Below are 51,728 nucleotides of genomic sequence, written 5' to 3' on the forward strand. Positions count from 1 at the left end.
AACAAGGGTTAATATAAAGAAAATAAATAAACTGGCAACAGCAACATAAAACAGCTGCTTGCTTTTGGCTAAATCAACTAAAACCCATACAAACACCAGAGTTACTAATACCCATACAAACATACTTAGTGGAGAGGAAAAAAAGGCAAATAAATAAAAGGGAAAACCACAACACAGTGGGCAGGAAAAACAGAAATTTAGAACAAAAAGAAGTTCGACCAAAACAAAACCCTTCTAACAGCAGATTTGTCATAGTTCTAGTTCAGTTCTAGTTCAGTTCTAGTTCAGTTCTAGTTCAGTTCTAGTTCAGTTCTAGTTCAGTTCTAGTTCAGTTCTAGTTCAGTTCTAGTTCAGTTCTAGTTCAGTTCTAGTTCAGTTCTAGTTCAGTTCTAGTTCAGTTCTAGTTCAGTTCTAGTTCAGTTCTAGTTCAGTTCTAGTTCAGTTCTAGTTCAGTTCTAGTTCAGTTCTAGTTCAGTTCTAGTTCAGTTCTAGTTCAGTTCAGTTCTAGTTCAGTTTAGTTCAGTTCTAGTTCAGTTCTAGTTCAGTTCTAGTTCAGTTCTAGTTCAGTTCTAGTTCAGTTCTAGTTCAGTTCTAGTTCAGTTCTAGTTCAGTTTCTAGTCAGTTCTAGTTCAGTTCATTCAGTTCAGTTTCAGTTCTAGTTCAGTTCTAGTTTTCAGTTCTAGTTCAGTTCTAGTTCAGTTCTAGTTTCAGTTCTAGCTATTCAGTTCTAGTTCAGTTCTAGTTCAGTTCTAGTTCAGTTCTAGTTCAGTTCTAGTCAGTTCTAGTTCAGTTCTAGTTCAGTTCTAGTTCAGTTCTAGTTCAGTTCTAGTTCAGTTCTAGTTCCAGTTCTAGTTCAGTTCTAGTTCAGTTCTAGTTCAGTTCTAGTCCAGTTCTAGTTCAGTTCTAGTTCAGTTCTAGTTCAGTTCTAGTTCAGTTCTAGTTCAGTTCTAGTTCAGTTCTAGTTCAGTTCTAGTTCGTTCTAGGTCTAGTTCAGTTCTAGTTCAGTTCTAGTTCAGTTCTAGTTCAGTTTCTAGTTCAGTTCTAGTTCAGTTCTAGTTCAGTTCTAGTTCAGTTCTAGTTCAGTTCTAGTTCAGTTCTAGTTCAGTCTAGGTTCTAGTTCAGTTCTAGTTCAGTTCTAGTTCAGTTCTAGTTCAGTTCTAGTTCAGTTCTAGTTCAGTTCTAGTTCAGTTCTAGTTCAGTTCTAGTTCAGTTCTAGTTCAGTTCTAGTTCAGTTCTAGTTCAGTTCTAGTTCAGTTCTAGTTCAGTTCTAGTTCGGTTCTAGTTCAGTTTTAGTCCAGTTCTAGTTCAGTTTTAGTCCAGTTCATTTAATATTTATCTTTTTTATTTTACATATACATATTTTAGCATTCCATCCCACTGTGCCTACCGCATTTAACTAATATCTGGTACATGGGTGCTTGTGTTTAGTATTAGTGTGTAATTGTGTTCAAACTGTGTGTTTGCAGTTTTAACCACAATGCCGTTAATCAACCTGTAGTCACGTTTAGTGAGAAGATAAAAAACTACAACATAAAACATTTACACACATTTCAAGAATAAAGAGGAAAAGAAAATGTCAAAAAGGCAAACAGTGAGAGGAAGAGAAAAAAACTTTAACAAAAACGAAATATTTTACAAAGTGACGATAAATGGCTTCCGTGCTACGTTTTTTTTTTCTTTTCTTTTTTTGAGGTTTCAACACATTTACAAAAAGGAGAAAAACGAGAGAAAAGTCAGAAGTATGTAAAATAAAATAAGAAAAAACACATGCTAAGTTTCCAATAACAACAATATAACCAACTTAATAATGCCGGCATTAAACAGTCATTAAACTTTTGGGGGGGAGAAAAATATGAGCAAAAAGAGCTTTTTCTTTCATTTTGCACTATTTGAGTGTTTTTCTCAAAGCTTTTACTCAAGAGCTGGCTTTTTGTTTGTTATTTGATTGACATGGCAATGATGTTAAAGGCTTTTATAATACCGTTAGTTTTTGTTTGTATTTTTGTAAAAAAAAAATAAATGGAATATTTGAAAAATGTGCAGTTTTTTTGCACATTTTCATTTAACAGCTTTTGACAGGGAAACGGAAATTATAACTTGAACACGTGTTTGATATTAGTAGAACTTTAGCTTATTTATACTATTTTGTTATCTTTGAGAAAATAAATGCATTTGAGTGGTGGCAAAGGAAATGATAGGAAACAGCTGACAGGGAAATCAAAGGAGAATTAAAAAAATATATTTGTATGTATATAAAGTTTTGTTTGTTGCATAAAATATTAATTAAAATTTTAAGGACAATGAAATTGCGAAAAGAATATATTTATATAGAAAATAAACTTTATTTAAATAGATTTCAGATTGAGGTCAGTAAAAAGACTTATAGATCATGTTAATACCAAATACTTAATAATTACAAAACATTTATGAAACAATATAAATCTTAAAAAGCTCTCGAAGCTCAAGGCGTAATTTCTGATAGATCACACGTGGTAATAGCAAAGACCTTTAGACCTGTAAGGTCTATCTATCTATCTATCTATCTATCTATCTATCTATCTATCTATCTATCTATCTATCTATCTATCTATCTATCTATCTATCTATCTATCTATCTATCTATCTATCTATCTATCTATCTATCTATCTATCTATCTATCTATCTATCTATCTATCTATCTATCTATCTATCTATCTATCTATCTATCTATCTATCTATCTATCTATCTATCTATCTATCTATCTATCTATCTATCTATCTATCTATCTATCTATCTATCTATCTATCTATCTATCTATCTATCTATCTATCTATCTATCTATCTATCTATCTATCTATCTATCTATCTATCTATCTATCTATCTATCTATCTATCTATCTATCTATCTATCTACTTAAGATTCCAAGTCGTACATAGGTTGAATAATTTGGTACTTTTTTGTAAAAAGATACTTTTTGTGCGAGTAGCAGTTAGTGACTAAAACATAGCATGTACTTTAAAATAAAGGACTACAAAAAGTAGTCAGAGAAACGTTACTCTGGTTTGAGTTACTTCTTTATTATACTAAAGCCCACGAGCTTACAAAGTTTATAAATAATTGAATTAAGTAATTCCTTATAATTTCTTTAATAATTCTCTAAATAAATATATTTCTGTGAAATCTACAATATAATAAATTATCCAACCATTGTTGCTGTCTATAATTTTTCAACATCAAAATATGAAACCGTAACATAATCATCATTATCATCATCAACCAAAAAAAAAAATATTTTAACAAAAAATAAAACATAAAGAAATGAATGAAATGAGAAAAAAAAACGAAATATGAGTGTCTCTAATAAACATTGTCAGTCAAGAAACACATTTAACATTTGTTAAAAAATTGTTTCACAAAACATACAAACCTAGCAAAATACTTATTACCAACCTCCTTAGCGAATACTCTCAAGTTAATTTTGAAAATCTTGAAGGGTGTTAAATGAAAGCCCTCTCCCTAAATAAGCTTTAAATAACACTTGAAACCAATTAATTATGCACATGCAAACAATTTTCTAAGGATACTTTAGAGACAGCAAAACTTTGTTTTAAAGAATTTCCGTTGTTGTTGTTTTTTTTTAGATTTTTTCGTTCTTTCTATATTTGTGGTTATTTTTAAGTAATATTGTAATAAGAAGAGTAGATTTTTTTTCTAATGAAAATATGTGTTTTTTTTAAACAGGAATCCTTTGAGACGCATATTTAAAAGAACACACAAATTTTACATAGACACACACACTTTGGCCAAATAGTAGGGAAAAACAAGAGGTTTATTTTCCAGCAGTTAATTAATCAAAAGAGCAAAAAAAAAAAAAAGATTTTTAAATAAATTAAAAGAGCAGAAGAAAAAACAAGGAATGAAATTTACAGTGGAAAAAATTTTACAAATTTTTCAAGTTCAATGAACGATATAGAGAATATTTATTAAACGATTTCATATGATATATTATTTTATGGTAGGTCATGTTATTAACTATCAAATGGTATATACACATAATAACAACTTGTCGATTTAATACTAAATACTTGTTATTGAAGAAATTATCTACTTTTTAGTATAAAAATCTAAAAAATATAAATCAATTAATTTAATTTGTTATAAGCTTTTCTGATAGACCATGTTATTAGCTTTCAAATGATGTATAATAACACTAATAATTAATTTTACTAACAAAAATATATATAATTAATGAAATTGAAATGAAAATGTAATAATAAAATTATCAAAGTTTAAGCAGCAATTTCGAAAGAAATTTATTCGATGATTTTAATAGTTCTACACTTTTATGATAGATCATGTTAATAGCTATCAACTGATATAGAATAGTTATAAACATTCGAATTAATACTTTATATTTGCTTATTAAAAATATGAACTTTAAAATATGAATTATGAAAAAATAGCAAAGTTTGTGAACTCATTAAAGAACTATATATTAACCAATATTATTAATTATAGACTTTTCTGTTAGATCATGTTATAAGCTTTCAAATGATATAGAATAATACTGATAATTCGTTTTAATAACAAATATTTATTAATAATTAAATTATTAACTTTGAAAATGAAATCCAAAACAGACCACCAAAGTTTAAGCAGCAATTTCAAAAAAAATTATTCGACGATTTTAATAATAATTTTTAAGTTTTATAATAGGTCATGTTAATAGCTATCAAATGATATACGAAAGTTATGAATTTTCGATTTAATACTTTATATTTGTTTATTAGAAAAATATAAACTTTTCAATATGAAATATGAAAAAATAGCAAAGTTTGTGAAGTCATTAAAGAACTATATATTAACAAATATTATTATTTAAATACTCTTCTGTTAGATCATGTTATAAGCTTTCAAATGATATTGAATAATACCGATAATTCGTTTTTATAACAAATATTTATTATTAATTAACTTTGAAAATTAAATAAAGAAACTAACAAAGTTTAAGTGAATATACATGACCAAAATTCTAATTATAAAAATTTAAAGAAAAGTCAATTTTTATATGAAAATTTTCTGTGAAATTCTTTTTAGTTAAACAATTTCCTCAAAACCTTTTTTCTTTATCTCTGCCCACTGTCCAGCGTTTAATGCAACATATTTAAAGATGAGTAAAACTTGAGGGAATAAAAATTTGTTGAACACGTTTATGGTTTTATTTTAAAAGAAAACAGAAATTTTGTTTTACTCAAGGTGGAAAATTAAACATTTAGTAAAATCCCTAAAAGATTTTTTTCATTTAAAAACTAAAAAAGTTTTTAGAAAAATTACAGCTTATTTAAAAAAATTAGAAATAACATTAAAAAAACAATTAATTTTAAATGTTAAAAGAAAGATAAAAATCTTTAAAATAAATACTATTTTTAAAACTTAAACCTTAAAGGGTCATGATAGTAAATAGTTAACCCTTTCACCCACAAAACTAAACCGCTGAAATCTTTATGACTTCACTAGACACTTTATTTTGACGTATATCGATCGATTTTTGATGAAAAATGGAAAAAGTGTTTTCGAAGGATATCGCAGGATATTATCCTTTTTTGCATAAAATGCTATCAAATTCTAAAAGATAACCTAGTTTTCTTTGGAAATAACCATTTACTGTAGCTCTGAACTCAAAATTACGCTCTAAATCGAGAAAAATGTAAAAAAAATCGGTTGTTTCCACTTTTTTCGGGAATATTCCTGGAATTTGTATTCATTCATATAAAATAAATTATTCATTGAAATGAAAAATCTTAATTTAGAGATTATTATTTCTTTCAAGAATATTCCAGGAACTATTTTTATTGTTTTTTCACATTATTCAAGAATAATCCAGGAATTGAAAAATCAAACTTTTAAATTATTACTTCTTTCGAGAATATTCCAAGAACTCGTTTTTTATTGTTTTCTCAATGTTTTTCAATTTAGACTAATCAAGAATATTCCAGGAATTCTTTAACGTATTCATTCGTTTCAACAAAAAATATACATTAAAATCAAAAATTAAAATTGTTTAATTATAACTTCATTCGAGAATATTCCTGGAATTTCTTTTTTATTTTTTATTTAAGGTTTTTTAGGTTATTCAAGAAAATTCCTATACATATACATTACTATCAAAATATTTAGATTATTACTTCTTTCGAGAATATTCCAGGAATTCGTTTTGTTGTTGTTGTTTTTGTCAAGGTTATTAAAAAATATTCCAGGAATTCTTTTTTGTTTTATTTGATTGTTAATTTGAAGAAAAAATCTAAATTTATTGACTTGAATATTTTTCGAGAATATTCCATGAATTCGTTCAATATTTAAGCTTTATTGAATGAAAAAAATCAAAATTTATTGATTATTATTTCCCTCGAGAATATTCAAGGAATTCGTTTTCTTATTTTTTATATTATTCAAAAATATTTCATAAACTATAAATTTTGTTACGCTTCACATATTCAAGAATATTCCTGGAATTAGTTAAGTATTGCTTCATTCGTTTTTGTTGTTGTTTTCCCCAAGGTTCTTTCATGTTATTCAAGAATATTCCACGAATTATTTTTTGTATGGTTTGTTCTACACAATACCAATACATAGAAACTATTGATAGGAAAAAGGAAACTAAATTGGTAGATTTTTTATTTCTTTCGAGAATATTCCAGGAATTTCTCATTTTACTGTTTATATTTAAGCATAATTCAATGAATAGAAACCTATTGAAAGAAAAAGCTCTACATTTATTGATTATTAATTCTCTCGAGAATATTCAAAGAATTCGCTTTCTTTTTCTTTATTCAAAATGATTTCATAAATCTGAAATCTTTTGTTCCAAAGATTTTTCAAGAATATTCCTAGAATTAGTTTAGTATTGCTTTATTCCAACAAAAAAATAGTCATTAAAATAAAAAATTTAAATTTATGGACTATTATTCCTTACGAGAATATTTCAGGAAGTTTGTTTATTATTTATTCAAGTTTTTTTTTCAGTTTATTCAAGAATATTCCAGGATTTAGGATACATATTGATTAATTTCAACACAAAACAACCATTTCGATTAAAATTTATAGATTATTACTTCTTTCGAGAATATTCCAGAAACTCGTTTTTCAAATGTTTATTCAATGGCTTTTCAGATTATTCACGAATTTTCTAGGAATTCGTTTCCATATTGTTTGTAATGTATTGTAATATATATTTGTTTTTCTTTCGAGAATATTCCCGGAATTCGTTTCCTAACTGTTAAATGTTCCATCATTGAAAGAAAAACGTCAAAATTTTTTAAATACTACTATACTAATATTCCCGGAATTTGGTTTCTTTCAAGAATATTCCAGGAGTTAATTTTCTTATCGTGTATATTAAAACTTAAAGTCTAAAAACGTAGCATACTTTTAGGTGTATAATATAAAAGTTATTTATGACCTTTAACTTTTTATACATTTAATCATTGTTAAGAGATAATAAATATTGTTATAAAGCCTTACCAATGTTTTAAAAAGTAAATCAATTTTCATTTAATATCAAAATTGTTTATTATTTAACAATATGTATTTTAAAGCACTTAATCCCTTTTAACACTTTCTTTGACCGCAAATACACAATGGCGATAAATAAAAAGCTTATGAAAAGGCTTATTGTGAAAGAACGTTTACTTTTTGTTAAAGATTTTTTGACAAATCCTTTACGAAATGTAACACTTGAAATGTCTAAAAGTAAATAAAACTAACAATAAAACTGCATTTAAAGCAAATGATGCTTAAATACACACTTTACTATGACAACAGCAAAGGAGAGAAAGTGGCTGAGAATATATGTAAGTATATATCTGACAGGATAATGAACTCTCAATCACGGTTCATGGATATTTGTAAATAATGTAAGTGTAAAGTAAGTAACCCATTAAGGGTGACAACAAGTCAGAATTACATTGCTCAAAAAAAGAATAACTTTTAACTAAACTCCCTAAAGTAGGCTTCTCTTTTAATGCTTTATGTAACAAAAAACAAACTCTTGGAATATTCTCGAAAAAGTTCAAATCCTTAAATTTCTTAAATTTTTGTATAAAAACTAATAAATTGTTTAGAAGTTAAAAAGATTTCTTTAAATTTCTCTTTTATACCCGTAGCGGTTAAAGTACTCTTTAAATCATTGAACTTTTTATTTTCTAGTCTTAAGATACAATTTTATTAAGACTTGTAATTTATGTATGTGGAACAAATATTTAACCAAAAAAAAGAACCTATACCAAAGAAATGTCTTCATTCTTTTGTTATATTTCTTCTTTTTTTTTATTAAATAGCAAATGATTGAATGTTTTATTTGAAAAATTGTAAAAACTCAAAATAAACAGGACAAAATAAATCCCAACATGTGTTGCTGAGATTTTTCTCTTTTCTTCTAAGGCAAAGAAATAATAAATATTTATTTTACTAATAAAAAAATGTGAAAAAAACATTAAAGTAAATTGTTTAGAAAAAACTTAAATAGTCTGCAAATACCAAAAGAAAGAATATTTAATAGTAAAAGAAAACAGGCGACAATAACCCTAAAAAGTTTTAAGATGGCTGAAAAAATTATAAATTTTTCGAATGTTTAATAGCTAAAAGACGTAGTCTTGAGTAAAAATCGTAGTCTGACAGATTAAGTCGTGTAAGGACTAAAATCTAAGCTGCAGTCCTGTCTTAGTCTGGAATAAAGTCTAATAATATAGCCAATAGTATAATCTATCGTCTAGTCTATAGTCTAGTTAAGAGTGCAGTCTGTAATCTGGTCTATAGTCAAGTCTATAGTCTAGTCTATAGTCAAGTCTATAGTCTAGTCTATAGTCTAGTCTATAGTCTAGTCTATAGTCTAGTCTATAGTCTAGTCTATAGTCTAGTCTATAGTCTAGTCTATAGTCTAGTCTATAGTCTAGTCTATAGTCTAGTCTATAGTCTAGTCTATAGTCTAGTCTATAGTCTAGTCTATAGTCTAGTCTATAGCCTAGTCTATAGTCTAGTCTATAGTCTAGTCTATAGTCTAGTCTATAGTCTAGTCTATAGTCTAGTCTATAGTCTAGTCTATAGTCTAGTCTATAGTCTAGTCTATAGTCTAGTCTATCGTCTAGTCTATAGTCTAGTCTATAGTCTAGTCTATAGTCTAGTCTATAGTCTAGTCTATAGGCTAGTCTATAGTCTAGTCTAGTCTATAGTCTAGTCTAGTCTAGTCTATAGTCTAGTCTAGTCTAGTCTAGTCTATAGTCTAGTCTAGTCTATAGTCTAGTCTATAGTCTAGTCTATAGTCTAGTCTATAGTCTAGTCTATAGTCTAGTCTATAGTCTAGTCTATAGTCTAGTCTATAGTCTAGTCTATAGTCTAGTCTATAGTCTAGTCTATAGTCTAGTCTATAGTCTAGTCTATAGTCTAGTCTATAGTCTAGTCTATAGTCTAGTCTATAGTCTAGTCTATAGTCTAGTCTATAGTCTAGTCTATAGTCTAGTCTATAGTCTAGTCTATAGTCTAGTCTATAGTCTAGTCTATAGTCTAGTCTATAGTCTAGTCTATAGTCTAGTCTATAGTCTAGTCTATAGTCTAGTCTATATCTAGTCTAGTCTAGTCTATAGTCTAGTCTATAGTCTAGTCTATAGTCTAGTCTATAGTCTAGTCTATAGTCTAGTCTATAGTCTAGTCTATAGTCTAGTCTATAGTCTAGTCTATAGTCTAGTCTATAGTCTAGTCTATAGTCTAGTCTATAGTCTAGTCTATAGTCTAGTCTATAGTCTAGTCTATAGTCTAGTCTATAGTCTAGTCTATAGTCTAGTCTATAGTCTAGTCTATAGTCTAGTCTATAGTCTAGTCTATAGTCTAGTCTATAGTCTAGTCTATAGTCTAGTCTATAGTCTAGTCTATAGTCTAGTCTATAGTATAGTCTATAGTCTAGTCTATAGTCTAGTCTATAGTCTAGTCTATAGTCTAGTCTATAGTCTAGTCTATAGTCTAGTCTATAGTCTAGTCTATAGTCTAGTCTATAGTCTAGTCTATAGTAGTCTATAGTCTAGTCTATAGTCTAGTCTATAGTCTAGTCTATAGTCTAGTCTATAGTCTAGTCTATAGTCTAGTCTATAGTCTAGTCTATAGTCTAGTCTATAGTCTAGTCTATAGTCTAGTCTATAGTCTAGTCTATAGTCTAGTCTATAGTCTAGTCTATAGTCTAGTCTATAGTCTAGTCTATAGTCTAGTCTATAGTCTAGTCTATAGTCTAGTCTATAGTCTAGTCTATAGTCTAGTCTATAGTCTAGTCTATAGTCTAGTCTATAGTCTAGTCTATAGTCTAGTCTATAGTCTAGTCTATAGTCTAGTCTATAGTCTAGTCTATAGTCTAGTCTATAGTCTAGTCTATAGTCTAGTCTATAGTCTAGTCTATAGTCTAGTCTATAGTCTAGTCTATAGTCTAGTCTATAGTCTAGTCTATAGTCTAGTCTATAGTCTAGTCTATAGTCTAGTCTATAGTCTAGTCTATAGTCTAGTCTATAGTCTAGTCTATAGTCTAGTCTATAGTCTAGTCTATAGTCTAGTCTATAGTCTAGTCTATAGTCTAGTCTATAGTCTAGTCTATAGTCTAGTCTATAGTCTAGTCTATAGTCTAGTCTATAGTCTAGTCTATAGTCTAGTCTATAGTCTAGTCTATAGTCTAGTCTATAGTCTAGTCTATAGTCTAGTCTATAGTCTAGTCTATAGTCTAGTCTATAGTCTAGTCTATAGTCTAGTCTATAGTCTAGTCTATAGTCTAGTCTATAGTCTAGTCTATAGTCTAGTCTATAGTCTAGTCTATAGTCTAGTCTATAGTCTAGTCTATAGTCTAGTCTATAGTCTAGTCTATAGTCTAGTCTATAGTCTAGTCTATAGTCTAGTCTATAGTCTAGTCTATAGTCTAGTCCTATAGTCTAGTCTATAGTCTAGTCTATAGTCTAGTCTATAGTCTAGTCTATAGTCTAGTCTATAGTCTAGTCTATAGTCTAGTCTATGTCTAGTAGTCTATAGTCTAGTCTATAGTCTAGTCTATAGTCTAGTCTATAGTCTAGTCTATAGTCTAGTCTATAGTCTAGTCTATAGTCTAGTCTATAGTCTAGTCTATAGTCTAGTCTATAGTCTAGTCTATAGTCTAGTCTATAGTCTAGTCTATAGTCTAGTCTATAGTCTAGTCTATAGTCTAGTCTATAGTCTAGCCTATAGTCAAGTCTATAGTCTAGTCTATAGTCTAGCCTATAGTCTAGTCTATAGTCAAGTCTATAGTCTAGCCTATAGTCTAGTCTATAGTCTAGTCTATAGTCTAGCCTATAGTCTAGTCTATAGTCTAGTCTATAGTCTAGTCTTTAGTCTAGTCTATAGTCTAGTCTATAGTCTAGTCTATAGTCTAGTCTATAGTCTAGTCTATGGTCTAGTCTATAGTCTAGTCTAATCTATAGTCAAGTCTAGTGTATAATATATTCTATAATCTAGTGTATAATCTTAGTCTATAGTCCAGTCTTTAGTCTATAGTGTAGTATTTTCCAGCCCAAAGGGAGGTCCAAAGACTAGTATGGGAAGTTTTTTTTTTTTTTTTTTGTCAAATTATTTATTATTACTCAAAATTTCTATTAAAATTTTTATAAATAGTAATTAAATATCACTTAACAATAAAACATAAGGCCAATAACCTTTCTTAAAATTCAGAAAAACAAGAAAACACAACAACATTTACTTGATATCTGTATGTAAAATACAAAAATTAGCTGTTTGTTTTATTTTTTCACAAATAAAATTTTATAGGAAGATTTTCATTATCCGAAAGTTAATAGTATGTAAGAAAACAAAAAAAAAAAAAACGGAAAATTTTTAAAAAGTTAACAGTTTATTAACTTTTTCCCATTACTACAGAGGGTCATACAAAGTGTCAATACAATTTTTTATATTTTTTTATAAAACGTTTAAAAAAAGAGGAAAAAAAGTAAACACTAAACAGTTTTAAAGGTCATTGAACTTTTTCTATTTGTTTGGCTCCCCTGGCAGCCATTAAAACTTGTAATCATTAAATAGTTATTAAAATTGTTTTGTTGGAAAATTTACTTAAAATAACTTATAAAAAGCTATTCTTATGTTTTAAGTACTTACCCACTTTACGACGCGCGCGCCAAAGCACGGGCGGTGCTGTATTATTGGGAGAAGCCAGTTTGACGTTTTAAATTTTAACAATTACTGAAAGTAGATGAAAGAAAACTTATTTAAAAACTTATTGTAATTTATTAAAATTAGGGAAAAGTTACTGATTGAAAAAACAACTGCAGACTCGACTATAGACTTGACTGTGGACTGTAAACTTGACAATAAACTAGACAATACACAAGACAATAGTCGAATCTATTGACTCGACTATAAACTTGACAATAGACTAGAATATAGACTCGACTATAGACTAGGCTATAGACTTGACTATAGACCAGACTATAGACTCGACTATAGACTAGACTATAGACTAGACTATAGACTTGACTATAGACTCTACTATAGACTTAACTGTGGACTGTAAACTTGGCTATAGACTAGACAATATACTCGACTATAGACTAGACTATATACTAGACTATAGACTAGACTATAGACTAGACTATAGACTAGACTATAGACTAGACTATAGACTAGACTATAGACTAGACTATAGACTAGACTATAGACTAGACTATAGACTAGACTATAGACTAGACTATAGACTAGACTATAGACTAGACTATAGACTAGACTATAGACTAAACTATAGACTAAACTATAGACTAAACTATAGACTAGACTATAGACTAGACTATAGACTAGACTATAGACTAGACTATAGACTAGACCAACGGTTCCCAAATGGGGGTCCGCGGACCCCTAGTGGTCCGTAGTAAAATCCTAGGGGGTCCGCAAAGACGAACGAAAAAAACCATGAATAAACAATATTCTGCTTTTATATGTACATACCCAGCAAAAACTCGGTAATGGGTGGTACTTCCATAACCACTTACTTTTCAATGACTACTACTTACCGTCTGCAGTACATAGAAGTACTCTAGTAATGACTTTCTTATAATCTGATATAGAAGTACTTTATTTTCGGCTTTGTCATTTTGTTTGCACATTTTATTTAATTGCGTTTTAAGAATTGTGTTTTAAAAAAATAAAACAAAATTAGTTTTGTTTGTGAAAACCATTATTTGACGCGCAATAAAATAGCTAAGCAGTGGTGCAGTGTGTAGAACATTTGACTAACAAACCGAAGCCCCTGGTTCGTATTCTAGCTGGCTCTTTTTATTATTAAAAAACAAAACGACTTACTCAACAACTGTTTTGTAAGGGAAATTGCAAGTACTTCTTTAAGTCCCTATTTGTAAGCGTGCGTAGAAGTACTTGCCTCCAATGACATCACCGTGTTAAAATAATGACTTAAAATGCTAATGAAGAAGTAGTGAAAAGAGGTTTTATTAGCTATTTAACTCATTACTTTTCAATGTAAGTTTTTCCTGGGTATGTACAAATATCTCCAATTTTTGTGCAATAATCCCAAATTTTTTGGTGGCTTTTTGAATTTTATTTTTTCGGTTGTTTATCAGGAAGAAGCTAGGCCCTACAAATTTATTGTATAACTTTTATAAAGTAAAGTATTGCGTGATTTGTAATTTTTATTTCCTGTATATGTACTGAAATAATGTTTTTTATTTCAAAAAATACTCTGCCTTACAATTAAATTAGGGATACTGGTATTCCGGAGTATGAAGTTCAATTCAAAGACAAGCTTATTACAGATTTAAGTTTATCAAATTGTAAGCAAAAGTGTTCTCGTTTGAAAGGACTAAAATTATATATTTCCAAAACAGAGGTGGCTCTTTATGCATCTCTTTATAAATATTCCAATCCGACGTGATACACAGATTTTAATCTGATTTTGTCGACCAATACATATTATTAAATTAACATCAGAAAATCCATAGCGTTTCACGTAAATATGTAGCCAAAAACCATGAAGTAAAATAATTCGTTGGTATTTTAAAATTCAAATTTAAGTTCCAAATTCACAGTACTTTAACAAAGAGTTCAAATCATATATTATGCGGATAATGCATTCCGCAACAACATAGAAGAAGTCCAACTTTCTTATATTATTTTCCCGAAAACTTAGCTCACTTACTCAGTTCACCCTTTGCAATCGCAACAAATTTTTGAAACGTGACTCCTTAAGCACATGTGACAATATTTGATAAAGAAACCTTTTCGCTACCTTGAAGAAAAATGAACATGAAAGATCTCACGATCATAATTTTAAACATCATGTTAACATATCAACAAAGAAGTCATTCTATCTTCAAAACATGCAATTGAAAACCTATCTGAAATATTATATATTCTCAATGTACGGGAATATTTTATAGATATGACATCTCTACATTTATTAGACCTAGGGATTAATGGACTAGGTCAATTTTCGGATGGACAATTATTTAGAACAATAAGATATCAAAATATGTATTGGGGTCCGCGAAATTAAATAAGTTCTTCAAGGGGTCCGCGAAGTAAAAATCGGTGGGAACCGCTGGACTAGACTATAGACTAGACTATAGACTAGACTATAGACTAGACTATAGACTAGACTATAGACTAGACTATAGACTAGACTATAGACTATTGACTAGACTATAGACTAGACTATAGACTAAACTATAGACTAGACTATAGACTAGACTATAGACTAGACTATAGACTAGACTATAGACTAGACTATAGACTAGACTATAGACTAGACTATAGACTAGACTATAGACTAGACTATAGACTATACTATAGACTAGACTATAGACTAGACTATAGACTAGACAATAGACTGGACAATAGACTAGACTATAGACTTGACTATAGACTAGACTATAGACTAGACTTTAGACTAGACTATAGACTAGACTATAGACTAGACTATAGACTAGACTATAGACTAGACTATAGACTAAACTATAGACTAGACTATAGACTAGATAGACTAGACTATAGACTAACTATAGACTAAGACTATAGACTAGACTATAGACTAGACTATAGACTAGACTATAGACTAGACTATAGACTAGACTATAGACTAGACTATAGACTAGACTATAGACTAGACTATAGACTAGACTATAGACTAGACTATAGACTAGACTATAGACTAGACTATAGACTAGACTATAGACTAGACTATAGACTAACTATAGACTAGACTATAGACTAGACTATAGACTAGACTATAGACTAGACTATAGACTAGACTATAGACTAGACTATAGACTAGACTATAGACTGACTATAGACTAGACTATAGACTAGACTATAGACTAGACTATAGACTAGACTATAGACTAGACTATAGACTAGACTATAGACTAGACATAGACTATAGACTAGACTATAGACTAGACTATAGACTAGACTATAGACTAGACTATAGACTAGACTATAGACTAGACTATAGACTAGACTATAGACTAGACTATAGACTAGACTATAGACTAGACTATAGACTAGACTATAGACTAGACTATAGACTAGACTATAGACTAGACTATAGACTAGACTATAGACTAGACTATAGACTAGACTATACTAGACTATAGACTAGACTATAGACTAGACTATAGACTAGACTATAGACTAGACTATAGACTAGACTATAGACTAGACTATAGACTAGACTATAGACTAGACTATAGACTAGACTATAGACTAGACTATAGACTATAGACTAGACTATAGACTAGACTATAGACTAGACTATAGACTAGACTATAGACTAGACTATAGACTAGACTATAGACTAGACTATAGACTAGACTATAGACTAGACTATAGACTAGACTATAGACTAGACTATAGACTAGACTATAGACTAGACTATAGACTAGACTATAGACTAGACTATAGACTAGACTATAGACTAGACTATAGACTAGACTATAGACTAGACTATAGACTAGACTATAGACTAGACTATAGACTAGACTATAGACTAGACTATAGACTAGACTATAGACTAGACTATAGACTAGACTATAGACTATAGACTAGACTATAGACTAGACTATAGACTAGACTATAGACTAGACTATAGACTAGACTATAGACTAGACTATAGACTAGACTATAGACTATAGACTAGACTATAGACTAGACTATAGACTAGACTATAGACTAGACTATAGACTAGACTAGAGACTAGACTATAGACTAGACTATGACTAGACTATAGACTAGACTATAGACTAGACTATAGACTAGACTATAGACTAGACTATAGACTAGACTATAGACTAGACTATAGACTAGACTATAGACTAGACTATAGACTAGACTATAGACTAGACTATAGACTAGACTATAGACTAGACTATAGACTAGACTATAGACTAGACTATAGACTAGACTATAGACTAGACTATAGACTAATAGACTAGACTATAGACTAGACTATAGACTAGACTATAGACTAGACTATAGACTAGACTATAGACTAGACTATAGACTAGACTATAGACTAGACTATAGACTAGACTATAGACTAGACTATAGACTAGACTATAGACTAGACTATAGACTAGACTATAGACTAGACTATAGACTAGACTATAGACTAGACTATAGACTAGACTATAGACTAGACTATAGACTAGACTATAGACTAGACTATAGACTAGACTATAGACTAGACTATAGACTAGACTATAGACTAGACTATAGACTAGACTATAGACTAGACTATAGACTAGACTATAGACTAGACTATAGACTAGACTATAGACTAGACTATAGACTAGACTATAGACTAGACTATAGACTAGACTATAGACTAGACTATAGACTAGACTATAGACTAGACTATAGACTAGACTATAGACTAGACTATAGACTAGACTATAGACTAGACTATAGACTAGACTATAGACTAGACTATAGACTAGACTATAGACTAGACTATAGACTAGACTATAGACTAGACTATAGACTAGACTATAGACTAGACTATAGACTAGACTATAGACTAGACTATAGACTAGACTATACTAGAATAGACTAAACTATACACTAAACTATACACTAAACTATACACTAAACTATACACTAAACTATACACTAAACTATACACTAAACTATACACTAAACTACACTAAACTATACACTAAACTATACACTAAACTATACACTAAACTATACACTAAACTATAGACTAGACTATAGACTAGACTATAGACTAGACTATAGGCTAGACTATAGACTAGACTATAGACTAGACTATAGACTAAACTATACACTAAACTATAGGCTAAACTATAGACTAGACGGTATACTATAGTAGAATGTATTTTTTGACGTTGCAATAATTTTTTGTTTAAAAACAATTTGGTTTTTAATTATTCCTTTATACATATTACAGAAATTATTCTCAGTTGAAGCGTGACAGCTTTGGCAAAAACAAATTCATTACAATAAATTACGCTAATACATGTCAATTTACACTATCAGTGGACAAAACAAATAATAGCAATAAATTAAAAATTTTAGAAAAAGCTCAGCAATTCTTTTATACAACCACAAAGTAAAATACCGATCATGCAAACGTCTATTAGGCGCCATTTAATTTAACATTAATAAATTGTTACAAAAAAACCAACACAAATAAATTATCGGCATCAGCACATCACTAACATATAATCAAACAACAATTAACCAATACCCAGAAACATTTAATTAAAAAAATAAAATAACAAAAATGCAACCAAACAACCATCAATCCATCCATCCATCCAACCCTCTTTTAACAAAATGACAGTTTTATTACAAACTTTTATTAATTTTTAAATTTCTATATATTTTTTTATATTTAACATTAAACCTATAATTATCTCTGGTAGCATAATAAAAGACTACCAATTTATTTATGACATGTTTGAAGAATTCTTCAACACATAAATGCCCCAATGTGCTTGCTTCAAATGGTGCTTGCAACATGACATAACCAGCTGACGTCTATTAGTTGTTGCTGTTGTTTTCGTTAAATGCATGTAATTTTTTAATTAAAAAGTAAATTATTTCATTAATAAATAAGAAACTCATCTAGCGTTAGGGTCTATTTGTGTGTTTCTTCTGACACGATCACAATTGGTGAAAATACAATAAACAAACACTTTGACGTTTATAGTCGAATTGTGAATTGCAAACACAAGTCAAGCGTGTTAATAAATTTTTTGATTGACGGCTTTTTTCATTTTCTGTTTTTGAATTAAAAAAAATTATTTGTTTTTTATTAAACTTAAATAAAATATAATTGAAATTTTATTTTCTGTGTTTTTGCTTATTTTTCTGTTTTGTAATTCCTCATTAAATCAATACAAATATCACACAAAAAATAAAGAGAAAGAAATTGTTTAAAGTCATTCAATTGCGACTACTCCGCGTCACATGGCATTTGGCAAAAGATCAGTAACCCGATCATTGTAAATTTATTTTTTTTGTAATTTTTTTCTTTTGATTTTTTTAGAAGAAAAGCTTTTGTAGAAATTTTATACTATAGACTAGACTAGACTATAGACTAGATTATAGACTAGACTATAGACTAGACTATAGACTAGACTAGACTAGACTATAGACTAGACTATAGACTAGACTATAGACTAGACTATAGACTAGACTATAGACTAGACTATAGACTAGACTATAGACTAGACTATAGACTAGACTATAGACTAGACTATAGACTAGACTATAGACTAGACTATAAACTAGACTATAGACTAGACTATAGACTAGACTATAGACTAGACTGTAGACTAGACTATAGACTAGACTATAAACTAGACTATAGACTAGACTATAGACTAGAGTATAGACTAGACTATAGACTAGAGTATAGACTAGACTATAGACTAGACAATAGACAAGACTATAGACTTGACTATAGACTAGACTATAGACTAGACTATAGACTAGACTATAGACTAGACTATAGACTAAACTATAGACTATACTATAGACTAGACTATAGACTAGACTATAGACTAGACTATAGACTAGACTATAGATCAGACTATAGACTAGACTATAGACTAGACTAGACTATAGACTAGACTATAGACTAGACTATAGACTAGACAATAGACGACTAGACTATAGACTAGACTATAGACTAGACTATAGACTAGACTATAGACTAGACTATAGACTAGACTATAGACTAGACTATAGACTAGACTATAGACTAGACTATAGACTAGACTATAGACTAGACTATAGACTAGACTATAGACTAGACTATAGACTAGACTATAGACTAGACTATAGACTAGACTATAGACTAGACTATAGACTAGACTATAGACTAGACTATAGACTAGACTATAGACTAGACTATAGACTAGACTATAGACTAGACTATAGACTAGACTATAGACTAGACTATAGACTAGACTATAGACTAGACTATAGACTAGACTATAGACTAGACTATAGACTAGACTATAGACTAGACTATAGACTAGACTATAGACTAGACTATAACTAGACTATAGACTAGACTATAGACTAGACTATAGACTAGACTATAGACTAGACTATAGACTAGACTATAGACTAGACTATAGACTAGACTATAGACTAGACTATAGACTAGACTATAGACTAGACTATAGACTAGACTATAGACTAGACTATAGACTAGACTATAGACTAGACTATAGACTAGACTATAGACTAGACTATAGACTAGACAATAGACTAGAGTATAGACTAGACTATAGACTAGAGTATAGACTAGACTATAGACTAGACAATAGACTAGACTATAGACTAGACTATAGACTAGACTATAGACTAGACTATAGACTAAACTGTAGACTATACTATAGACTAGACTATAGACTAGACTATAGACTAGACTATAGACTAGACTATAGATTAGACTATAGACTAGACTATAGACTAGACTATAGACTAGACTATAGACTAGACTATAGACTAGACTATAGACTAGACTATAGACTAGACTATAGACTAGAATATAGACTAGACTATAGACTAGACTATACACTAGACTATAGACTAGACTATAGACTAGACTATAGACTAGACTGACTAGACTATAGACTAGACTATAGACTAGAATATAGACTAGACAATAGACTAGACTATAAACTAGACTATAGGCTAGACTATAGACTAGAATATAGACTAGACAATAGACTAGACTATAAACTAGACTATAGACTAGACAATAGACTAGAGTATAGACTAGACTATAGACTAGAGTATAGACTAGACTATAGACTAGACAATAGACTAGACTATAGACTAGACTATAGACTAGACTATAGACTAGACTATAGACTAGACTATAGACTAGACTATAGACTAGACTATAGACTAGACTATAGACTAAACTATAGACTATACTATAGACTAGACTATAGACTAGACTATAGACTAAACTATAGACTATATTATAGACTATACTATAGACTAAACTATAGACTAGACTTTAGACTAGATTAAAGAATAGACTATAGAATAGACCATAGACTAGACTATGGACTAGACTATAGATAAGACTATAGACTAGACTGTAGAGTAGACTATAGACTAGACTGTAGACTAGACTATAGACTATAGGCCAGACTATAGTCTAGACTATAAACTAGGCAACAGTGCAAACTGTTTACTAGAATATAATCCAGACCATAGAATAGACCTTTTCCTGACAATATACTATACTATTTGCCGGACTATAGAATAGACTAAAGTCGTGACTATACACTAGACTTTAGTTTCGACTATAGCCTAGTCTGTATTCCAGACCCTATTCCAGACTATAGTCTGGACAATAGACTAGACTATAGTTCAGACCAAATTATAGACTAAACTACAGTGGAGACTATAGAATAGACTATAGTCCTGACTATAGACTAGACTATAGTCTAGACAATAGACTAGACTATAGTCTAGGCCAGCGGTTCCCACCGATTTTTACTTCGCGGACCCCTTGAAGAACATATTTAATTTCGCGGACCCCCATACATATTTTGATATCTTATTGTTCTAAATAATTGTCCATCCGAAAATTGACCTAGTTCATTAATTCCTAGGTCTAATAAATGTAGAGATGTCATATCTATAAATTATTCCCGTACTTTGAGAATATATAATATTTCAGATAGGTTTTCAATTGCATGTTTTGAAGATAGAATGACTTCTTTGTTGATATGTTAACATGATGTTTAATTTTATGATCATGAGATCTTTCATGTTCATTTTTCTTCAAGGTAGCGAAAAGGTTTCTTTGTCAAATATTGTCACATGTGCTTAAGGAGTCACGTTTCAAAAATTTGTTGCGATTGCAAAGGGTGAACTGAGTAAGTGAGCTAAGTTTTCGGGAAAATAATATAAGAATGTTGGACTTCTTCTATGTTGTTGCGGAATGCGTTATCCTCATAATATATGATTTGAACTCTTTGTTAAAGTACTGTGAATTTGGAACTTAAATTTGAATTTTAAAATACCAACGAATTATTTTACTTCATGGTTTTTGGCTACATATTTACGTGAAACGCTATGGATTTTCTGATGTTAATTTAATAATATGTATTGGTCGACAAAATCATGTTAAAATCTGTGTATTACGTCGGATTGGAATATTTATAAAGAGATACATAAACAGTCACCTCTGTTGTGGAAATATATAATTTTAGTCCTTTCAAACAAGAACACTTTTGCTTACAATTTGATAAACTTAAATCTGTAATAAGCTTGTCTTTGAATTGAACTTCATACTCCGGTACCAGTATCCCTAATTTAATTGTAAGGCAGAGTATTATTTGTCTGAAATAAAAACCATTATTTCAGTACATATACAGGAAATAAAAATTACAAATCATGCAATACTTTATTTTATAAAAGTTATACAATAAATTTGTAGGGCCTAGCTTCTTCCTGATAAACAACCGAAAAAAAAATTCAAAAAGTCACCAAAAAATTTGGGATTATTGCACAAAAATTGGAGATATTTGTACATACATATAAAAGCAGAATATTGTTTATTCATGGTTTTTTTCCTTCGTCTTCGCGGACCCCCTAGGATTTTACTACGGACCACTAGGGGTCCGCGGACCCCCATTTGGGAACCGTTGGTCTAGGCAATAGATAGATGTAGTACTATTGTCTAGACTATAATCCTGACTGTAGACTATACAAAACTATAGTCCAGACTATAGTCCAGGTTATAGATTAGACTATGGACCAGACTATAGAATAGACTATAGTCCCTACTCTAGACTAAACTATAGTCCAGACTATAAACTAAATTATAGTCTAGATTATAGGCTAGGCTATAGTTCATACTATAGACTAGATTATAGTTCATACTACTGACTAGATTTTATTCCAGACCATAGACTAAATAATAGTCAAGACTATATCCCAGGATATAGACTACACTATAGATTAGACTTTAGTCCAGACTATTGTCGAGACTTTAGTCTGTAATATAGAGCATACTATTACAGACCAAAAATACTCCTTAAAAAATCCATATACCCCCCTAATATATTATATCAAAAATTCATATACAATTCACATAAATTCAATCATCTGATCTATATGCATGGTACCCGGCACCATGGACATTTTTATTAATATTTTCAACTTGTTTTCTGGTGTAACTAATTATTATGAATTATTTTAAATACTTCTGAATACTGATGTAAATATACACGTTCGTGTACTTGTATGTTTTTGTGGTCATTATGGAGTGTTTAGAGTACAATTTTTATGACTTTTTAACAAAAACAAAATTAAATACTATTTAAACAATATATTTATATACATTTATATATATTTTTGTTCATTATAATTCAGGCCAACCATAATTAGCTGTAAACAATTTTTTTTCGAAAAAATTATTTTTGATTTAATACTCAATACTTTCGCACTAAATGCCAGCGCACATATGACTACAACAATTTAAATATATTTTGTTTTTGTTTGTATAATTGTTTATTTATTAGTGGGTATTTCAAAGGAAAAATATTTTCTCTAAATGGTTTCTACAGAAAAATTTTTACACTAATATTCTAATAATTGCGGTTAATTGGTGGGTATTATAAGGAAAGATTTTTTTAAAAAATTGGCATATGTTTAGAAGAATATTGTAAAATTCACACAATGACCTCAATTGTTTATTAAGAAATTTTTAATTAAAATATTACTTTGTCGTGTTTTAAATTATTACTCAAGCCTAGATAAAGTGCCTTTTAAAAGCTCTTCTTGGACCAAAAATATTGCCTTTATGCACCCACTTTATTGCAGGGTTTTTTCCTAAAACAATTCCGTCTATTTGTTTCTTAACTAATTAATATTTCTGTTCGTCAATTTTAGCATATTTATCTTTGACATTGCCAAAATATTATTTAAAAAATAAAACACAAAAAATCCCTGCAAATCAATCAATTTCAAAATATTTATTGATGACAACAAAAAATACACCAATAAATTACAAATTACCAATCAACGAAAAAAAAACAACAACTAAATTTTAAAAAATGATTATAGATTCCGCCTCAAATTCTTTTTTGACATTAAAAAACAAACGCTTAACTAGTCAGCCATTCAATCAGTCGGTGTGTGTCAGTTAGTCAGTCATCAACTTTTTTAGGAGTCATAAAATATACAACGGTTTTTATGAGTTTTTATCTGTTTTTTTCTTTCTGTTAAACTTCACAATTTACTCCTCTGCATAATAAATTAATTTGTTTAGATTAACCAACAACAACGGTAATATTAACAAAAAATAATAATTTTAAATTTCATTGTCTTTTTTTATGATTTTTTGTTTATAAAAAATGTTAAACACGTTTTTTAGCAACAAGTTCATCACATCTTGTAGTTTTTTGTTAATTTTATTATTTATTTGTTTTTTCTTTTGCACAAAAAAAAATGTAAGTGATTGTTTAACTATAAATTATTTATATGAAAAAACATAAAAACAACCGAGTGACTAAGCACAGTGGGTTTTGCGAAACCTAGAAAAACTAGACTAATAGACTAGACTATAGACTAGACTATAGACTAGACATAGACTAGACTATAGACTAGACTATAGACTAGACTATAGACTAGACTATAGACTAGACTATAGACTAGACTATAGACTAGACTATAGACTAGACTATAGACTAGACTATAGACTAGATAGACTAGACAATAGACTAGACTATAGACTAGACTATAGACTAGACTATAAACTAGACTATAGACTAGACTATAGACTAGACTATAGACTAGACTATAGACTAGACTATAGACTAGACTATAGACTAGACTATAGACTAGACTATAGACTAGACTATAGACTAGACTATAGACTAGACTATAGACTAGACTATAGACTAGACTATAGACTAGACTATAGACTAGACTATAGACTAGACTATAGACTAGACTATAGACTAGACTATAGACTAGACTATAGACTAGACTATAGACTAGACTATAGACTAGACTATAGACTAGACTATAGACTAGACTATAGACTAGACTATAGACTAGACTATAGACTAGACTATAGACTAGACTATAGACTAGACTATAGACTAGACTATAGACTAGACTATAGACTAGACTATAGACTAGACTATAGACTAGACTATAGACTAGACTATAGACTAGACTATAGACTAGACTATAGACTAGACTATAGACTAGACTATAGACTAGACTATAGACTAGACTATAGACTAGACTATAGACTAGACTATAGACTAGACTATAGACTAGACTATAGACTAGACTATAGACTAGACTATAGACTAGACTATAGACTAGACTATAGACTAGACTATAGACTAGACTATAGACTAGACTATAGACTAGACTATAGATAGACTATAGACTAGACTATAGACTAGACTATAGACTAGACTATAGACTAGACTATAGACTAGACTATAGACTAGACTATAGACTAGACTATAGACTAGACTATAGACTAGACTAGACTAGACTATAGACTAGACTATAGACTAGACTAGACTAGACTATAGACTAGACTATAGACTAGACTATAGACTAGACTATAGATAGACTATAGACACTAGACTATAGACTAGACTATAGACTAGACTATAGACTAGACTATAGACTAGACTATAGACTAGACTATAGACTAGACTATAGACTAGACTATAGACTAGACTATAGACTAGACTATAGACTAGACTATAGACTAGACTATAGACTAGACTATAGACTAGACTATAGACTAGACTATAGACTAGACTGTAGACTAGACTGTAGACTAGACTATAGACTAGACTATAGACTAGACTATAGACTAGACTATAGACTAGACTATAGACTAGACTATAGACTAGACTATAGACTAGACTATAGACTAGACTATAGACTAGACTATAGACTAGACTATAGACTAGACTATGGACTAGACTATAGACTAGACTATGGACTAGACTATAGATTACACTATAGAATAGACTATAGACTAGACTATAGATTACACTATAGAATAGTCTATAGACTAGACTATAGACTAGACTATAGACTAGACTATAGACTAGACTATAGACTAGACTGTAGACTAGACTATAGACTAGACTATAGACTAGACTATAGACTAGACTATAGACTAGACTATAGAGTAGCCTATAGACTAGACTATAGACTAGACTATAGACTAGACTATAGACTAGACTATAGACTAGACTATAGACTAGACTATAGAGTAGCCTATAGACTAGACTATAGACTAGACTATAGACTAGACTATAGACTAGACTATAGACTAGACTATAGACTAGACTATAGACTAGACTATAGACTAGACTATAGACTAGACTATAGACTAGACTATAGACTAGACTATAGACTAGACTATAGACTAGACTATAGACTAGACTATAGACTAGACTATAGACTAGACTATAGACTAGACTATAGACTAGACTATAGACTAGACTATAGACTAGACTATAGACTAGACTATAGACTAGACTATAGACTAGACTATAGACTAGACTATAGACTAGACTATAGACTAGACTATAGACTAGACTATAGACTAGACTATAGACTAGACTATAGACTAGACTATAGACTAGACTATAGACTAGACTATAGACTAGACTATAGACTAGACCTAGACTACTATAGACTAGACTATAGAACTAGACTATACTAGACTATAGACTAGACTATAGACTAGACTATAGACTACAATATGGCAGACTAGAGACTAAATAGACTAGACTATAGACTAGACTATAGACTAGACTATAGACTACACTATAGACTAGACTATAGACTAGACTATAGACTACACTATAGACTACACTATAGACTAGTCTATAGACCACACTATAGACTAGACTATAGACTACACTATAGACTAGACTGTTAACTACACTATAGACTACACTATAGACTAGACTGTTAACTACACTTAGACTAGACTAGCACAATATAGACTACACTATAGACTACACTATAGACTAGACTATAGACTACACTATAGACTAGACTATAGACTACACTAGACTATAGACTACGCTATAGACTACACTATAGACTACACTATAGACTACACTATATACTAGACTATAGACAAGATTATAGACTAGACTATTGACTAGACTATAGACTAGACTATAAACTAGACTATAAACTAGACTATAAATTGACTATAAACTATACTATAAACTAGACTTTAAACTATACTATAAACTAGTTTATAGACTAGACTATAAACTAGACTATAGACTAGAATATAGGCTAGACTACTGTCTGTATGTAGTCTGGTCTATAGTCTTTTCTATAAAGTAGTCTATATTTTAGTCTATGATCTATTCTTTAGTCTATAGTCTAGACTATTCTAGTGTATTAACTGTAGACTAACAAATTTCTTCCTCATTTGCAAATTTGTCTTAAAAAGTACGCATTTTATTGTTTAAAATTAATACAAATTAATGCCAAAACAAAAATTAACATATAGCCATTTTAATTGTTTCAAATTTGTCATATTTTTTTTTTTTTTTTGCCTTAAATTTGTTTCTCAAGGTCAAGGTTTATTTAACCTTGTGGAAAACACCCGTTCTGGTAAACAACAAAACAAAATTTCTTCTTTAATTTCCCCACGCTTGACGCAGTTAAAAACCACATTAAATGCTTATATTGCTCGTAAAAAAATACCGATTTGTAATCTTTTACCGTTTTATATATAATATTTTTTTTTATAACGTATCCGCACTAGACTAAAGATCCGAGATAAGTTAATGGAATGAAAAAATTTCCTTTTAATCAGCAAAACAAATGATTTGTCATGAGATAAACATTTCAAAACAAATAAATATAAAATGTTTTTCTTTTTTACAATGCAATTCCGTTAACAGTTAGTCACTTACAGAGTCACTTAGTTAGGTTGGACAGTTAGTCGGACAGTTAGTGTGTTTTATTAGTATTTCTGGTAAATGTTCTGCTTAATAGTCTATTTTATTTGTTTATCATATTTATTTAATTTTTATTACTCTTCTCTCTTTTATTTATTTTTTTTATTTTTTATTAATTTATTTACTTTGATTTCAAAATATTTATTTATTTCTATGGAAATTATTCATAAAATGCTCTTATGATTTTTCACTTCATTTCATTTAAATTAATATAAATTAATAATTTAAATAAATTATTTTAATACTGTTTTATAGTTGTATACAGTTTGTTGAAAAGTATTTGTGGAAAAAAAATACAATTGTTAAAAACCATTAAAAAGTCACGTTTTTTTTTCATTCTACTGCGACTCTAACAGTTTCCTCCTTGCTCTAGTTTTTTCGTTTGAGTAAAAATTTAAATCAGTTGAAAAATATGTATTTAATTTAAATAAAATCGGTAGTTAAAGCTAAATGTTTAAAGAATTTGTGTGAAAATTAACACATTTTTTACGATGCAGAACATGCAACATGTCGAAATATTTAAATGTAAAATACTAATTAAATTAACATAAATTAAAAAAATATGGAAAAAGAGGTCTCAGTATGTTTTTGAACCTCTAGCTAAAAAACGATCACCTATGCCTATAAACGAAAAATGTACTATAACCTCTTTATAACTTATTGTATTAGGAAGTTCCATTGTTTATAGTTAATTTTCATTCATGATTTCATCATTCAATTTGTATTTTTATTCAAAATTCCCCAAACAATTTCTTTCATTGCCGGTTTTTTAATCAATTGCGTTTTAAGCTTCTTTTCAGTGTGTTATTGTCTTTTAAACAAATAATTTAAAATACATTGTACATAAAAAAACTATTGCAAAAAAAAAAAAAGAATACTTAAAAAAACACAAACAATATAAATTAAAATCAGAAAGACTTTTTTTAACACAAAAGAGAATTGCAAAAAAAAAAAAACAAAAAATATATAATAAATAAAATAAATAAAGAATCAATGTGAACCACGGGCTCATACAAGGCACATAATAGAAACAAAAATAACTAAGAAAGAAGTGGGCATAACCGAAAGTTTGATACCCTACTCCTGCTAGACTAAGCTACAAACCAGCCTATGGTGTAGTATATAAAATGGTCTATAGTCTAGTCTATAAACTATTCTATAGTATAGTCTATGTTTTAGTCTTTACACTAGTCTATTGTCTATTCTTTAGTCTAGTCTATAGTCTAGTCCATAAACTAGTCTAAAGCCAAGTCTTTACACTAGTCTATAGTCTAATCTATAACCTAGTGTATAGCCTAGTCTATAGTCTAGTCGGTAGTGTAGTATAAAATTAGTCTCTAGCAAAGTCTTTAAAATTGTCTATTTTCTAGTATATAGTACAATCTTCAAACTAGTCTACAGTCTAGTCTATAAACTAGTCTATGGTCTAGTCTACAGCGTAGTCCATAAACTTGTCTACAGTGTAGTCCATAAACTAGTCTATTGCCTAGTCTATAAACTAGTCTATTACAAAGTATATAAACTTGTCTGTAGCCTAGTCGATAAACTAATCTATAGTCTAGTATATAAACTAGACTTTAGACTAATCCATAAACAAATCTATAGCCTAGTATATAATATAGTCTATAATGTAGTCTATAGTCTAATCCAGCGGTTCCCACCGGTTTTTACTTCGCGGACCCCTTGAGGAACTTATTTAATTTCGCGGACCTCCATACATATTTTGATATCTTATTGTTCTAAATTATTGTTCGTCCGAAAATTGACCTAGTCCATAAATCCCTAGGTCAAATAAATGTAGAGATAGGTTTTTAATTGCATGGTTTTGAAGAAAGACTTCTTTGTTGAAATGTTAGCATGATGTTTAATTTTATGATCGTGAGATCTTTCATGTTTATTTTTCTTCAAGGTAGCAAAAAGGTTTCTTTATCAAATATTGTCGACATGTGCTTAAGGAGTCACGTTTCAAAAATTTATTGCGATTGCAGAGGGGTAAAGTGAGCTAAGTTTTCAGGAAAATAATATAAGAAAGTTGGACTTGTTCCATGTTGTTGCGGAATGCGTTATCCGTATAATATATGACATGAACTCTTTTACTGCATGGTTTTGTCTACATATTTACGCAAAACGCTATGGATTTTCTGATGTTAATTTAATAATATTGGTCGATAAAATCAAGTTAAAATCTTTGTATCACGTCGGAAGGGAATATTTATATTTAAAATTAACTAAATTAACGTATTGAAGGTGCATAAAGAGTCACCTCAGTTTTTGAAATATATAATTTTAGTCCTTACAAACAAGAACACTTTCGCTTACAATTTGACAAACTTAAATCTGGTATAAGCTTGTCTTTGAATAATAAAATGTGGCCTAACTTCATACTCCGGAATACCAGTATCCCTTATTTATTATCCGTCTGAAATAAAAAAACATTGTTTCACTACATATACAGGAAATAAAAATTACATATCAGGCAATATCTTACTTTATAAAAGTGATACAATAAATTTGTAGGGCCTAGCTTCTTTCCTGATAAACAACCGAAAAAATAAAATTCAAAAAGTTACCAAAAAAATCTGGGATTATTGCAATAAAAGCAGAATATTGTTTATTCATGGCTTTTTTTTCGTTTGTCTTCGCGGACCCCCTAGGATTTTACTACGGACCACTAGGGGTCCACGGACCCCCATTTGGGAACCGTTGGTCTAATCTATAGTCTAGTCTATAGTCTAGTCTATGTCTAGTCTATAGTCTAGTCTATAGTCTAGTCTATAGTCTAGTCTATAGTCAGTCTATAGTCTAGTCTATAGTCTAGTCTATAGTCTAGTCTATAGTCTAGTCTATAGTCTAGTCTATAGTCTAGTCTATAGTCTAGTCTATAGTCTAGTCTATAGTCTAGTCTATAGTCTAGTCTATAGTCTAGTTCTATAGTCTAGTCTATTAGTCTAGTCTATAGTCTAGTCTATAGTCTAGTCTATAGTCTAGTCTATAGTCTAGGTCTATAGTCTAGTCTATAGTCTAGTCTATAGTCTAGTCTATAGTCTAGTCTATAGTCTAGTCTATAGTCTAGTCTATGTCTAGTCTATAGTCTAGTCTATAGTTCTAGTCTATAGTCTAGTCTATAGTCTAGTCTATAGTCTAGTCTATAGTCTAGTCTATAGTCTAGTCTATAGTCTAGTCTATAGTCTAGTCTATAGTCTAGTCTATAGTCTAGTCTATGTCTATAGTCTAGTCTATAGTCTAGTCTATAGTCTAGTCTATAGTCTAGTCTATAGTCTAGTCTATAGTCTAGTCTATAGTCTAGTCTATAGTCTAGTCTATAGTCTAGTCTATAGTCTAGTCTATAGTCTAGTCTATAGTCTAGTCTATAGTCTAGTCTATAGTCTAGTCTATAGTCTAGTCTATAGTCTAGTCTATAGTCTAGGCTATAGTCTAGTCTATAGTCTAGTCTATAGTCTAGTCTATAGTCTAGTCTATAGTCTAGTCTATAGTCTAGTCTATAGTCTAGTCTATAGTCTAGTCTATAGTCTAGTCTATAGTCTAGTCTATAGTCTAGTCTATAGTCTAGTCTATAGTCTAGTCTATAGTCTAGTCTATAGTCTAGTCTATAGTCTAGTCTATAGTCTATCTATAGTCTAGTCTATAGTCTAGTCTATAGTCTAGTCTATAGTCTAGTCTATAGTCTAGTCTATAGTCTAGTCTATAGTCTAGTCTATAGTCTAGTCTATAGTCTAGTCTATAGTCTAGTCTATAGTCTAGTCTATAGTCTAGTCTATAGTCTAGTCTATAGTCTAGTCTATAGTCTAGTCTATAGTCTAGTCTATAGTCTAGTCTATAGTCTAGTCTATAGTCTAGTCTATAGTCTAGTCTATAGTCTAGTCTATAGTCTAGTCTATAGTCTAGTCTATAGTCTAGTCTATAGTCTAGTCTATAGTCTAGTCTATAGTCTAGTCTATAGTCTAGTCTATAGTCTAGTCTATAGTCTAGTCTATAGTCTAGTCTAGTCTAGTCTAGTCTAGTCTATAGTCTAGTCTATAGTCTAGTCTATAGTCTAGTCTATAGTCTAGTCTATAGTCTAGTCTATAGTCTAGTCTATAGTCTAGTCTATAGTCTAGTCTATAGTCTAGTCTATAGTCTAGTCTATAGTCTAGTCTATAGTCTAGTCTATAGTCTAGTCTATAGTCTAGTCTATAGTCTAGTCTATAGTCTAGTCTATAGTCTAGTCTATAGTCTAGTCTATAGTCTAGTCTATAGTCTAGTCTATAGTCTAGTCTATAGTCTAGTCTATAGTCTAGTCTATAGTCTAGTCTATAGTCTAGTCTATAGTCTAGTCTATAGTCTAGTCTATAGTCTAGTCTATAGTCTAGTCTATAGTCTAGTCTATAGTCTAGTCTATAGTCTAGTCTATAGTCTAGTCTATAGTCTAGTCTATAGTCTAGTCTATAGTCTAGTCTATAGTCTAGTCTATAGTCTAGTCTATAGTCTAGTCTATAGTCTAGTCTATAGTCTAGTCTATAGTCTAGTCTATAGTCTAGTCTATAGTCTAGTATAGTCTAGTCTATAGTCTAGTCTATAGTCTAGTCTATAGTCTAGTCTATAGTCTAGTCTATAGTCTAGTCTATAGTCTAGTCTATAGTCTAGTCTATAGTCTAGTCTATAGTCTAGTCTATAGTCTAGTCTATAGTCTAGTCTATAGTCTAGTCTATAGTCTAGTCTATAGTCTAGTCTATAGTCTAGTCTATAGTCTAGTCTATCTATCGTCTAGTCTATAGTCTAGTCTATAGTCTAGTCTATAGTCTAGTCTATAGTCTAGTCTATAGTCTAGTCTATAGTCTAGTCTATCGTTAGTCTATAGTCTAGTCTATAGTCTAGTCTATAGTCTAGTCTATTAGTCTAGTCTATAGTCTAGTCTATAGTCTAGTCTATAGTCTAGTCTATAGTCTAGTCTATAGTCTAGTCTATAGTCTAGTCTATAGTCTAGTCTAATATAGTCTAGTCTATAGTCTAGTCTATAGTCTAGTCTATAGTCTAGTCTATAGTCTAGTCTATAGTCTAGTCTATAGTAGTCTAGTAGTCTAGTCTATATAGTCTATGTCTATAGTCTAGTCTATAGTCTAGTCTATAGTCTAGTCTATAGTCTAGTCTATAGTCTAGTCTATAGTCTAGTCTATAGTCTAATACTCGTGTAGGGTATTAAAATAAATTTGTTTTTTATACATATATTGTGTTTTTTACGGCCCAAAATACTAGAAATGCAAATATAGTCACTCTAGTTCTTATGGGAGGAAAATCCCAATAAAAAACCAAAAAGAACATAAACAAAAAATAATAATAAAACAATATATACAATCGCCACCAGCAAATAAAACCAAAAAAATAATAATGACGTTAGTGTTAGTGGGTTCATTCATTCTAGTCGGTCGGTCGGTTAGTTGGGTTTAACAGAACGTAATAATACATTTAAATGCAAACAATGATGGGTTTTTATGGGAGAAAACTATCACACATATGTATGTAGGTATGTGTGTATGGTTATGCCACTGAAAGTTTTCATTTGTAGTTGTTCTTTTGTTTTTGGTTTTGCCAAATAACCAAAAAAAAAATAATAACAACAAAACCAAAACCAATTTAACAAGTTGGCCTAAATAATATAAAAACAATGCTTTCCATTTATTATTTTACTATACAGCGAGGGTCATACAGAAAAGTTTCTTTATAGTTTTGAAAGGTCGAAATCTCGGTAAAACTCGATGTAGTATTAGAATAAAGATCTTATCAGTCTTTGGCTCTAATATCATCGATGATGACACTGAAGGCAATTAATTACCATGCTCGCTAATAAATAGAAAGTTAATAAGAAGTTTAATAAGTAGTTCTGTTTCCGTACTCCTTTCAAATAATGTACATGGTATGTAGTAGTCATTGAAAAGTCAGTTTTGGGTAAGTGCAAGTTATTACTCTGTTATTGCTGGGTAGCTATTTTCCTAACTATTGAAACTCTGGAACGTATGCCGAATATATAAATTAAGTCCGTTAGTTATCTTTTGGACTTAAACTGAAGCCTAATATACTTCCTGTTTTACCCTCGTGCCAATATTTTTGTGATATATTTTTTCTCCTCTATTATCGCAAATATTTATACTAATGCATATAATATAGTAAGATTAGAAGCTACTGGTAAGATAATACCAGTTAAAATAAATTCCATTAATAAAAACAGCTTATTGATATGGTTGGTATTAGTAGTAGATTTTGTATTTATCGCCTAAAATAATAATAATAAAAAAAATTATATAGAGGGCCAAAATCATAACTACTATGTATAAGAAATCAGTCACATAATCCTAGTAAAACCGGACGTGTTTCAGCTGATAACAAAGTCCACATTACCAAATTATCGATTTCAATAACAACATTTTTGAAATTATGGCAATCGATATCAGATGAGAAAGCTTGTACTATATAATTATAACGTTATCAAAATTAGATTTCAATACGAAAGTTTAAGAATCCCAGAAATCCCTGAGTTCCTGAGAAACATCTCTCAACTTTCAATACTTTCGCAATTACATCTTTCGAACGAGAGCTATATATGTATATACCGGTGTCTGAGGTCTCAACCATACAATGCTCTCCTCACAGGATGGAAGCGTTGTAGTCAATAATTTACAACACATGATGCTAAACGCCTATTAATACTCCTTATGTTATAAGATATGCAACTTGAGACCAAATTATTACTCTTCCGCCCATGTTGGATCAATAAATTAAGAGCTGAGAAATCTAGCCAGAGCAGCTCAGAGAACCTGTACTAAATGCTCATGATTCGTTTAAAGTTAGTTAGTTAGTTGTAGCCAGACATGAATCAGAAGGAACCGCTGGAAAATATAAATGATATGCAGTCGAACATGAAATTGCATGAATCGTTACAGAACGCCCTCTCTATTTCTGGGTTTACTCTTCATTACAGAACAGAGTATCCGAAATTGGATTGATTCGTTCTTCAGTAATGGATCATAAAAAGTCTTCACTGATGGCTTCAAATCGAAAAATGAACGATTCTATATGGCTCATACTGGGACGGGAGTTTCCTTTAAACTTCCTGATCAATGTAGCGTACTACAGACTGAATTGTCAGTCATTAGCCCGTTTTAAGCTGGTTCAGCTTTTTTTCAATATCCAATGATGACATTCGGATATACATACATGGTCCAGGTCATTAACAGATACCTATCAATACCATTGCGGACTCTTTCGGAATTGGACTACTCAACAGTGCATCGTTGGCCTGCCGATTTCAAGCTACAATCGCTCGATTCGTAATAAAATCCATGAGCTTGCGCAACACAAATTATCGATTGAGGCTACCTATAGACCGGCGAAGATCATGAAGCCGTTGTTTCTAAAGTATACTAATACACTGACCGCTTTTCTCTTTACAGGGAAATGGTTTGAAATGTATCTCCAGTGACAACAGCACAACTCTCGAGTACAATGACCATTTCCTTTATTAACTTCTGCAGGAGTTGTCCAGACGAAGAGGAAGAATAGTGTATCTATATCTATCTTCCTCTGTCAAAGGCCAGGCCTGTTGGGAGCCATTCCCTGAATGAGATGGCGAAACATTGCGAAGATCATGTGACCGTTGTACGACTCACGAAGTTCACAAGCCCAACATAAGTTTCCGAGAGGAAATCTACGGAACTTAATTGCAGTGATGACTGGCCTGTAGACCGACGAAGATCATGAAGCCGTCGTTTCTGAAGTATACTAATACGCTGACCGCTTTTCTCTTTACAGAGAAATGGTTCGAAGTGTATCTCCAGTGACAACAGCACAACTCTCGAGTACATTGATCATTTCCTTTATTAACTTCTGCAGGAGTTGTCGAAACTAAGAAGAAGAATAGAATATCTCTATCTGTCTTCCTGTGTCAAAGACCAGGTCAGCTGGGAGGCATTCCCTGAATGAGATGGTAAAACATTGCCTAAGATCATGTGACCGTTGTACGACTCACGAAGTTCACAAGCCCAACTTAAGTTTCCAAGAGGAAATCTACGGAACTTAATTGCAGTGATGACTGGCCTGTAGACCGGCGAAGATCATGAAGTCGTTGTTTCTGAAATATACTAATACGCTGACCGCTTTTCTTTTTACAGGGAAATAGTTTGAAATGTATCTCCAGTGACAACAGCACAACTCTCGAGTACATTGATCATTTCTTTATTAACTTCTGCAGGTGCCAGACATCTCCAAATGAAATGACGAAACATTCCACAGTAGGACTATACTGGATTGCTCCTCTCTAGCGATATAGCTAACCGACCTTCTCGTCGACCGACCGATATCAAGCTACAATCGCTCGATTCGTGATAAAATCCACGAGCTTGTGCAACACAGATTATCGATTGGGGCTTCCTGTTGACAGGCGAAGATCATGACGCCGTCGTTTCCGAAGTACATTAATACAATTTACAGGAAAATGGTTCGAAGTGTATCTCCAGTGACAACAGCACAACTCTCGAGTTCAATGACCATTTCGTTTATTAACTTCTGCAGGAGTTGTCGAGACGAAGAGGAAGAATAGAGTATCTCGATCTTCCTCTGTCAAAGCCCAGGCCTACTGGGAGCCATTCCCTGAATAAGATGGCGAAACATTGCGAAGATCATGTGACCGTCGTACAACTCACGAAGCCCAACTTAAGTTTCCGAGAGGAAATCTACGGAACTTAATTGCAGTGATGACTGGTATCCGAAACATAGACCCCTTAGTAATTACTTTGGATAGGAATCCTTAGTAATTAGGCCGAAGTGTATTAATACTCTGACAGCTTTTCCTTTTACAGGGATCAACGAAATGGGCCCAAGTGTGTAGCCAGTGATAACAGCACATGAATATTAGTGCCCCGAGGAACGGCCTTTTTAAAAATGTCATGTAGGGGCCTGTAGTACCCTACCAGCGATTGAAAATCTTGATCTCAGTTCAATAAGTTAAAAAAAATCTACAATATTTTGGAAATGGGTCTCAAAAACTTCCCAATTTTGAGCTGATTACAGGGAAAATAATAGAAAAGTACTTTTTTGTTAAAGTAACGAGTACTAAATATCCGAACCTATTACCCAACCCTGTTGCACTGATATTATTTATGATACAGTACAATTCTTGGAAGTCAGTTTTCTTGTATGTTTAATTTCTTCTTTTTTTTTTTTTTTTTTTTGCTCCCTCATTCATTATTTGCGCATTTTGTCTGGAATATATTTGTTCCATTAAAGGTTACATGTTTCGCTGATAAGATATTGCGGTGTATTAATTAATATTTTATTTACTACAATAGAAATAAACAACAAGAAGATATGTACAAAATTTTATAGGGAATGGAAATTTCTCAAAACTTCAGCATAAATAAATAATAAATAAATGTGAATGGAAAAATAAATGAAAATAAATTATGAATGAATGACAAAAAAAAAATAGAGGGAATGAATGAAATACTTAAAATTTGTTTAACCATAACATGACGTACAGGGTCTGTTTACCCTTCCCCCCGCCGCCCTCACCCACTACTCTGAAAAGTGTTTCAAAGTGTTTTGTACAGTAAAAATATACTAATTAGTATTGAAGGCATAAAGGTGTCAAGTAACTGGAAAGTTTTATTTTTGGTAACCGCAAATAAGAAATATTTTAAACAGCATGGAATAAGAAGGAAAAAAGACTAATCGTTATTTAAATATTTATGGTTGATGATGATGAGGTGGTGAGCAAGTACATATAATAACACAATTTTCAATAATTTTTATAAATTTAGAAATGACGCAGTTGGCGGTATTTCTACTTTTTATTCAGACTCTTAATCTTTGGCAGCTTTTTCTCTTTTTTTATGTTCTTAGTTTTGCAAAAAAAAAAATTAAGAAATATTAATAGAAAGAATGATTACAAAAAGATCATATGATACTCTACAACAGTTATTAATAGAAGTTGGCAGTCTTATGGAGCAATAATGGTCCGATCTTTATGGTGCCAATATTCAATATAATCGGGTCCAGAGATTCGGAAACATCCATTTAAACAACACACACAGTGATCGAAGGATCACATACTGAACCTTATGTAATGGACTATTAGGCAAATGTATCTAGTGACTCTCTCATCAGTATTGTTTATTATTTTCCAAAATATTTACAAAAAATACAAATCCATCTACGATCACTCTAATTGTGTAAATCGCTATTAATATCTTTAATTTACTAATATCTATTAGATACTACACTTCACAACAACAAAAACAAAACAAAAAAACTAATCATTTTCTTAATGCGTGATTTAATGATGATTATTGACGTCTATCTGTTCAAGATATATAATTTTTTTTTTAACATTTCACCGATCAACTAGCAAGTGTAACTCATAGATTTGTTTACTCTATAGTTTTTGTGAAAATAAACTACAAAATAAAAAAAAACTCAAGCCGAAAAACTAGTTTTAACTAAACTATTTAAATGTTAATTTTTTTTCTCCATTTCATATGAGTATTTATTTCGTAGAGTTTGTCATCACTTGTTTGAGATCTGTCATTATGTTGAATTATTTACGATCTTTTGAAATGTTGTTGAACTTTGTTATTTCTGAAATGAACAAGTTAAATGAAATTGAAAGAAGACATACAGTCTACGAATGATTTTAAAACTGGAATTGTGGTTTTGACTGAAAGGAGTATTTATAAAGGCATATGTTTCTTTATTACAGACACGATATGTAAATAGAGGACATCAGAAAATTGGTCACTTGGTCAAATAAAAAAAAAAATTAATAACTAAAACATATATCAATAGTTTTTGGTCTATTAACTAATACTGAACAGAAATAAAAAAGAACTGAATGAACTAGAACAGAACTAGAACGAACTCGAACTGAACTAGCACTGAACTAGAACTGAACTAGAACAGAAACTAGAACAGAACTAGAACAGAACTAGAACAGAACTAGAAAGAACTAGGAACAAACTAGACCAAGAACTAGGAACAGAACTAGAAACAAGAATAGAACATAAACAGAACAGAAACTAGAAACAGAACAGTAGACATAACAGAACAGAACTAGGAACAGAACTAGAACAGAACTAGAACAGCACAGAACAGAACTAGAAAACAGAACTAGACAGAACTAGAACAGAATGAACAGAACTAGAACAGAACTAGAAACAGAATTTAGAACCAGAACTAGAAAAAGAAAACTAACTAGAAACAGCCTAGGAACAGAACTAGAAACAGAACTAGAACAGGACTAGAACAGACTGACAGAACTAGAACAGAACTAGAACAGAACTAGAACAGAACTAGAACAGAACTAGAACAGAACTCAGAACAGACTAGAACAGAACTAGAAACAGAACTAGAAAGAACTAGAACAGAAACTAGAACAGGAGAACACTAGAAACAGAACTAGAAACAGAACTAGAATCAGAACTAGACAGAAACTCAGCAACAGAAACTAGAACAGAAACTAGAACAGAACTAGAACAGAACTAGAACAGAAACTAGAACAGGAACCTAGAACAGAACTAGAAACAGAACTAGAACAGACCTAGAACAGAACTAGAACACAGAACTAGAAACAGATACTAGAACAGAACTAGAACAGAACTAGAACAGGAACTGCAACAGACTAGAAATCAGCAACTAGAACAGACACTAGAACCAGAACCTATAACGAACTAGAAAACAGATCTACAACAGAAACTAGCACTGTAGCAGAACTTAACTAGAAATTAGCTATTATATTGTCTAGTCTGTGACCTACAAGTTCGAATCAAACACAAAACTTTTTCTGAAGTATTAAATATTAATGCAAAATTCTAAAATAATTACAAGTATTGCACATTTACTATAAGTATAAAATAAACAATATAAATTCAATAATCATCATTATCATCATCATTTAGTTATAACATACATTTGGTGTGTGTTTAACTAATAAGATTTGTTATCTTAAAAAACAAAACAAAAACATACAAATATATAAACACAGAACTGAGTTATAGATACAAATGCTAGAAACACAGATACTCTTTTAGCAGCACACTTACGTACACATATACATACATATTTTTGTGTATGTAGTTAGGTATACACATAGATACTTAAAGGTAAACAACAGGAATTTAATTACATTGTATGTAGTTGCAAGTTGACTTGTTTCTGTTGACTTACCCATCACACTCTTTTTTTCTGTATATTCGAGTGACTACCCAGCAGTTTTACGTGAAGGCAAAGTATACCCTTTAAGAATGAGTGTGACAAAATTCAGAATATTTTAAAGTTAACTCGTCGCATAAGAGTCCCAATTATCTCTTTAGGGTTTCTAAACAATAGGAATAGAAGAATATAATCTATTGTATGTTGTTTAGAATTAACTTCCCAAACTCAAGGGTATTCGTTCAGAGGATGTGCGCCATATGTATGAATGTACCAAGCAACTAAAAACAATGAACAGAAAAAACAACAACAAATAATTTGAAAACTTTAACTTTGTATCATCAGTAAACATCACTAACATCACCAAAAACATCAGCATCATACTGGTTTTAATTGCAACTAATTACAGTTTAATGTGTTTTTGCTGTTAAATTGAAGTGTCACATAAATTGTTTTGCACAAAAAAATAAATACACAAACATTTGTTAAATATTAAAACAAAATTTAAACACAAATTTGAAATTATTTACACATTTATTGTTTTAATTACTTATTTCAAATGTACAATGTTGTTTTTTTTAAGGAAATGCATTTATTTTGTCAATAATTATAATGACATTATTGTTTTAAAATGTGTTTTAAATACCCTACACCTTGTTAGTCGGTTTTATTAGTTGTTTTAGGTTTTAGAAACAATAATAAAAGAGAAGAATATAAATTAGTTTTTCTAGTCTTTACAGTGACGGGCAAAGGACACATATTTAATATCCTCTGCCCTTTCGAAAGATACAAAACGGACACCCACCGATTCTACTTAACAGTTTGCTCATAGTAAAGTATGAATACAGCTCAAGATCGCTGAACTAGAACTGAACTAAAATAGAACTAGAGCTGAACTAGAACTGAACTAGAACTGAACTAGAACTGAACTAGAACTGAACTAGAACTGAACTAGAACTGAACTAGAACTGAACTAGAACTGAACTAGAACTGAACTAGAACTGAACTAGAACTGAACTAGAACTGAACTAGAACTGAACTAGAACTGAACTAGAACTGAACTAGAACTGAACTAGAACTGAACTAGAACTGAACTAGAACTGAACTAGAACTGAACTAGAACTGAACTAGAACTGAACTAGAACTGAACTAGAACTGAACTAGAACTGAACTAGAACTGAACTAGAACTGAACTAGAACTGAACTAGAACTGAACTAGAACTGAACTAGAACTGAACTAGAACTGAACTAGAACTGAACTAGAACTGAACTAGAACTGAACTAGAACTGAACTAGAACTGAACTAGAACTGAAAGACTAGAACTGAACTAGAACTGAACTAGAACTGAACTAGAACTGAACTAGAACTGAACTAGAACTGAACTAGAACTGAACTAGAACTGAACTAGAACTGAACTAGAACTGAACTAGAACTGAACTAGAACTGAACTAGAACTGAACTAGAACTGAACTAGAACTGAACTAGAACTGAACTAGAACTGAACTAGAACTGAACTAGAACTGAACTAGAACTGAACTAGAACTGAACTAGAACTGAACTAGAACTGAACTAGAACTGAACTAGAACTGAACTAGAACTGAACTAGAACTGAACTAGAACTGAACTAGAACTGAACTAGAACTGAACTAGAACTGAACTAGAACTGAACTAGAACTGAACTAGAATGAACTAGAACTGAACTAGAACTGAACTAGAACTGAACTAGAACTGAACTAGAACTGAACTAGAACTGAACTAGAACTGAACTAGAACTGAACTAGAACTGATAGAACTGAACTAGAACTGAACTAGAACTGAACTAGAACTGAACTAGAACTGAACTAGAACTGAACTAGAACTGAACTAGAACTGAACTAGAACTACTAGAACTGAAGAACTGAACTAGAACTGAACTAGAACTGAACTAGAACTGAACTAGAACTGAACTAGAACTGAACTAGAACTGAACTAGAACTGAACTAGAACTGAACTAGAACTGAACTAGAACTGAACTAGAACTGAACTAGAACTGAACTAGAACTGAACTAGAACTGAACTAGAACTGAACTAGAACTGAACTAGAACTGAACTAGAACTGAACTAGAACTGAACTAGAACTGAACTAGAACTGAACTAGAACTGAACTAGAACTGAACTAGAACTGAACTAGAACTGAACTAGAACTGAACTAGAACTGAACTAGAACTGAACTAGAAACGAACTAGAACTGAACTAGAAACTGAACTAGAACTGAACTAGAACTGAACTAGAACTGAACTAGAACTGAACTAGAACTGAACTAGAACTGAACTAGAACTGAACTAGAACTGAACTAGAACTGAACTAGAACTGAACTAGAACTGAACTAGAACTGAACTAGAACTGAACTAGAACTGAACTAGAACTGAACTAGAACTGAACTAGAACTGAACTAGAACTGAACTAGAACTGAACTAGAACTGAACTAGAACTGAACTAGAACTGAACTAGAACTGAACTAGAACTGAACTAGAACTGAACTAGAACTGAACTAGAACTGAACTAGAACTGAACTAGAACTGAACTAGAACTGAACTAGAACTGAACTAGAACTGAACTAGAACTGAACTAGAACTGAACTAGAACTGAACTAGAACTGAACTAGAACTAGAACTGAACTAGAACTGAACTAGAACTGAACTAGAACTGAACTAGAACTGAACTAGAACTGAACTAGAACTGAACTAGAACTGAACTAGAACTGAACTAGAACTGAACTAGAACTGAACTAGAACTGAACTAGAACTGAACTAGAACTGAACTAGAACTGAACTAGAACTGAACTAGAACTGAACTAGAACTGAACTAGAACTGAACTAGAACTGAACTAGAACTGAACTAGAACTGAACTAGAACTGAACTAGAACTGAACTAGAACTGAACTAGAACTGAACTAGAACTGAACTAGAACTGAACTAGAACTGAACTAGAACTGAACTAGAACTGAACTAGAACTGAACTAGAACTGAACTAGACTGAACTAGAACTGAACTAGAACTGAACTAGAACTGAACTAGAACTGAACTAGAACTGAACTAGAACTGAACTAGAACTGAACTAGAACTGAACTAGAACTGAACTAGAACTGAACTAGAACTGAACTAGAACTGAACTAGAACTGAACTAGAACTGAACTAGAACTGAACTAGAACTGAACTAGAACTGAACTAGAACTGAACTAGAACTGAACTAGAACTGAACTAGAACTGAACTAGAACTGAACTAGAACTGAAACTAGACTGAACTAGAACTGAACTAGAACTGAACTAGAACTGAACTAGAACTGAACTAGAACTGAACTAGAACTGAACTAGAACTGAACTAGAACTGAACTAGAACTTGAACTAGAACTGAACTAGAACTGAACTAGAACTGAACTAGAACTGAACTAGAAATGAACTAAACTGAACTAGAACTGAACTAGAACTGAACTAGAACTGAACTAGAACTGAACTAGAACTGAACTAGAACTGAACTAGAACTGAACTAGAACTGAACTAGAACCTGAACTAGAACTGAACTAGAACTGAACTAGAAACTGAACTAGAACTGAACTAGAACTGAACTAGACTGAACTAGAACTGAACTAGAACTGAACTAGAACTGAACTAGAACTGAACTAGAACTGAACTAGAACTGACTAGAACCTAGAACTGAACTGAACTAGAACTGAACTAGAATGAACTAGAACTGAACTAGAACTGAACTAGAACTGAACTAGAACTGAACTAGAACTGAACTAGAACTGAACTAGAACGAACTAGAACTGGAACTAGAACTGAACTAGAACTGAACTAGAACTGAACTAGAACTGAACTAGAACTGAACTAGAACTGAACTAGAACTGAACTAGAACTGAACTAGAACTGAACTAGAACTGAACTAGAACTGAACTAGAACTACTGAACTAGAACTGAACTAGAACTGAACTAGAACTGAACTAGAACTGAACTAGAACTGAACTAGAACTGAACTAGAACTGAACTAGAACTGAACTAGAACTGAACTAGAACTGAACTAGAACTGAACTAGAACTGAACTAGAACTGAACTAGAACTGAACTAGAACTGAACTAGAACTGAACTAGAACTGAACTAGAACTGAACTAGAACTGAACTAGAACTGAACTAGAACTGAACTAGAACTGAACTAGAACTGAACTAGAACTGAACTAGAACTGAACTAGAACTGAACTAGAACTGAACTAGAACTAAACTAGAACTGAAAGATTATAAAATTTACTCTTCATCGAGGAACCAAGTCAGTTTTTATCATTAATTCACCATTTTTTCGTTTGCATGTGATTACACAAAATTTAAATTATTTCTCATATTTTCCATTAACATAAGAAATAATAAAATTCATATTTTTTGTAAACATACTACTTATTTGGTTAATACTAGTATGAAAGTAGTGGCGGTGTTGCTATTTTCTTATGTTAATCCATTCATTATAAGCACGCGTTATTTTTTCTAAAATGATATTTCAATTGAATCGAGTTTTGTGTTTCTATTTGTTCGCATTAAATATTGACTCGCGGTATGAATTGTTACTTTGCTGCTATTAAGCACAAATTTGCATAAATAATCATACATTAAAGTTAAAATTTAGAAAATGCTAACAAAGTAACCCAGTCAAAATTTGAATGTATAACATAAAAATTGAAGAAATTTCTAAATAATTGTCATCGATTGTAAAGATGTTTTCGTAATTGTAATTATGGGACTGAATTAGTTTCTTAAATATCAAATGTTAACATCAGGGTAATTAACCTTTCTGCTAAAAAAATTATAAATTCTCCATAAAATAATTAAACATAGAAAAAACACCTGATTGACTTTCTTTTTGAAAAAAATCACGTTTTTAATTTGTTTTATTAAAAAACTGCATGTTTTGTAAAATTATTACCCTTTTTAAAAAAAAGTGTTTTACTGACCATGTGCATTTTTTGTGTTCGAGAACAACTCCGAAGTATTTACACAGACGTGTTAATTAATAAAGAGCTTGATACCTGCACGACCGGTAAATGACACTTTCAGTAATTCTTTTCATAAACCACCTCCCAACCCTTGAAACGAAGTAGAATGATTTACAAATAAGTGTAGATTCTGGTAATAAAACAACAAAATAAATTTTATACAAAATAAATAATAACAAACAATAAAGTACAGGTGTTTTAAAGAAAATCATTCAGAGTTAAACAAGATCGATAAAATGCAAAGATCGATTTTAGAAAAAGAGATTATTTTCTTTTTTAGAGATTATTTAAGAGATTACAACATTTTATATAGAAAATTCAAGAGATTTCGTAATTTTTTAACAGGAGTTTTAAGAGATCACAAAATGTTCCATCGAAAGAGAGAGATCGCAATATTTTCCATCGAAAAATAAAGAGATCGGAAAATTTTTTATAGAAAATTGAAAAGATCGGAAAATTTTCTATGGATACTTAAAGAGATCGGAAAAATTTCTATAGACAATTAGAGAGATCGTTAAATTTTTTTAAAAAATTTAAAGAGATCGCAAGATTTCTTATAGAAAATTAAAGAGATCGCAAGATTTTCTAGAGAAAATTAAAGAGATTGCAAGATTTTCTAGAGAAAATTAAGGAGATTGCAAGATTTTCTATAGAAAATTAAAGAGATCGCAAGATTTTCTACAGAAAATAAAAGAGATCGCAAGATTTTCTATAAAAAATTAAAGAGATCGCAAGATTTTCTATTGAAAATAAAAGAGATCGCAAGATTTTCTACAGAAAATTAAAGAGATCGCAAGATTTTCAAGAGAAAGTTAAAGAGATCGCAGGATTTCCACAGAAAATGAAAGATTAAATTAAAGAGATCGCAAAATTTTCTATAGAAAACTAAAGAAATCGCAAGATTTTCTATAAAAAATTAAAAAGATCGCAAGATTTCCTATAGAAAATTAAAGAGATCGCAAGATATTCTATAAAAAATTAAAGAGATCGCAAAATTTTCTATAGAAAATAGTACAGATCGCAAGATTTTCTTCAGAAAATTAAAGAGATCGCAAAATTTTCTATAGAAAATAGTAGAGATCGCAAAATTTTCTATAGAAAATAGAGATCGCAAGATTTTCTACAGAAAATAGTGGAGATCGCAAGATTTTATATAAAAAATTACAGAGATCGCAAGATTTTCTATAAAAAATTAAAGAGATCGCAAGATTTTCTATAAAAAATTAAAGAGATCGCAAGCTTTTCTTTAGAAAATTAAAGAGATCGCCAAATTTTCTACAGAAAATTCAAGAGATCGGAAAAATTTTCTATAGAAAATAAAAGAGAAAAACTTACTATCTTGAGAAAATATAAGAGATCGTGGAATCTAAAACATATAATTACCTTTGGAGTCAAATTGTCTATATTAAAGTCATATTATTAGCACGTTCACATATATATCAACAATCTATCTTATCTCTTAAATATTTTCACAACACTAGCCACTTGAGAAATTCTCAAATCAAACAATTTAAACATTTAGATTATTGACACAATCACCATATATTGTAATTAGTAGTAAATTTTGCCAATTACAACAAAAACCAAAACATATAATACAAAAAAAAATCTTATCATTTGTAATTTATAAACAAAAATGTGTTCTAATACCCTTTAAACAAAAACTAATTAAATTGTATTTAAACGGAAAAAATTTCAAAACACAACAAAAATCTCTGTGACACATGATTTTGATAAAGATCATGATATAAACGTTTTTTTTTTTTTTTTTTGTTTTGTTTATTTTTTACAAAAAAATGTGAAAAATATATAAAAATACAGTAGACATCAGTTATATTGCCGTAAATTTCAATAAAAATCAATTAAAGAGTGACAAACGAGCGTTGATATGGAAAACATTTTTGGGGTGAAATAATTTCATATAAAGGGGAGGTAAAATTAAAGAGATCGCAAGATCGAAATTTAAAATTGAGTGAAATTTGTAAGATATTTTACAAATCCAATATTGTTTTTTTTTTTCATAAATTCAAAAGATCGTTAAACTGTTTTCTTCTAATTTCAAGAGATTACAAAATTTTCTATAGAAAATATAAGAGATCACAAATTTTTCTATAGAAAATGAAAGAGATCGCAACATTTCCTATAGTAATTGTAAGAGATCGCAAAATTTTCTATAGAAAGTGAAACCGGTTGCAAAATTTTCTATAGAAAATTTAAAAAATGGCAAGATTTTTTATAGAAAATTAAAGAGATCGCAAGATTTTCTATAGAAAAATAAGGAGATCGCAAGATTTTTTATAGAAAATTAAGAGATCGCAAGATTCGCTAGATTTTTTATAAAAAATTAAAAGATCGCAAGATGCTCTACAAAAAATTAAGGAAATTGCAGGATTTTTTTACAGAAAATTAAAGAGATCGCTAGATTTTCTATAGAAAATTGAAGAGATCGCAAGATTCTCTACAAAAAATTAAGGTGATCGGTGGATTTTTATAGAAAATTAGAGAGATCTCAAGATTTTCGATAGAAAATCAAAGATACCGTAAGATTTTAAAAAACAATTAAGATTTTCTACAAAAAAAAAAAAATAAGAGATCGCAATTTTTTTTTTATAGAAAAATAAAAGATTGGAAGATTTTCTATAGAAAATTAAAAATATCCCATGATTTTCTATAGAAAATTAAGAGACCGAAAAATTTTTTTAAATAGAAAATTAAAAGATCGCAAGATTTTCTATACAAAATTGAGAGATCGCAAGATTTTCTATAGAAAATTGAGAGATCGCAATATTTTCTATAGAAAATTATAGAGATCTCAAGATTCTCTACAGAAAGTTAAGAAGACCGCAAGATTTTCTATAGAAAATTAAGAGATCGAAAGATTTTCTATAGAAAATTAAGAGATCGCAAGATTTTCTATAGAAAAGTAAGAGATCGCAAGATTTTTTATAGAAAATTAAAGAGATCGCAAGATTCTCTACAGAAAATTAAGGAAATCGCAGGATTTTTTATAGAAAATTAGAGAGATCTTAAGATTTTCTACAGAAAATTAAAGAGATCGCAAATTTTCTATAGAAAATGAAAGAGAAAATCGCCAAATTTTGTACAAAAAATGAAAGAGAAATCTTAATAATAGTGGTGTAGGGTATATAAAAAAGTAAATAACAAAAAAATTACCTTTCGATCTTTATTGTTGTTAAATATCTTTAAAGCAAAAAATATTTCTTTTTTTTTGTTGACAAAAAAAAATGCTAAACACGTTTTAAACACACAAACAAATTTAATGCACTATATTTTTTCCTTTCTTTTTATATTATTTGCTTCAACAAAATTTTCGTGGGTGTAACAAATAAACCTTATTTTTTTTTTGTGGTTGGAAAAATTTCTTTAACTTTTTAAGGTAATACTTTTTAACGTTTTCCACAAAATAGTTTAAGACTTTAACACTTTAATAAAACACTAAATAAGTTGTAAATTGAATTTGTTTGTTTTAAAACAATTGACCCGACTTTAGTTACAAAGAAAAAGGGAGACAAAATGTTTACACTCACAAAAAAAATATGTGTAAAAGTAAAAGAAAGAGAACAGATATGATGGCTTTGTTACTCTTTTTGTAGTTGTGGGTTTTTAGCAAATTTGGGAAGTTCTTACTCCTCCTGCTGCTGTTTTCTTTATTTTATCTTATTTTAGGTTTTTATTTCGTATTACGAATTGAAAACAAAATAAAATACAAGAAAAAATATTTAAAGGAATTTTTTTTTGTTTTCTTCTTTTTTGGCAAAATTCTCACTTTTTTTTTAAACACGTATTATTGTGGAGTTTTTTTTTCTTAATTGAATTTTTAAAACATTTTTTAAGAAATTTAAAAAAAATTATTTTATTTTTTTTTTATTTCTTGTTGTTGTTTGATTTTAAACAAAAGATTATCGCTAACACCACCACTACTACTAACTACTTCTTGGTGTATTCGATTTAATATATAATTTTTTATTTTTTTTTTGTATTTCTTTCTTATTTTTCGCTTTAGATTATTTCTGGATTTTTATTTTATTTCTTTTTCAAAGCTTTTTTTCTTAAAAATTTTATTTATTTCTTTTAAAATTTGTTTTATTTTATTTGAACACGTTTACGTTAATTTTTTATTTTGTTTTATTAAATTTCTTAAAGAATTCACTCAAATTAATAATAATTTGTTTTTGCTATAATTCTTTAAATAAAGATTTCTTCATTTATTGCATGATTTATACACTCAAAAAATTAACGTCAGTTCTTAGGAACCAAAAAAAAATCGTAATAAAAAATACAAATCTCCACCTGAACGCGACGAATTCTGTGAGTAAACTGATCAATTTTGTTTTGTATTGAACACATATAAACAACAAAAAAAAAAACACCACTAGCAGCCAGCGAAATCAAGCAGAAACAAAACGAGCTTTGCTCTTTCTCTCTCTTTTCCTACAAAGAAATTCTCTTTAATTTTAATTGGTTATTAAGAGTGTTCTAATTAAAAATGTTTTTGTTTCAAATTTTTTTTTAACCGTCCGTCTGTCGTGTCTTCAAAAGGTCTTTTCTATATAAACAACAACAATTCTATATCTTGTTTTTTTTGTTTTGTTTTATTTAGTCTTATGATAAATTACCACTAATTTAATGCTACTTTTTTTGTGGGCTATTTCTTATCGTATATTGTTATAGTCTAAACATCATACTCTGCGTTAGCAGCTACACAGTGTGTGGTATTTTGAATGATTACAAATAAAAACAATTTAATTTAAAATTTGAAAAAACCCCAACTTTAATTAGATTTTTGTGGTTTAAACTAGAAGAAGTATAGAAAAAAGGTTAATGGCCTGATAGGCCAGGAACAATAGGAACAAAGAACTAAAACTTGGTTTAACCTAGTTCTGTCAAAGTCATACCAGAGTTGAGGTTTTCCACTAAATATAATTAGTATATGGCAAGTGCTAAAATATACATTAACTAGCGATGTATACCCAATGTGCTTTGCTATTTAAAGATTCTAGCTCTAACAGTTTCCCAGATATACGGATTTTTGTATTTAATTCATATGGCAGTTGCAAAGCCGGCCTAATGAAAGTCCCACCATTTTTCTATCAAATCTTCACATGGCTGTTAAAGTTCTTCGTATAAAATTTTTAAATTCTAATTCCAATTATTCCCAAGATAAACGTATTACAAAATACATATGGGAAGAGCCACGCCCTCTATTGCAAGTCAGCCCATTTTTTGTTCCGTACATTCATGTCGCTACTAAAGTGCCTTGGAAAAAAATGAGTACTCTAGCTATAATATTTTCTTAGATATAACTTTTCTCTATATGAGAAATGCCACGCCCACAGTAGCTAAGCTGCCTATTTCAGGGTCATATAGTCATATGGTTGTCAAAGTTGGAGTTTCTCATATAAGCGAATTTTAACACTTATTTTGTAAGTGGGCGTGGCACATAGCCCAGTTGAAATGTTGAAGGAAAAAGAAGCCTATAGAAGCCTTCAAGACATACAGAAAGACACTGTTAAAATTCAGAATAATCGGTGCTTTATACTTTATACTTTACCTTCTACTTTATACTTTATACTTTATACTTATACTTATACTTTATACTTTATACTTTATACTTTATACTTTATACTTTATACTTTATACTTATACTTTATACTTTATACTTTATACTTTATACTTTATACTTTATACTTTATACTTTATACTTATACTTTATACTTTATACTTTATACTTTATACTTTATACATTATACTTTATACTTTATACTTTATACTTTATTCTTTATACTTTATTACTTTATATTTTATACTTTATACTTTATACTTTATACTTTATACTTTATAATTTATACTTTATACTTATACTTTATAATTTATACTTTATACTTTATACTTTATAATTTATACTTTATACTTTATACTTTATACTTTATACCTTATACTTTATACTTTATACTTTTTCCTACTGGGTCCATGTATTTTCTCCAACATCACCTTTCGAGTTAAGGAAGTTTGTTGCAATTTGCTCAATTCTACTTCCTATAAACATTTATGTACTTTTTATCACATTCACAAATAAAAAGAGAGTAAAATCCAATGTCTCTTAATCTCAGAAACAAATGAGAGAGAATCAAGTGGAAGAAGAAACAAAAACAAAGTGTAATTTAATAAACTTAAGACTAATACATACTTCTAAAGAATTTTGTTATCAAAAAATAGTGTGTTGTGTTTTTCTTGTTTTGCAATTTTAGTTCAAGATTTACAAAACAATTAAATTGTGTAAATTTTGCAATAAAATAAAATTATTTGTATTAAGCTCAAATGATTAAAACGAATAACATAAACAAAGAAAAATAGAGAAAAACAGAACTATTGGGATGCAATTTTGAAGTACCCTAATAGTACTTTAATATATTTTTAGTACCAAATTTGAAAATCTGATAAATAGCTGAAAAAGAGAAGTTTTCTCTATCCCCAGGAAACCAATCAGGTGACTAGTTCTTTGTTAGTTTCCCAAACCATGATCACAACAAAAGATTTACTTTTAATTCGTTGTTCTTGATTAAAGAAAAAGCAAATTACCCCATTTAGTAAATCAAAGACACACAAAAGAACAGTTTTGCGCGATTCTTAAATTAAAATCAAGTATAAAATTTAAATAATAATAAAAAACACCCACTTAACTAAAGAATCATATGAAAAGAATTTTTTTAATTTAAATTTTTTTCGTTTTTTCGTGTTGGCGAAAAAAATAAAATTTTCATTCTATGTAAATTTTACAAGTTCAAGGTTTTTTATTTGAATTCTATACAGTCTTTATAGACCAAACAGGTCTAGGCGATTTATGTACGTCACTGTTAAAAGGAAACAAAAGTGAGAGAAATGCTAAAAGAATGAGTAGAATTATGCCAAAAAGATTTTTTTAAATGTGACAATTAATTAAATTTACTCTTTTATTAAATAG

General features: G+C 30.1%; 1 long non-coding RNA gene across 1 annotated transcript; it reads right to left on the reverse strand.

Moving 5' to 3' along the window:
- Positions 1 to 11,523: 11,523 nt before the first annotated feature.
- On the reverse strand, positions 11,524 to 48,557 carry LOC119614295. The gene is made up of 3 exons (XR_005232318.1): positions 47,921 to 48,557; positions 39,744 to 40,009; positions 11,524 to 12,231 (listed from the first exon to the last, which is right to left on the reverse strand). It is a non-coding gene; the product is annotated as an uncharacterized LOC119614295 (long non-coding RNA).
- Positions 48,558 to 51,728: the final 3,171 nt, after the last annotated feature.

This window comes from Lucilia sericata, unplaced genomic scaffold (assembly GCF_015586225.1).
Source record: "Lucilia sericata isolate MDLA Ls3-8-SP2 unplaced genomic scaffold, ASM1558622v1 Contig002771F_arrow, whole genome shotgun sequence".
NCBI classification, from domain to species: domain Eukaryota; kingdom Metazoa; phylum Arthropoda; class Insecta; order Diptera; family Calliphoridae; genus Lucilia; species Lucilia sericata.